Here is a 72,089-nt window from a genome sequence, read left to right on the forward strand (position 1 = left end):
TGATCCGGTCTTGGAGTGCAGTTCCCTTCCATGTTTTGTATTTTCTATGGGTGATTACAGCCACCTGTGCACCCCTTCTTTGTTCTCAGTTTGTTTAGCTTTGTGAGCTCGCATGATGGTGTGCCTGTGTTAGGGACTCAGGCTAAGGAAAGGACCTTGACGTGGTGCCTGAGCTTTCCCATTTGGCCAGATGTGGTGACTAACCTTTCCAGTTGTGATTCTATCTTAGCTGTGAGCTAGCTGGTGAGTGCTGGGTGTTTTTATGTGTTGTATTACTTTTTATTTGTAATCTCCCTTGGTTCTTGCACCCATTCCGGACTGGGGTTAACTGCCTGTGGCTCTGGTGACATCACATCTTTTTTGGAGTGCTATTTAGCACCCAGGGCTGGATGTTACTGAGTCACAGGATGTGTACCTGATCCGGTCTTGGAGTGCAGTTCCCTTCCATGTTTTGTTTTTACTTTAGAAATATATATATAATAATAAAATAAAATAAATATATGTGAAGAACATATGAATGTAAAATATACATAGCATGCTTTGGGTTTCACGCTTTAGGTCTAACGCAGTGTCAGGTTGGCGCACATTAAAAATTTGTTATCTTAAGGCTTCTTATTGCAATATTAAATATAAAGGGACAGATTACGAGTGGAGCAGTATGTAACGTCCCCACTCGATCGCTAACTGCGCTACAAGTAAGCTTTTTGTGCTTGCCGAGTTGCAATCGTATTATGAGTTGAAAGCAAACTGTTTTCACTTGCACACTAATACAACGAGTGCAAAAATCTGAACTTAGAATATTGTGTGCATGTTCACGTATTCCCTCATGGAGCAAAAATTTTTTAAAGACACCCTAATTGCGCGCAAACCTGATCACATATTTTTATGTGCGCTAACCCAACGTGAAAATATGAATATTTCACATTCCAATGTTTTTCACATAGAAGAATATGTTCTATTTATTCTTAAATAAATATGTCTATATATCTAATGTTATTTTGGTACAATATATATATATCCCTATATATATATATATATATATATATATATATATATATATATATATATATATATATATATGTAAAATCCTCCTTGTAGTAAATCCGACCTCCTGTGTTAACAGCCTGTGTGCTAGCATGGAACAAGTATATCACAATGGAAGAAAGCACTCTCAGGACTTCTCAATAGTGGGTCAACCAAAAAGGCTAAAGGTTTATTTACGTTTCGGGGTTCACACAGACCCCTTTATCAGAATAAAAAACAGTGACAAAACAATTCTTAATATAGTGTATCACACAATTATGCAAATACTTACAACAAACACCTGTGTCCCATAGCTTAGTTCCCATGTGTTTAAGGTGGAACGCACGCCATGCGTGTCAGCAAACCGGAAGTTAACTCACTTCCGGGTATAACGTATATACAAAGTGCACCAAAATGCAAAAATCATACTGTATACATTCAACTTTTATGTGAACGAATTAACAACTGTGTCCCAAGCTTGTTATATATTAAGCTAATAAATGTTCAGCTAAGTGAATCAATACACACCTAATACGTAGTGGTTAAATACTGTGAACGAGTGTGGACCGCATATGCGTTCCAAAGTACCGGAAGTCACACTACTTCCGGTTTAGCGAAAAATATATTGCGAGTGTAATCATATGTTTGCAGTGTCTAAGTTAAATGTCAGCCCTCGACCTGAATCAAGGCGAAATTAAAAACACCCCAGTATGGAATAAAACAAGATGTTGAGCTCCAATGTGTGCCAATGGATTGTCCTCTTCAGTATAATACCGGAAGTGACATCAACCATCTTGAGTGACATCTTCATTAGCCAATCTCATAGGCACCATATAAAAATAAAAAAATCGACACAGTGAATACAGACTACGAAAAAGGTAGGGTATATAAATGGCTTAGTTCCACATCGACCAATCAACCAAGACGTAGATACAACCAACGCAGGGTGAGATTCGACACGGTGGATACAAGTGGGGCAGATTCTTCTGACACAGATAGAGACAGTTCTTTACACAGTGATACAGCCTCTACTCCCAGCACTCCTCACTATACTGAACATTCACAAGGCCAATTTAGAAGTCCCCATTTTTTAGGGGTCACTACGAGATCCAGGGGAAATATCACAGGCCCCATATCAGGAGGGTGAAACACAAGGCACAGGCCACCACGCAGGGGTCACTAGAAAACATTGTGATTAACTTGAGCTCACATATCCTTACGCCAGCTGAGAACACATTACTTAATAAAGGCCTGTCTTTTATCCCTAGCCAAGAGATCTCTGAATTAGATTTTAAAATGGATCTGTATAAATATCAGAGGCTTCTTAAACTTAAAGAACATTTCCAGCACTCCCCAGTTCCCACAAACCTTGTTGCCACTAAGTGTGAAAGACCTAGTGAATTTGAACCTATAAATTGCAGCCCCTCTACTAAGACATTTATGAGACTTGTCACACAAGATCTTGAGTCAGATAGATTAGAATCTAAATGGATAATAACCTCACACGTGAGGAGCAAGCGGCCATAAAAACACTACAGTCTGATTCTAAGTTAATTATTCGACCAGCAGATAAGGGAGGAGCCATAGTCCTCATGGACTATATAGACTACCGTGAGGATATTTTACAGCAATTAGGTGACACAGCAACTTACATAAAGCTAACATTTGATCCCACTTTCCCGTATAAAAAGGAACTGGACGATACTATATGGCTGGGTTATACACAGGGTTTCATTAGTGAACAAACTCGTTATTTTTGCATAACAGACCATCCAATGACACCAATTCTATATACCATACCAAAAATTCACAAGTCCTTGATTAAACCCCCTGGCAGACCGATCGTGTCTACCCGGGGTTCAATCTTCCAACCTGTGGCCCAATTCATTGATACTGTGTTGCAACCCTTGTTCAGGAATACTAGAGCTTTCCTTCTAGACACTCAAGATTTGATCACTCAATTGGAGGGTATGAGAGATACATTTCTGATAAGAGGATACAAGAGAGAAATGCTTAATAACATTCTGGAGGATGTGAAGAATCCAAAGTCTACAAGGGACAAGGTGAAATATGGGGGTCCTCGTACACCCTTAATTATGAGCCCTACTTTTGCCCAGAATAATAAGAGGGTGGGCAGTATATTGAGCAGACATTGGACTGTATTATCATCAGATAGCAAATTATCTTTCACTCAGAACATCAGGCCTATGGTGGGTTACAAAAGAAGCACTAATTTGATCTATTGGTCGAAACGGACCCAAAAGTATGCTACCAAACCTTACAGAAGACCAACATTAAGGGTTGCTTTAAATGCCTGGGATGTATCACTTGTAATGCTATGATAGCAACGAGATCATTCCATCACCCACACAGAAACAAGGTTTATAGCATCCGGCATTCTATTACTTGCACTACAACCCATGTGGTGTACCTGTTGGTGTGCCCATGTTCCTCTTTCTACGTGGGAAAGACACAAGGAACCATGAGGGAGAGGATGGCTAATCACCGTTTAGCCATCAGACAAGCCCTGGGCACAGGACACACCGAACAACCAGTCGCACGACATTGCTTGATTAAAGCACACCCCGTGGCATCCATCAGGATTATCTTAATTGATCATGTCCCCAAACCTGAACGAGGAGGGGACCCTAACAAACTGCTACTCAAATGGAAAGCAGTGTGGATCTACCACCTAGGAACCATCTATCCGAGAGGACTGAATTCGGTACCGGATTTCAGGGCCATAATCTAGGTGATGGCACTAGTAACACACTGGGGTGCGTGAGCTGGGTAGGGTTGGTCACATACGGCATGGAGGTGGCCGCACACCTTATGGTGGGGACTTCTCCATTGGCTGTGTGGTAATGTTGACATGAATAGGGTATCACGGGTGTGGACCTGGTTCGTGTCCTTACCACCCCTGCTCCAACATTGGTCACCCATTTTTTCAGTGCCCCTTAGTAGCCCGAGAAGGACTTTTGATGGACAGTCGATAATGTTCCTTTGTGGGATAGCATACTGTCTTTATGAGAAAGGTTACCTGTATACACATCTGATTTCATTGTTAGGAATAGAGATGTTGTATAGATCATGCAAGTTTTACAATTTAGATGATTGTTTTTTATTTTTTATTTTATTTTTTATATTTATTTTTATTTTTATTTCATTTTTAGTTCCTATTTTTAGTGGTTTTGTTTTATTTTTATTACTATACACCTAAGGTCACATGACTAGGAAGATAAACTTCCATAATGATACCTTAATATTTGTGGGTTAAATTTTAAACTTTATTCCTACAGCGATTTGACTTGTCATGTAGGTTACAACTTGAATTTATATGCTTTAGTGTAAATAGGATATTGTGTGAGGCTGTTATATTTAGAAACTGTTTTATTAAGTTTTGGTCATTTTGCTGAACTAGCCAATTATGACACTATGTTTGGAGGTATATGTAAATAAGTATTCCTATATATGCAATTCAAGGGAATTCATTATTATGGTATATCCCTGTGGGTCGCAACTTATACTATACTGTGCTTGTCTGAATGGCTATGATGATACACATTGACTGTTGACAGCATTAAAGGGCCATTATACACTCATTTTGTCTTTGCATAAATGTTTTGTAAATTATCTATTTATAAAGCCCATAAAGTTTGTTTTTTAAAAAAATGTATAATTTTGCTTATTTTTAAATAACATTGCTCTGATTTTCAGACTCCTAACCAAGCCCCAAAGTTTTATTTGAATACCGTCAGCTACCTTCTCCAGCTTGCTCCTGTTTGTGTAAAGGGTCTTTTCATATGCAAAAGAAGGGGGAGGGGGGAGTGTCCTATTTCCCACTTGCAGGCTTTCCAACTGCCTTTTCAACAGAGCTAAACTGAAAGCTTCTAAGTACGTTTTTAAACCATTTTAAACTGGATTTTTATATCAGTATCTGTGCATCTTATTCTTTATAGTAGTGTCTATTACATGCAGTTATATGAAAATGAGTGTATACTGTCCCTTTAACATGACACTGAACACATGTTGAATTTGCCCATAATATATGGTGCCTATGAGATTGGCTAATGAAGATGTCACTCAAGATGGTTGATGTCACTTCCGGTATTATACTGAAAAGGACAATCCATTGGCACACATTGGGGCTCAACATCTTGTTCTATTCCATACTGGGGTGTTTTTAATTTAGCCTTGATTCAGGTCGAGGGTTGACATTTAACTTAGACACTGCAAACATATGATTACACTCGCAATATATTTTTCACTAAACCGGAAGTAGTGTGACTTCCAGTACTTTGGAACACATATGCGGTCCACACTCGTTCACAGTATTTACCCACTACGTATTAGGTGTGTATTGATTCACTTAGCTGAACATTTATTAGCTTAATATATAACAAGCTTGGGACACAGTTGTTAATTCGTTCACATAAAAGTTGAATGTATATGATTTTTGTATTTTGGTGCACTTTGTATATATGTTATACCTGGAAGTGAGTTAACTTCCGGTTTGCTGACACGCATGTCGTGCGTTCCACCTTAAACACATGGGAACTAAGCTATGGGACACTGGTGTTTGTTGTAAGTATTTGCATAATTGTGTGATACACTATATTAACAATTGTTTTGTCACTGTTTTTTATTCTGATGAAGGGGTCTGTGTGAACCCCGAAACGTAAATAAACCTTTAGCCTTTTTGGTTGACCCACTATTGAGAAGTCCTGAGAGTGCTTTCTTCCATTGTGATATATATATATATATATATATATATATATATATATAAAGGTTTATATACATATATATATATATATATATATATATATATATATATATATATATATTAGTGACGTGCAGTGACGTCAGAGGCTGGTGAGGCAGTGGCTAGGATACACCTTCATTCTTTAGATATCCTTTGTTGAAGAAATAGCAATGCACATGGGTGAGCCAATCACATGAGGTATCTATGTGCAGCCACTAATCAGCAGCTACTGAGCATATTTAGATATGATTTTCAACAAAGGATATGAAAAGAATGAAGAAAATTAAATATTAGATGTAAATTGGAAAGTTATTTAAAATTGCATGCTCTTTCTAAATCATGAAAGAAAACATATGGGTTTCATGTCCCTTTAAATGGTTTCTTGGAAAACTGGTCAACTTAGTAAACATCTGATTTTAGTCTAAAGGATTGTAACAGAAACACTTGCCAGATAACAAAATGCTAGCTCTGATTATGAGATATAGAAATCCATGCCCATTAACCCTTTGGCTGCTAAGCCGTTTCCCACCTGGGTGCTAATATTTTATTTATTTATTTTTATTTTTGAAATTTTTGAAAACATTTTTTTAAACTTTTTTATTTCTTTTTACAGACCCCCAAGACTTACACTGTTGGAAAGGTTAGGCGATTACCTTTCCAACAATGGGTCTTGGGGATCTGTAGCTGCTTAGATGCCTGAGATACAGGCTTCTAATCAGCATGCCCCCTCCTCCTATACTTAACATTGTTAAGTATAAATAAAGTTGCGCGGTGACGTCATCACGTAATTGCGCATGACGTCACCGCGCATCACGTGAAGCCCCGTCGATGCCTGTCACTCTACAGGCACAATCGCTGGGGTAGGATCAGTAAGGAGCCCCCAGATCTCCCTCAAGGTGGGAGAGTGCTCATGATGGCTCTGAGCCGTCATTAGCACCAGAGTGAGAAACTCTGTGATGGCTCAGAGCCGTCATTAGCACTCAAAGGGTTAAAATATGTTTAAAACATACTTTTTACTTTAATGCTGCAAATTATGCTTATAGATTCTTTTCATTATTCAGTAAGGCTTGACCCCACCCTTTTAAATAAAGTCACACTATCAGATGGCACTACCAGTTCATTAATTAAATAAATAAAAGGTAGACAGAAACACAGAAAAGCACTCGGGGGGAGAGGGAGAGAGAGATGGGGGGAGAGACACACAGAGGGTGTGAGAGAAAGAGAGAGAGACACAATCACACACAGAGGGTGTGAGAGAGAGAGATACAATCGCACACAGAGAGTTAGAGAGAGAGAAAGAGAGAGAGACAGACAATCAAACACAGAGGGTTAGAGAGACACATATAGGGATGAGAGAGTCAGAGGGGGAGGAAGAGAGACAGAGAAAGAGACCATGGGGGAGAACAACACATAAGGAGAGAGATTGATAGATAGATAGAGAGACACACACACAAGGGTGGGGGGGGGAGAGGGACCATTGCATTTTTAAGTAATAAAACAGCAGAGCTACAGAGAGTTCAGAAAGTAAGACTATAGTTTAGTACAGAGGCAAGCTGCTAAGTTAGTGGGTGTAAAGTTTGAGGAAACAAAATACAAAAACGATTCTTTAACTATTGTAAAACAGTAAAAAAAAAAACCAAAAAAAACACTAAACCACATTCATTAAATTATAATTTTCACTAACAGAATCCCTTTCAGTGAAATCTAAGGTTGCAGAACTTACTAAGATGTGGCTAAAACACTGCTCATTGACTACATCTCTCTTCCTGCTCTGCCTCTGTCTGTATTAAGGAAGTGACAGTGGAACATTCCATTGCACTTAGAGGGGAAATACAGAACTCTCTTTTTCACTTTAGCAAAAGCTGGCAGCTTCACAGGACAGCAACAAAATAAATGAAAATTGTTTTTTTCCGTTTTTGTTTTGTTTTATATGATTTAACATCCAGCCCCAACCCTAAGTTCCACTTACTAATGCCTCTCACTGGATTGGGTCAGCCCAAATAGGACTGCCTCAAATAAAGCACTTATGGGCCATGCAATGATCTTAACCACTTTCATCCAGTAGGTGGCGCAGCATGTTGTGTAATGGTGGGCAGACCTGCTTGTGCCTCTCCATTGCACAACATCTAGCTGTGAAAAAAAAATGCTGGGGAAAAAAAAATTGCAATTTATAATTTTTTTTATTTTTTAAAGCCAATAAAAAAAATATATATTTTTGCCCATATGAGAGGTGAAGCACTGCCTCACCTGCCTCTAGTGACGGCACATCACTGATATATATATATATATGAATGTCCATTTAAAAATACATACAACATATTCTACTATGTGTAGAACATTGGAATGTGACATATTTACAGTAAAAACACAGTATAATACTTTATAAAATATGAATACAGCCAATAGAATGCGAGCTCAATCTGATTGGCTGATTGGATCAGCCAATCGGATTGAACTTCAATCTGATTGGCTGATTCAATCAGCCAATCAGATTTTTCCTACCTTAATTCCGATTGGCTGATAGAATCCTATCAGCCAATCAGAATTGAAGGGACGCCATATTGGATGACGTCCCTTAAAGGAATATCCATTCGTCGGGAAGAAGAGGATGGCTCCGCGTCGGCTCGTCTGAAGATGGCTCCGCTCCGCTCCTGATGGATGAAGATTGAAGACGCCGCTTGGAAGATGACATCGCCCGGATGGAAGATTTCTTCAGTGCCGCCTGGATGATGACTTCATCGGATAGAAGACTTCTTCAGCGCTGCCTGGATGATGACTTCTTCCGCTTCGGATCTCCTCTTCGGTTCCATCGGTGGGTCGGCTGGCTGAAAACGACTAAAGGTAGGATGATCTTCAGGGGGGTAGTGTTAGGTTTATTTAAGGGGGGTTTGGGTTAGATTAGGGGTATGTGGGTGGTGGGTTGTAATGTTGGGGGGGTTGTATTTTTCTTTTACAGGCAAAAGAGCTGAATTCTTTGGGGCATGCCCCGCAAAAGGCCCTTTTAAGGGCTGGTAAGGTAAAAGAGCTTTGAACTTTTTAAATTTAGAATAGGGTAGGGCATTTTTTTATTTTGGGGGGCTTTGTTATTTTATTAGGGGGCTTAGATTAGGTGTAAGTAGCTTAAAATTGTTGTAATATGTTTTAAATGTTTGTAACTTATTTTTTTTATTTTTTGTAACTTAGCTTTTTTTATTTTTTGTACTTTAGTTAGTTTATGTAATTGTATTTAATTGTAGTTATTTGTAGTTAATTTATTTAATTAATTTAATGATAGTGTAGTGTTAGGTTTAATTGTAACTTAGGTTAGGATTTATTTTACAGGTAATTTTGTATTTCTTTTAGCTAGGTAGTTATTATATAGTTAATAACTATTTAATAACTATTCTAACTAGCTAAAATAAATACAAAGTTACCTGTAAAATAAATATAAATCCTAAAATAGCTACAATGTAATTATTAATTACATTGCAGCTATCTTAGGGTTTATTTTACAGGTAAGTATTTAGATTTAAATAGGAATAATTTATTAAAGTATAGTGTAGTGTTAGGTGTAATTTTAACTTAGGTTAGTTTTTATTTTACAGGTTAATTTCTCTTTATTTTAACTAGGTAGCTATTAAATAGTTATTAACTATTTAATAGCTATTGTACCTAGTTAAAATAAATTGAAATTTGCCTGTAAAATAAAAATAAATCCTAAAATAGCTACAATATAATTATTATTTATATTGTAGCTATATTAGGGTTTATTTTAAAGGTAAGTATTTAGTTTTAAATAGGATTAATTTATTTAATAAGAGAAATATTATTTAAATGTATTTAATTAATATTTAAGTTAGGGGGGTGTTAGTGTTAGACTTAGGTTTAGGGGTTAATAATTTTATTACAGTGCCGGCGGTGTAGGGGGGGCAGGATAGGGGTTAATACATTTATTATAGGTGGCGACGGTGTAGGGGGGCAGATTAGGGGTTAATAAGTTTAATATAGGTTGCGGCGGGGTCCGGGAGCGGCGTTTTAGTGGTTAAACTATTTATTTAGTTGCAGCGAGGTCCGGGATCGCCAGGATAGAGGTTAATAACTTTATTATAGAGGGTGACGGTATAGGGGGGGAGGATAGGGGTTAATAGGTATTATGTAGGTGGCGGCGGGGTCTGGGAGCGGCGGTTTAGGGGTTAATACATATATTATAGTTGCGGCGGGGACCGGGAGCAGCGGTTTAGGGGTTAACATATTTATTATAGCTTGCGGTGGGCTCCGGGAGTGGCGGATTAGGGGTTAATCAGTTTATTAGAGTGGCGGTGGGCTCTGGGAGCGGCGGTTTAGGGGGTAATACATTTATTTAGTTGCGGCGGTGTAGGGGGGACAGATTAGGGGTGTTTAGACTCGGGGTACATGTTAGGGTGTTAGGTGTAGACATCTCCCATAGGAATCAATGGGATGTCTGTCAGCAGCGAACTTGTACTTTCGCTATGGTCAGACTCCCATTGATTCCTATGGGATCCGCCGCCTCCAGGGCGGCGGTTTGAAAACCAGGTACGCTGGGCCGGAAAAGTGCCGAGCGTACCTGCTAGTTTTTTGATAACTAGCAAAAGTAGTCAGATTGAGCCGAACTTGTGTTCGGAAAAACTGGAGTGACGTAAGAATCGATCTGTGTCGGACTTTGCCTGGCAGATCGAAGCTTATGTCACTAAATTCTACTTTTGCCAGTATCGAGGGCTTGATAACTTAGGCGAATCAGCCTCGCCACAAATACGCTGCGGAATTCCAGTGTATTTGAGGTTAACGGCTTGATAACTAGACCCCACTGTATCTATATGAATATAATCTATACACTATGATTAATGAAAGCAAATTAAATCCAATGAAGGGTTGAATGGTTGCCTTTGGGTCTGAGAATCTTCCTCTATCACAGAGTCTCATCCACTTATATGGACATTTAACACTTTGAGATGGTAGTATAAAATGATAAATAGTATATTTAAAAAAACCTCTGCAATATACTTCCTTTATTTATTTTGTCCCCTTTTCCTGTAATTCCTTTCTGAAATTGTGAGCTTTCAGTTCCTGTTAGAAATGGAAGTGCAGAACACTGTTATATTCCACACAGCCATTGGCTCCACACTCAAGTGGCCTATTTATAACTGTCCCTAATTGGCCACAGCAGAGAAAGTAACCTAAGTTACAACATAGCAGTTCCCATTGTTTCATAGACACTACAACTTTACACTTATGTTGTCAATAGTTAAACAGTTAATGAAACTTTAAAAAATACATTTACATGTTATTCTCAGACTAATCTTTACTTTGAATATATTGTTTTATCTAGCATTGACTTAGTGTTTAATGTCCCTTTAAGGTGCAATAGTCCTATTTCTGCTGAGGGGAGCTAAATAACCCCTTAGCAAGCCACACAGAAATGTAAGAATCATGTGTAAAAAAAAGATAATAAATATAATATTCATAACAGGGGTGATAACACAGCAGGATTGATGACGGTCTTAAATTTAGTGTATTGTAGGAAGTGTTACTGCCCGTTACTAGAGGATCTCACTATTCCTCTAACCAGACTATGCTCCAGCTCCTCCCACCAGCAGCAGCAGTGTTTATTGACACATTTCTGTTCTCTGTCCAGAGGTAACTTAGTTCCTCCTGCAAAAATAGTGCAGGAACTCCTTTCCCATGCATTCCCGCTCGACTTGACCCCTGCCTGTGAATAAAGTAGACTGCACCTGGAGAGAAGATCCAGGCAGCACAGTCTCACAGCTTTAGCATAGCTGTTGCAAGTGTTGAGCACTAAAGTGTGTGGGACTGGTGTGAAAGAGAAAGTTATTTTATTTACACTCAGTCCAGAGCAAGAATCTGGTGTGCTCCAGGGCGTGAGGTCAGACTGTTTTATTGTCTGATACTTTATGCCAAAAACAAAAATACAGCTAAAAATTGTATCATATGAAGGCTGAAATGGTGCTGAAAAAAATAACATATAGTTTTCCTGTGTAAGTGCAGATCTCTAATCAAAAATGTATAAATGGATTGGATGTCCAAAATGCTGCTTCCTGATGAAGAAAATCCATTGAATAAACATGAGGAAGTCATCACGTTTAAAGGGACAGCAACCCCCAAAATGATATTTCATGATTTGGATAGAACATACAATTTTAAACAACTTTCCAATTTACTTCCCTTATCAAATTAGCTTGTTCCCTTGTTATCCTTTGCTGAAGGAACAGCATTGCACTACTGGCAGCAAAATGAAGACATCTAGTCAATCACAAAAGACAAATGTGTGCAGGCACCAATCAGCCGCTAGCTCCTGCTAGTGTAGGATATGTGGATATTATTTTTAAACAACGGATACCAAGAGAACAAAGCACATTTGAAAATAGAAGTGAATTTATAAGTGTCTTAAAATGACCTGCTCTATAGGAATCCTGCAAGTTTAATTTTGACTTTCCTATCCCTTTAATAGTTTACTCATGGATGAACTATATCAGTGATTCCTATAATTTCCACTCCACATGATTGTTTACCAAAATGGTGATCACAATATTGTACATCTGGTAAGAGGATAAATAACGTCACCATCACCAGAAATATCTAGGAGGCAAACTCATTTGTACAGAAAGTATAAAAGACAGATACCCCCTACAGGTGCTTTTAAACCTTTATTTCTTATACTTCTGTTTGGGCTAATACCCAGAGGGCTCTGCTCCACAAATCATTGCACATGTGGGCAAGGTTCCAAACTAAGGGGCATGTTTGCCCATGAATATGGCAATCATTTATCATTACATGAGTAACTGCTCGCGCAACATCATCCCCTGCTCATGCACAACCAAACACTAATTTTTGGGACTGTCAATCACCCTAGTCATATTAGCCTTGAATGATTTTTAAAGGGCCCGTTCAGAGGAAAGGTTATGAAACTACAGTCTTAAGACCGCTGCTTTTTAACTATTTGCTGCAGGCTCACTTATGTGCAGCTGTCCTACAAGAGCTCCAATGCTGCACCCACAGCTTGATAAATGGAACCCAAAAACTATATAAAAAATAGCCCCTTTTTTGGTATTTTCAAGGGATTCTTGTGGGGGTCTATTCTCATCTAAATGGAAAACTTGGTAATGTTAACTATGCAAGCTAATTGATTTAACATCCAGCAAATTTCCTTTGTGAGATTAAAGTGCCACTAAAGTAAAGAAACGACATGCTCTAATCCTTTACAGAATGTCATTTTAAGGCTATCTTTTAAGGCTATCAACCCTACACTGCTGTGTGTTTAACCCCCACAGAGCACTGCTGGTCCTGAGAGGAAAATGCCCCTCATCTATTTGAACGATTCAGATGTGGAACTAGCGCTGCTTATTGGATCAGTGGTGCTTGTTGCTCTGGACCAGTAGTACTGTGCAGGCCCCCGAGTGGTATTACTACTTTGTGTTTAACCCCTTTGTAGTGATGAAACACACAGTAGTCTAGGGTCAATAATCTTAAAATTACATCCTCTAATGTATTAGGATCAAAACCATACAATGATCACAAGCTTTAAAAATATATTTGGGTACAATAACCTTCCCTATATCTTGCATGGGGATAATAAGAAGCGGTATGAAGTAAACATGATTATTCAAGCCAGAAACAAAGCAGAATATGCTTTTTAAAATGTATTTTATCTAAAGTTAGTCAATACAGTAGAAACTAGTTGCTTGCTTTGTCGAACAAAAATTAGTTTCTTCTGTAACCATGTGCTTAACAGAAATGTAACTGCAATGCTAGGTCAGGGGGAGGGCACTGCATACATGTATGTGCAGACTGTCTAGACAGGAGGTTAACACTTGGGGGTAGATTTATCATACCCCAGGCGGACATGATTTGCTGTAGCGAATCATGTCCCCCCCTTGCATCGCTAAATGCCGACAGCATACACTGTCGGCATTTAACATTGCACAAGTATTTCTGGTGAAATGCTTGTGCAATGTGAAGCGGCCGCTAGCAGGGGATGTCGATCATCCCAATCACATCTGATAGGGATGATTGCAGTCCGCCACCTCAGAGGTGGCGGATGAGTTAAGAAGCAGCGGTCTTAAGACTGCTGCTTCTTAACTCCTGTTTCCAGCGAGCATCTGCTGCTTAGTAAATCGGCCCCATAGAATTAGAAGCCAATTCTTGAAAATACCAGTACATTGGCGATTGATCATGTGTAGGCCTCTCAATATCCTTTACTGCTGCATTATCTACTAATTGAACCTATGAACATGAATTGATCATCATGTATTGAAGACCTTTTGGCCGATAATAAGATATGGATTTATATGACTGAAAAATGTACATGTGGTTTTGAATAACAATTCTAGACAATGAGGCCCATTTATCAAGCTCTGTATGGATCTTGTGGGCCCGTGTTTCTGGTGAGTCTTTAGACTCGCCAGAAACAGCAGTTATGAAGCAGCGGTCAAAAGAGCGTGGGCTCCATAACCCTGTCCTCCTGCTCTGAGCAGGCGGACAGGAATCGCCACAATTCAACCCGATCGAGTACGATCGGGTTGATTGACACCTTCCTGCTGGTGGCCGCGAGTCTGCAGGGGGCGGCGTTGCACCAGCAGCTCACAAGATATTGCGCTCCGCATTCAGCGAGGTCTTCCGGACCTGATCCGCACTGTCGGATCAGGTCCGCAAGACCTTTGATACATAGGCCTCAATATGCTGCTTGAGGTAAGAAAAATTGCAAGCTCATACTGTTTCCTGCAACAGTCAATTGCCTGGGAAAGAGACTGCAATATATGCATGTTCTGTATGCTGTTACACATGATTCTGAATAGTGGGTATCTGTATTAGATTTTACATGTATTTGCCAGTATGTTTCATTTGAAAAGTAATGTTATTAGCAACAATACTATTAGTAGTAAATTGTTTACTACTAATAGTCTCTCTATGTATCATTCTACAGAGCTGCATGTATATTATTACTATTGCACCAGGGCCCTCTGTTGAGTAGGTCCGTTACTGTGTTTGACATTGCAAGTTAGTTATTCACTTGCCCAACCACTGAAAGTACTTTCTTTGTAATGTCATACAATAAACACAGTTGATATGTGCGATTCGGTTCGGTTTGATTTGGAAATTCGGAAAATTTGGCAAATTTGGTGATTCGGATCGAACTGAATTTTTGAATTAAAATTCTGCCGAATTTTCCGAATCGAACTGAATTAGTTCGAATCGATTCGTAAATTCGGGATGGCCATTGGATTACACTAGTATTGTACAGTATGTTAGGTTAACACCTAATATACAGTATAATACTAGTCTAATCCCACCTAACACTTACCGAAATGCCGAATTTCTGAACCGAATCGAACCGAATCAAACCGATTCGAACCGAATCCAGCCAAATTTCTTAGAATCCGAATGAATCCGAAACAAATCCGAAACGAATCGATTCAGAATTTTCCGAATTCAAATCGATTCGAACCGAACTTCGAAAAATTCCGAATCGATCCGAACCAAATTTTTTCGCCATGCACATGTCTAATTGTTATATAGGACTATTTATTATGTAAAAGTCAATTGTTTTACTTGTTCATTGTGATGCTCTAGCGAGTGTACATGCCAATATTTTATTATTTTGATATTACTTACTAGTCCTAAAGCCCGTTTACACAGGCCATTTTTTGCAGTACAGTGGTCCCACCCCTTGTGTTCTCTCCCTCCCACTCTCTTTTCTTTCTCTCTCTCCCCCCTCTCTTTTGCGCTCTCTCTCCCCCTCTCTTTTGAGCTCTCTCTCTCCCCCCTCTCTTTTGCGCTCTCTCTTTCCCCCATCTCTTTTGCACTCTCTCTCTCTCCCCCCCTCTTTTGCGCGCTCTCTCTCCCTCTTTCTCCCTCTCTATCTCCCCTCTCTCTCTATCTCCCCTCTCTCTTTCTCTCTCTCCCTCTCTCTCTCTCCATCTCCCCTCTCTCTCCCCCCTCTCTCTCTCTCTCTCTCTCTCTCTCTATCTCCTCTCTCTCTTTCTCTCTCTCTCCCCTATCTCTCTCCCCTCACTCTCTCTCTCTATCTCCTCTCTCTCTCTCCCCTATCTCTCTCTCCCCTCATTCTCTCTCTCTCTCTCTCAATTTCTCTCTCCTCTCTCTCTTTCTCTCTCCTCTCTCTCTTTCTTTCTCCCTCTCTCTTTCTCTCGCCCCTCTCTCTCTTTCTCTCTCCCCTCTCTCTCTCTTTCTCTCTCCCCTCTCTCTCCCCTCCTCTCTCTCTCCCCTCTCTCTCTCTTTCCCCTCTTTCTCTCTTTCCCCTCTCTCTCTTGCCCCTCTCTCTCTCTCTCTCTCTCTCTCTCCTCTCTCTCTCTCCTCTCTCTCCCCCTCTCTCTCTCCTCTCTCTATCTCCCCCTTCTGTCTCTCTCTCTCCTCTCTCTCTCTCTCCCCTCTACCCCCCCCCCTCTCTCTCTCTATCTCCCCCCTCTGTCTCTCTCTCTCCCTTCTCTCTCTCTCCCCTCTCTCTCTCCCCCTCTCTCTCTCTCCCCTCTCTCTCTCTTCCCTCTCTCTCTCTCTCTCTCTCTCCCCTCTCTCTCTCCCTCTCTCTCTCTCTCTCTCCCCTCTCTCTCTATCTCCCTCTCTCTCTCTCTCTCTCCCCTCTCTCTCTCTCTCTCTCCCCTTTCTCTCTCTCTCTCTCTCTCTCTCTCCCATCTCTCTCTCTCCCATCTCTCTCTCTCCCCTCTCTCTCCCTCCCCTCTCTCCCTCTCTCCCCTCTCTCTCTCTCCCCTCTCTCTCTCACCCCTCTCTATCTCCCCCTCTCTCTTTCTCTCTCTCTCCCCCTCTTTCTCTTTCTCCCCTGTCTCTTTCTCCCCTCTTGATCTCTCTCTCCTCTTTTGAGCTGTTTGAGCTCTCTCCACGGCCTTTCACGGCCCTGCCCCCTGCCCCACCCCCTTCACGGGCCTTCACGCTAGACCACGCCCCCTTCACAGGGGGGGGGGGGCTTCACACTAGGCCACACCCCTTCACACTCAGTCACACCCCCACACACGCTCGGCCATGCCCACTTCTTCTGGCGGCAGTCGGCGGATCAGGTAGGAAATCCAAGGCCAGGTGTGTTTGTCCTTGTTCTGTCTCTACTGCGCATGACAGCTTCGGACAAACACACTTGGCCTTTTATAATATAGGATTATACTGATAGAACACATTTCACTACACAAACCTCTATGAGAGGCACATTGATTTACCGGCAAAGAGAGTTTAAAGGGATGGCAAATCCAAGCATATAAAAAAAACTCTTCCCATGGCACAGCGCTCTTCTCCAATGAGGTGATGTTTCCACCTCTTAATCAATAACCGTGCTAGGATGTCAGTTGACACGCATGGCTATTGGTTTAGAGGTGAAAATGTTACCTCATTGAATAAGAGTGCTGTGCTGTGGGCCGCCAGAGGCGATGAGTTAGGGATATACTTGCGGAACATAAAGGGTGAATTTAACACCGTTTGTTTTAGTAAATGATGACTGAAAAGAATGTTTATTTTTAGTGATGGTAAATCCTAGGGTTTGCTATACGCTTGGATTCACCATCACTTTAAGAACTTGTATTTTCCTGTTCTCTACTGTACGTTGTTGAAATCTTATGACATAAATTATACAAATGCAAAGTTAATCTATTAAGAAGAGAAGTTAATATACTAATAATTTCACCGCCACTTATTACAACACTATAAAAAAATCTTATAAATACCTCCACACGATAACTGTTTTAGGTTGCATACTTTAATACATATATAGCCCTTTGTACACATATTTGTACAAAGTGCTGTCTGTAATTCTAAAGATTCCTGCCTCAGGGAGGTTTCATTTTTCTATTGAAGTCCCCTTGATTTACAGTACGCAATATGTTACGGCTTCCTTATTTGCTCTTTTGGGACAGTTACTGACAGTAAATCTCTATTAAAATATTCTTCCATATGGTTGCATGAAAATTTTATTGCACTGAGCCTGAGGCTGAAGGTCACAGCTGAGTAGCTGCAGTTAAGTATTGCAGTCTATGGACTCTGAGGTACATCTGCTTTGGGAGATGAAGAAAAATTTAAATTTTACTGTCAATATCAGTACTTTAAAACGAGCTACATTTGTTTGTTGCAGAAGGCCCATATCACAGTGCATAACGTAGTTATTTGCTAGATTTATCATAGAGTGCTGAAGCCATGGAATTTAGCATCAGTTATTTTGCCCGTAAAATATGATTGAAGCTTCAGGTCACTGGAGAGCTTCCCTAATGTATTTTTCATTTATGAAACATGAAAAATTTATATTCTCTCATATGACCAAATTGTAGCTAACTTGTATGATTTCTGACATGCACTTCTTTGTTCTTCAAAGTGTTTTCTGAACAGCACATCAGACATTTGTAAGTGATACAAGCTCTAAAAATCGGAACACTGCAGAAAAAGAAAACAAGAACATCAATATATATGGCAATAAAAAAGAACTGATAGCCATTGGGAAGTACTGTACCTAGAAAATATAAGAATTCATCACAGGACAAAATTATATTTTTTATAGCCACTTACAGGGGGTGTGATAATTTTAAGTAAAATAAATAATAATAATAATAACAATAGAAAAGAAAACGTATTTGCCCCATTAGTGTTAATCAATTAAATTTATGTGCAAAAATGATAGTCAACAAATTTACTTTATATTATATGTTACCAGGATTATGTTTAGAAAAGGATACTGGAAATATAGATTTTTAAAGTGGATAAGAACAAAAATGTCTATTTAGTATGTCCATGTCTGAAGTGTTTACAATGACTTCTTATACAAGAAGTATGGGATTACATGTATTACAATTTGTTTTGTGTTTATAGAGACAAATATCATAAAAAGGTCTGCTCTTCCTGCAAGGCCAGTTTACTTGAATGGAGATGTTCCTGAGTACAATGAACTCTGGGTTCAATGATAACAACCAGCTATTTCAAATACAAAAACAAACATTAAGGAGCTATTTCCCATATATTTAATACTCTGCAGCTGGTGTAATAAGTAATTTCAAAAAAGTTAAATATTTTATATATACTGTATATATATACATATATACTGTATATATACAGTATATATATATATATATATATATATATATCAAAATAACAAGAGTATTGCATTGAGCAATGATACTTTTTTATTGGACTAACTATACATTTATAAGTTGACAAGCTTTCGGAAGAGTTCCTTCCTTTATCAAGTCTGAAGCAATACTGACCAATTCAATGGAATTTACAGATTATATCTTAAAACACAGAATAGCTAAGAAGACAGTGCAGGGAGAGGAGGAGGTGTCGTAAAGGAGGAGGTGTCGTAAAAATCATGAGGGGGGCTTAGGTAACAGGCAGACAGTGCCTGTTACTGCCTGTTACCTAAGCCCCCCTCATGATTTTTACGATACCTCCTTCTCTCCCTGCACTTTCTGTCTTCTTAGCTATTCTGTGTTTTAAGATATAGAGGCCCATTTATCAAGCTCCGTATGGAGCTTGAAGGGCCGTGTTTCTGGCGAGTCTTCAGACTCACCAGAAACACCAGTTATGAAGCAGCGGTCCAAAGACCGCTGCTCCACAACCCTGTCCACCTGCTCTGATGAGGCAGACAGGAATCGCCGCAATTCAACCCGATCAAATACGATCGGATTGTTTGACACCTCCCTGCTGGCGGCCAATTGGCCGCGAGTCAGCAGGGGGCGGCGTTGCACCAGCAGATCTTGTGAGCTGCTGGTGCAATGCTGAATATGGAGAGCGTATCGCTCTCCGCATTCAGCGAGGTCTTGCGGAACTGATCCGCACATTCGGATCAGGTCCGCAAGACCTTTCATAAATAGGCCTCATAGTCTGTAAATTGATAAAGGAGGGAACTCTTCCAAAAAGAATTTTACTATTTAAAAGACTAGCACACAGGTTGATGGACAGCCCTGATGAAGCCCTTTTTTGCAAAGGATTCTGGGAGAAACGTACATTGGCTGTTTTTTTTCATTTGATTGTGAAGTACTCACATGAATGCAGCTTCCACAAGGAGTATTTCACAGAGTTGAAGAAATAAGTTCGCTGCTGTGAAGTGGAGCTACATGAATAACAGGTCTGGCAAGACTACGCTGGAAGCATTTGGAAGATAGAGGTACAGGCTAAGCAGTGTGTTTGTTTAAACTCTTGGAGAGAGACTGCAGGTAACAGAACAACAAAAAATCAAAGGTGTGGCAAAGGAAGGGGCTGGAGGTTTCAGGTAATATCATACCATGTTATGAGAAACATTGTGGTAAATTCCTGTGAAGCCCAGTTGCGGAAGGTAACGGTCCTCATATTCACAATTTATACACCATAAAGAAGCATTGCAATAAGGAGCTGGACATACATATGCTTATCTCCTGCTCAGTAACCTACTTGCCTGATTTTCATATTAACACTTATTATAAGGCTTAAAAAGCATTGCAATAAAGAGCTGGACATTTATATGCTTATTTTCTGCTTATTATCCTGCTTGCCTGTTCACCATACTAACGCTTTTCCAGACACAATTGCTTGGAGATTTTTTCTTAAAGTAACAGCGCTGTTATTTCCTAGTCATTGTGGACACATAAGATTTTTGTGATAAGGTATAGATCTCAATGCTGATGTATAGTGTGTTTCAGTATGTATGTTGAATGAATGCAATGTGAGAGTACTTGATACTTTTTATATATATATATATATATATATATATATATATATATATATATATATATATATATATATATATATATATATGTATATTTGTTCAGCTTTACCAATATTTGCTTGATTTGTTTCAGTTCTGTAATTGGAACTGTGTAACAATAAATATGTGCTTTATATAAATATAAAGAGTGCTGTATTCCCTGTCTTTTTAAAGGCCTAATATTAGATTGAGGCTTTTCTTCTTCTCTTATAGTGTTGTATAAATTGATTAATTAAGGGTGTGCATTATAACAGGCTATTATACCTGTGAAAATGTAAGCACTGTGTATGAGGAATAAGTGTTATTTTTTTACCAATTTAGTTTGGTTGGTTAATGAGTTGGGGGATAAGCTTCCCTGAACAAAAAGGTTTTTAGGGAACGTTTAAAGGAGGAGAGGTTAGGGGAAAGTCTGACAGCTCGAGGAAGTGCATTCCAGAGGGTTGGTGCCGCATGAGAGAAGTCCTGTAGTCTAGCATGAGAGGAGGTGATGGTAGAGGACGCAAGAAGCAGGTCATTGTTGGATCTTAGGGGGCGGGTTGGGGTATATTTGTTGATGAGTGAGATCAGGTAGGGTAGGGCAGCATTGGTGAGGGCTTTGTAGGTCAGGGTGAGAATTTTGAATTTAATTCTGCTGTGAATGGGGAGCCAGTGAAGGGACTCACAGAGAGGTTCAGCAGAAACAGAGCGTCAAAAGTGGTGGATTAGCCTTGCAGATGCATTTAGGATGGATTGAAGGAGAGAGATGGGAGAGAGGGAGGCCAGATAGTACGTTATTACAGTAGTCAAGTCGGGAAATTACCAGGGAGTGGATTAGCTGTATAGTAGTTTCAGCACTCAGAAACAGACAAATTTTGGAGATATTGCGTAGGTTGGTGCGGCAGGATGAAGAGAGCAATTGGATGTGGGGAATGAAGGACAGATTTGAGTCAAGTGTGACTACGAGGCAGCGGACTTGGGGTGATGGGGAGATAGTGGTGCCACCAACAGTGATGGAAAAATTAGAAACTGGAGTAGAGTTAGAGGGGGAAATTAGAAATAGTTCGGTTTTGCACATGTTTATGTTTAGGTGGTGAGAGGCCATCCAGGAGGAAATGCCAGATAAGCAGTCGCTGATGTGAGAATTGACAGAAGGAGAGAGTGTAGGGGTGGAAAGTTAGATCTGGGTATCATCAGCATAAATGTGGTAGGTGAAGCCATAGCTGTTGATAAGTTTACCCAGTGAAGAAGTGTAAATAGAGAAGAGTAGAGGACCCAGGACAGAGCCTTGAGGTACTCCAACAGACAGATGCAATGGAGAGGAGGAGTCACCAGCAAAAGAGATGGAGAAGGATCTGTTAGAGAGATAAGAGTGAATTCAGGAGAGGGCAGTGTCACAGAGCCCAAGAGAGCTGAGAGTCCGTGGGAGAAGGGGATGGTCAACAGTGTCAAAGGCAGCAGAGAGGTCAAGTAAGATAAGTATAGAGTAGTAGCCTTTGTTTTTAGCAGAAAGGAGGTCATTTGTAACCATGGTGAGGGCAGTCTCAGCTGAGTGTTGGGGATGGAAGCCAGATTGCACGGGGTCGAGCAATGAGTTGGAGAACAGGAAGTGGGTTAGGTGATCAAAAGCTAGTTTTTAAAGGATTTTTGAAGCTAGCGGGTGCAGTGATATGGGGTGGTAGTTTGAAGGGAGGGTTTTTTGAGGATGGGGGTGACCTTTGCATGTTTGAAGGAGGCAGGGAATGAGCTGGTAGAAAGGGATAGGTTGAATATATGAGTAAGAGCCAGAGTGAGGGTGGGAGACAGATAAGGTATTAGATGTGAAAGAATAGGGTCGAGTGGGCAGGTAGTGAGGTGTGAGGAAGACAATAGGGAAGCCACTTCACTCTCAGTGGTTGGGAGGAGGGTGCAGAGAGCGGCAGAGGGGGTGACTGGAGTGAAGTTGGGAGATTGCAGGCTTGTGTTGGGATGTTTCTTCAGATGGTAAGTGTTTTATTGAAAAAGTAGTCAGCCAGGTCTTGAGCACTGAATGCAGATGAGGGGGGAGGTGCAGGTGAGTAGAGGAGAGGTTTGAAAATGGAGAAGAGTCTTTTAGGGTTTGAGGAGTGAGTGGATATAAGAGAAGAGAAGTAGGTTTGCTTAGCTAGGTGAAGGACAAAGGTGTAAGAATGAAGAATGAACTTATAGTGCATGAAATCAGGTTTAGAGTGGGATTTCCTCCAGGCCCATTCAGCAGTGCGCTAGCATTTTTGCAGGTGGCGTGTTTGCTGGGAGTGCCAGGGCTGGAGCTGACGACGTTTGGCTCTGCGAAGTTGGGCAGGAGCGAGAGTGTCAAGTGCAGAAGAGAGGGTATTGCTATAGTGGGTCAAGGTCAGTGCAGGATATCATGGAAGTGTGGGGGAGGCGCATTTGAATAAGGTTGGAGAGTTGGGGAGGGTCTACAGTGTGCAGATTTCTACAGGTGTGGGGGCGAGGGGGGAAGTAGGTTTGTCTGTATATTAAGATTAAAGGTGAGCATATGGTGGTCTGAGATGGGAAATGGGCGACAGGCTACATCAGAGCAAGAGCAGAGATAGGAGAATAACAGATCAATAGAGTGTCCATCACAGTGGGTAGGGAATAGGGTGGATTGTGAGAGGCCAAAGGAGTTAGTGAGTGAGAGGAGTTTAGAGGCAGCAGGAGCAGATGGGTTGTCAATGGGGATGTTGAAGTCCCCTAGGATTAGAGCAGGTATATTTGTAGAGAGAAAGTAAGGAAGCCAGGCAGCAAAGTTGTCAAGAAATTGGGAGGTTGGTCCAGGGGGGCGATAGATAACTGCCACTCTGAGAGAGAGGGGGGAGAACAGGCAAATGCAGTGGACTTCAAAGGAAGAAAAGGAGAGAGATGGAAATGGGGATAGGTACTGATAGGAGCAGGAGAGGGAGAGTAAGATGCCAACACCGTCTCTCACTTGGCCTAGGTGTGTGGCTAAAGTGGAAACCACCGTGTGTGACAGCAGCAATGGAAGCCCTGTCAGAGGAAGATAGCCATGTTTCAGTAATTGAAAGCGTTGGAAACAAATATGTTGTGAACAGTTGTAAGCTTGTTACAGACAAAGAGAGCATTCCAGAGGGCACAAGAAAAGAGAGGGGATAAGTGCTGTGGGTTAATGGAGATGAGATTGTTGGTATTGCGTGGTATTGTGTGATATATATATATACAGGGAGTGCAGAATTATTAGGCAAATTAGTATTTTGACCACATCATCCTCTTTATGCATGTTGTCTTACTCCAAGCTGTATAGGCTCGAAAGCCTACTACCAATTAAGCATATTAGGTGATGTGCATCTCTGTAATGAGAAGGGGTGTGATCTAATGACATCAACACCCTATATCAGGTGTGCATAATTATTAGGCAACTTCCTTTCCTTTGGCAAAATGGGTTAAAAGAAGGACTTGACAGGCTCAGAAAAGTAAAAAATAGTGAGATATCTTGCAGAGGGATGCAGCACTCTTAAAATTGCAAAGCTTCTGAAGCGTGATCATCGAACAATCAAGCGTTTCATTCAAAATAGTCAACAGGGTCGCAAGAAGCGTGTGGAAAAACCAAGGCGCAAAATAACTGCCCATGAACTGAGAAAAGTCAAGCGTGCAGCTGCCAAGATGCCACTTGCCACCAGTTTGGCCATATTTCAGAGCTGCAACATCACTAGAGTGCCCAAAAGCACAAGGTGTGCAATACTCAGAGACATGGCCAAGGTAAGAAAGGCTGAAAGACGACCACCACTGAACAAGACACACAAGCTGAAACGTCAAGACTGGGCCAAGAAATATCTCAAGACTGATTTTTCTAAGGTTTTATGGACTGATGAAATGAGAGTGAGTCTTGATGGGCTAGATGGATTGGCCCGTGGCTGGATTGGTAAAGGGCAGAGAGCTCCAGTCCGACTCAGACGCCAGCAAGGTGGAGGTGGAGTACTGGTTTGGGCTGGTATCATCAAAGATGAGCTTGTGGGGCCTTTTCCGGGTTGAGGATGGAGTCAAGCTCAACTCCCAGTCCTACTGCCAGTTTCTGGACGATACCTTCTTCAAGCAGTGGTACAGGAAGAAGTCTGCATCCTTCAAGAAAAACATGATTTTCATGCAGGACAATGCTCACGCGTCCAAGTACTCCACAGCGTGGCTGGCAAGAAAGGGTATAAAAGAAGAAAATCTAATGACATGGCCTCCTTGTTCACCTGATCTGAACCCCATTGAGAACCTGTGGTCCATCATCAAATGTGAGATTTACAAGGAGGGAAAACAGTACACCTCTCTGAACAGTGTCTGGGAGGCTGTGGTTGCTGCTGCACGCAATGTTGATGGTGAACAGATCAAAACACTGACAGAATCCATGGATGGCAGGCTTTTGAGTGTCCTTGCAAAGAAAGGTGGCTATATTGGTTACTGATTTGTTTTTGTTTTGTTTTTGAATGTCAGAAATGTATATTTGTGAATGTTGAGATGTTATATTGGTTTCACTGGTAAAAATAAATAATTGAAATGGGTATATATTTGTTTTTTGTTAAGTTGCCTAATAATTATGCACAGTAATAGTCACCTGCACACACAGATATCCCCTTAAAATAGCTAAAACTAAAAACAAACTAAAAACTACTTCCAAAAATATTCAGCTTTGATATTAATGAGTTTTTTGGGTTCATTGAGAACATGGTTGTTGTTCAATAATAAAATTAATCCTCAAAAATACAACTTGCCTAATAATTCTGCACTCCCTGTATATACACACACTGATTGTCATTGGCTCACCCATATATTCAGTTAGAAACTAGTAGTGCACTGTTGCTCCTTCAACACATGATTCAAAGTGAATTAAACAAATTTGATAATAGAAGTAAACTGGAAAGTTGTTTAAAATTGTATGTTCTATCTAAATCATGAAAGAAAAATATTGGGTTAGTGAGAGTAGTGAGAGGGACATTAAACACTTTGAGATGGTAATATAAACTGATAAATCATATATATATATATATATATATATATATATATATATATATATATATATATATATATATATATATATATTATTGAAGATTAATTATTAATTTTGGAATATAATATGTATATTAATAATAATAATAATAATAATAATAATAACTATTATTTATGAAAGAATTTTCTTGTGAGAAAGACAGCTTAATATAACAACTTTATTAGTCACAGCACCCAAAATCTTAGATCACACAATATAATATTCTATGCTTCTTTATATGGTACCATTAATATGAGTTACATTAAATACATTACATAAAACACATTGACATAACTGCATACAATTTCTTACATCAAATGTAAACAGACATAAAAACAACCTTATAGCTATAAAGTAAATAAGTGCATAATATAATTACCTCTGGGCCCAGTAAGAGGTTGTCTACTTGTCTCCTTTCTTTCTTTCCTTTCTTCTCTCCTCTCTCTACTCTCTTCCTTCTTATATACCGTATTTTGACAGGCCTCTTCAGCTAATACAACCCAAAAATGGATAATGGTGGATGCTTTGAGTTGGCTAAGAGCGTGATTGGTTCATAAGAGCTGAATGTATATGTTTGTTTCTAAAGTAATTTGTATCTCTGCACTTTACCTATTCCTGCTTTATTCCTGTCCATGCACAGGTGTGTCCTTTAGAAACTTTCAGCAAGCTGAACACTAAGCAGTCACATCACACACATACATACATATATATATTTATATATACACTCACAAATACATATATAAAAGTTGATCATATTTAGCAAATTACTCATACTGTAACAGTCCTGCCCTTGTGGCTATGAGAAATTTTTGGATTGGCCACACATTATGAGAGTAATTGCTTGTATCTTATCTGTTGAAATCCTAAATTATTATTTATTTATGAGTTTCGCTATCTAAATTATTAAAAGAAAATTACAAAACTAACAACGATCTATTTTATATATATAAACCAATGGTAATGTGTTCATGTGAGGTAAAGCAATAATTTAGCATAGAAACTGGAAATGACAAACCCATATAGGCCTCTTTCTCATGAAACACTTTAGCTTCTGTAATACTTCTTCTCATAATTCATTGACCATGGCACCTGGAAAATGGTAATGTTCTTTTCTTCCTTTTCTTTTTGCAAGTCTTTCCTTCTTGATGATGTCTGTAATCACCCATGTCACAGAGGCTCTTTCTCACTGTTGGGGTTGGCAGCAACAAATAAACTTCTGTAACCCTTATTTTCCCAATTAATAAAGCATAAAGTGGAATGTCTTTTTACTTTTCAGAAAGCTTTTCTCCTTAATGACTTCCGTAGTTTCACAGAGGCTCTTGTTGATGCAACAATTATATTGGAAACTTCTCTCACCTACAGTTGGTCTGGGCTTTTCTTCTAAGTCTTTTCCCATCTAATATGCTTCCCTCTTGTGCAGATGGTGAGGCCTTTGATTTGCAGGCAGCATCCTTTTGAAACACTCTCTTACTTTTGGCTTTGCAGTCATCTTTTTGGAGTAGCTTATTACTTGTTGCTGGCAGTAGACTTCTCTCTGGTCTGGTTTCTTGTTGTCACTACTGATAGTACACTACTCTATTATATGGAGCTGGTCTGTGCATTTCTTGTTGTCGCTGCTGGCAGTACACTTCTCTCCGGTCTGGAGCAGGTCTGTGGGTTTCTTGTTGTCACCATTTTGAAGGCTGATGGATGAGTATCTACTGTCATAATAGTGGAAAACTTGTGAGAAATATTTTTCTTTATCAGCAAAAGATTGAGGATTATATTTGAATGTGGTGTCAGTGTCTATGTGGCCAATGTTAGGGTAGAAAAACCCTAAATGTATCTCCTGAGAATTTCCTAGTCACATTCACCTCATTCTTAATTTAGGATTGAGCAGAACACCATTTGGTACTCTACAGAAACTGTATAAATCAAACACATACATTCATGCATATATCCTGTACCTAAATAGACACCAGTTAATAATTATAATAGAGGCTATTTAATACCTACACTAATATCCCTACATCTACATACTGTATATCTTATTTCTCTAAAGTGGGAATTATTGCATCTTTAACACTGACGGATTTCCATTACATATGATTTTCATATATATTCAGCAGTTACTGAGAAATACCAGGTAAATAGCTTAACATAATATTTAACAGGACTGTAGCAATGATTTAAAAGGATACCCTTCTTGAATTAAATAAGCAAGAAATAACTACCAATTTTTTTTTTTTTTTTAATTTTTTTTATTAAGGTTCACCAAACAGTACAAAAAGAATGAAACAAACATCAATACACAACAATGACACATTAGTTCCATTGACAGTGATTGGTACACAGCGTAAAAGATGTTGTAAAGCTAGGAGTTATAACCATCCAACTGTGCAATAATGAGAGATAATCTTCAGCCCTTTATAGTCACATATCGCTTTAGGAAGATAACTAAAAATAAATGGTCCCTTATCGGACCCTAGCTGAGAGGTGGAACCTAATTTTCCTTTTTTTTTTCTTTCAAGACAAGTGTATAACATTATGTGCAGATAAGTATGTTGGCCAGAAGAATCCGGTGAAGAAAAGAGATAAAGTAGGAAGATGAGAAAGAATGAAGAAGGGGAGGAGAGAAAATAAATAAATAAATAAATAAATAAATGATGGGGGGGGGGAGGGGGGGAGGGCGATACCATGAGGCAGGGTTTGCTCTCAGGGGGAAAGACTTTATCCCCCAGATGAGTGGCCAGCAGTGCTATATGGTTTTGTTCCAGTATGCTACTAAAAGTTCATGGATGTCTAATTTGTGAACTTTCAGGTAGTGGTATCTCTCGAGCAGTAACAGGTCTTCCACCTGATTTTGCCATTCTTGTTCTGAGGGGGTAGTTTGTGTTTTCCAGTATTTTGGAATGATCTTTTTGGCCGCGGTCAGCATCAACAGAAACAGTGCTCGCTTGCCCCTTGCTGTAAATTGGGGTATGCAACAGAATAATTTTGTCTCAGGCACCAGTGGAACTGTTGTGCCTAATACATCCGACATAGCTTGGAACACCGCCGTCCAGTAACAAGTCAAGCAGGGGCAGCTCCACCAAATATGAAGGAGAGAGCCCACCTCCCCACATCCTCGCCAGCAGGTGCTGGTCGTGCCGGGGAACATCTTGCTCAGTCTCAGTGGTGTCAGGTACCAACGGCTAGTAAGCTTAAGGTGAATTTCTTGTATTTGCCGAAACTGAGGAGCATTTGATGAGCTTAAATGCTCTTAACCAAATCTCAGGGTCAATGTTTTGGTTCAGTTCCCGCTGCCATGAATTTGTGTATGAGGGGAGATAGGCCGTGGGGGGGAGCAACAATGAGTTTATACAATTTGGAAATCAGGTGTCCAGGGTGACTAGTTTGTGTACAAAGCTTCTCAAATTGTGTGAGGGCTCTCCCAAAGTCTGGTCTGTGTTTGTGATGTGAGATATAATGGATCAGTTGGTTATAGTGGAGCCATGAGGAGAAGATTCCCCCATGGGACTCCGCTAGAGTCTGTTGCATTTTCAGCTTACCCCCCTCTGAGATGAAGCAGATAGAGCCGGTCCTAAGAGGATATGGGATCAAGATTTTGTTTTTCAGCCTATGGTAGGGGAGGTCTACATTTTCTAGCAACGGAGAGAGCGGGCCAAATCTGGAGGTGATATGTGTTGTGGTAGACAGTATTTTGTCCCACTCCGATAGGATATGCGCTGTAATGAGGTATTGTTGTATATGTTTGGGTCTCTGTTGTGCAGGTGTCCATGCTAGTGTTGCTACGTTATTTACCTTAAGGATATCCCTATCTAATTGAATCCAGGTCTTGTTCTCAGTATTGTGAGCCCATTCTACTACATGGCGGAGTACTATCGCTTGTTTATAAGCCAGGAGGTTCGAGATCCCCAACCCCCCGCTATCTCTGGGAAGGTATTGTGTTTTCCTTGGGACTCTGGGGCTGGTACCAGCCCATATAAACTGGTCTATTATCTTTTGCAGATGAGAAAGATATTTGTCTGGGAGCTGTATGGGCAGCACTTGCATTAGATATAAGATACGGGGAAGGATGTTCATTTTTATTACCCCTATCCTGCCTAGCCAGGACAGGGGTTTGTTTCTCCAGGAGGACAAGTCTCGTGCTATATCATTTTTCAGGGGGCAGTAATTAAATTTGAAGAGATCTTGAGTATTGGATGTCAGTTGAACCCCAAGATACTTCAGTGTACATGGGGCCCAAGGGACTCCGTAGGTGTCTTTAATGTCCTGTAGGACTTTATGGGAGGTATTGATGTTCAGCATTTCTGATTTTGATATATTAAGCTTAAAGTTAGACACATTGCCGTAAGCTTCCAACTCCAACAGCAACTCAGGTATGGAGCTCTCCGCATCTGTCAGGGAAAACAAAATGTCATCAGCGTATAACGCTTGTTTATGTTCCAAATGCCCTATTTTGAGGCCTTTAATATTAATGTTATTCCTAACCTTCTGGGCCAGAATTTCGATGGAGATGGCAAAAAGCAAGGGGGATAATGGGCAGCCCTGCCTGGTGCCGTTGTTTATGAGGAAAGGTTCTGACAAGGTGTTGTTCACTCTTATTCTCGCGTTGGGGTTGGAGTGCAAGGCAAAGGACATATGTAGGAAGGATTCCGGTATTCCCATCCGACGCAGAAAAGACCAACGAACCCTGTCGAAGGCCTTCTCCGCGTCAGACGAAAAGAGGACCAGGGGTGTGCCCGAGGCCTTGGCGAAATTGATAAGATGAATGGTTTTGATGACATTACCTCTGGCTTCCCGACCCGGAATAAATCTGGATTGGTCGCAGGATATCAGACTAGGGAGATATTTGTTTAATCTAGTGGACAAGATTTTAGCTATGATTTTCATGTCCGTGTTGATGAGAGAGATGGGTCGGAAGTTTTCAGGACGAGTCGCAGGTTTGCCTGGCTTAGGGAGAACAGTGATATGAGCCTCTAATAGGTTCTTAGATAGAGATGGGTTATTTCTTAAGTCATTAAATAGTTTTAATAGGTGGGGGGATAGAACTTCTGATAATTTCTTGTAGTATCCCATAGTGTAGCCATCTGGGCCTGGGCTTTTCCCTGATGGGGAGTCTTTGATTGCTTGCTTTACTTCTTCGAGTGTGATAGGTGATTCTAAGTGTGTTCTCCCTTCATCATTTAGGGTGTGCAAGTTTAGTCCCTGGAAGTAGCTGTCAAGTTGTTCTGTATGTTCTCAGGAGGGAGCTTCTCCCTGTGCCTGAACCCCGGGTTGCTGAATGTTGTATAGCTTGTTGTAGTAGTGTCTAAAGGTGGATGCTATGTTTTTATTGCTTTTTATTAAATGACCCTCCGAGGATTGGAGATTATTAATGTAGGAGGATAACTGTTTTCTCCGCAAGCATCTAGCCAAGACCCTGCCTGGTTTGTCCCCTCCCTCATAATAGTGTTGCCTCAGGTGAAGAGCATTACGTTGGTGTATCGTTGTCAGATGTGCCTTGAGATCTGCTCTAGCTTTAAAAAGATCGTCTCTCAGAGTGTCATTAGATGTATTGTGTTTATGAGCCGTTTCTAGAGTCCCTACTCTGTTCAAAAGAATTGTGTGCTTCTCTCTGGCTTGCCTGAGAATCCTAGCTTTTCGCTTGATGAATATACCACGCACAACCGATTTATGGGCTTCCCATTCGCACTGTAGCAAAGCCGTCGAGTTGCCGTTTAGCAAAAAATACTCTGCGACATCCCTTTCCAGATCTGCAAGCGCAATGGGGTCCTCTAAAAGGGAATCGTCTAGCCTCCAGATTTTAGATGTAATAGGAAGGTCAGGCCACTGAACCGAGCAGGTTACTGGTGCATGATCAGTCCAGGTTATCTGGCCAATCTCGCAATGGGTAGTCAATGATAAACCATCCGCATCAGTGAAGATATGATCTATCCTAGTGTAGCAATTGTGAGGGGGTGAGTAGTAAGAATAGTCTTTAGTCTGTGGGTGTAAGGTCCTCCATATATCATGCAGATGGAGGTTGTGAAATAAATGCTTTATTGTTTTCAATTTGGACCTAGGAATGGACGAGATTCCTCTAGAGGAATCCAGCCCCGGATAAAAGGCCAAGTTAAAGTCCCCTGCTAGGAACAAAGTCCCCTTGACCCGGTCCAAGATTAGGTTTGAGATTTTTTTTAAAAAGGTGGTGTGGGCCTGGTTTGAGGCATAGATGTTCAGCAATGAGAGTTGTTGACCAAATAGTTGTCCTGTCATGAGAATATAGCGTCCCTCAGGGTCTTTGTCAATTTGTGTAACCTGGAAGGGGAGAGATCTATGGATCAGAATGCCCACCCCACCCTTCTTATGGGGTCCTGAAGCAAAACTGGTAATGGGAAATTGTGGGGTATTCCATTTAGGTTCCTTGCCCTTCTGAAAGTGAGTTTCCTGGACCATAAGGATCTGGCTCCCTAGTCTGGAGAATTCCCTATGTGTTATAGATCTTTTGCCAGGACTGTTAAGGCATTTGACATTTATAGTAGTGATTAACAGATTATGCTCTTGAAATCTGCTCAGTTTACCAGCCATTATCAATGTCAGCCCAGAGGGAGAAGAAAAAAAAAAAAAAAAAGGAAGGGTAAAGGTAGTGAGGGGGATGTAGGTAGGTGGAGAAGAGAGAGATTTAGTTAAGACAAAACTCTCAGAGTTAACGAGAAAGTAGAAGGACTAAAGGATGAAAAAAGAGTGAAAAAGAAGAACTCCTGTCTGGAGTACGAGTAAGAAAGTAGAAAGAGGAGACACCTGGGGGAGGTATCTCCCTATCCAGCTTGTAAAGGTGTAGAATTGAGTAAGTGTTGATTCTAAAAAGCATGTCACTTGTTGTGATAAGGGAGGGGGAGGAGGAGAGTAAAATTAGAGGGGGAATGGGGCGGGGTGAGGAAAGGGAGTAGGGGTAGAGGGTATGGCGGGAAGGAGAAGGAGAATGGAAGGAAAAGGGTAAAAATGGTGTAGAGGGAGGGAAGAGGGGAGGAGGGAGGGACAAGGAATAGCATTCTCATCTATCTCTCATAAGCAAGAATGATACCTATCCCCCCGACCCACCCCGATGTGAAGCAGAGTGGACCACAGAGGGGTCTGGATGGCCCTTAACATACCAAACAGGCTAAACATGTATATAAAAACAACATTTCAGCTGTCTTAAAAAAGTGCAAAAGTTTAGGTTTCTGCTAAGCAACATTTTCAAAGCATTTCAAACATTTAAGTGCAATATAGGGTTTCAGATTTAGTAGATTTCTTATCTAGAGTCAAGGGAAGGAGGGGGAGTGGATAGGAGAGATAGGGAGAGAGGGGTGGGGAGGGTGAAAGGGAGAGTGAAGAGAATGGGAGGGGGGGAGGAAAGAGGGGGAGTAGGGAGAAGCATATTTAACTGCCCATTCTTACTAAAAATAGCTTGCATCCTACCTCTTAACCCCAGTGTGGGACAATATAGGCCTCAAAGAGGTCTAGAGAACCCTTAATGTATATAACAGGTTAAACATATGTAAAAAAACAAACATACAGAACAACATAACCAACACTGCTGTTGAAGGAGCAGAAACGGGGACATATTATAAATATAGCAAAAAGACATGGTGGACCAGCAATCAGTCCTTAGTGCAAAAAGGATATATTTTCCTGTAAGGGAAGGGCCCCGCAGCCACCTGTGAAGATGTCCAAAACATAAACCATGAGACCCATCCATCACGGACAGGCAAAAGCATGGAGACAAGTTCAGTTTCTTTAAACTTTATTATTTCTTTATTTCTCCAGTTTTTCTCTTTTTTCCTTCCTCTGTTTTTCCCCGTCCCTGTTCTCTTCCAATGTCACTTGGTAGCAAAGTCTCGTGTAGAGGGGGTCAGTAGTGAGAGGGGATTTGTCTCAGAGTTCAAAAGGACCTCTTAGCTTGACGTTGTCTCATTTAGGGGGGTTTGAAGAGATCTGTGGTTTTCTGGCGGTCGGGGGGCTGTACCGTTGACCTCTTTTAAAACAAAGGGGAGTGAGAGGTCGTTGCAGAAGGATTCAGGGTCGCCCCCAGGTCTAAAGATGGCTAATTTGTTGTTGTAGGAAACTATGAGGGATACAGGAAAGCCCCACCAGTATTGAATTTTGTGTCTCCTTAATGCAGTGGTTAGGGGGGCCATTTCTCTCCTTTTTTGCAGAGTAGATTGGGAGAGGTCAGCGAATAGAGAGATCTCCTCCCCTGCATGATAAATTGGGTGTTTGGCCCTTGCGCAGCGGAGAAGATCCTCCTTGTCTTTGTACCGCAGGAATTTAACTATGATGTCCCTTGGCGGTGCCTTTGGGGGCGGTTTAGGTCTGATAGCTCTGTGAGCTCTTTCAATAGGGATGTCATCCGCAGCCGGGTCTTCTTTTATGATTTTAAATAGAGCTTGTAGGTAACCTTCTATGGCAGGGGGGAAAACGGTCTCTGAGACCCCCCGTATTCGCAAATTATTGCGGCGGCACCTGTTTTCTAGGTCCTCTAGCTTGTCAGCTAGGGCGTTGATCTTATGAGAATGTTCAGTTAATTGTATGGTGTTTGTCTGAACATTTTTTTCTGTAGATGCTTGCTTTTCCTCCAAAGTGACCACCCTCTGATCAAGTGCCCCTATGTCCCTGCGGAGGTCCCCAAACAGGCTCCTCATCTCCTGCATAACTTCCTTAATGTCCTTTTTTGAGGAAAGATGCATAATGTCCCTTTTAGTTAAGTACATGTCTGCGGGATTCTCCTCTGGTTGCATCTGGATGGGCCCAGGTATTAGAGAAGTTGGTATGTCTGCTGTGCCGGTTGGTGTAGGGGTCTCCACAGGTTTGAGGTAGTGGTTTAGAGTTTTATTAACAGTGGGTTTGTCAGCTTTATTGTTCTTTTTGCAAGGCATCACATTGGTAACAGGATGCAATCAGCGCAGGCATAAAACAAATCAGTGTCCTTTTGTGCAAAAGCAGATGGTGCTGCAGGCCCCCGTTTTATATCTTAACTGCAATAGTGTGAAAAGCTGGGGGACAATCTCGCTCCAGGTTTGTTATGAGGGAGCTGGGAGTATATCCGGTGGTACTTTATATTGTGCAGATAAGGATAATGCCCCTAGTCTGAAGTTATGGGCTTGCGGTAGTGAGGGAAATTAAGTCACCTAGGCTGCTGGAGTTATATATGTCCCCAAGGTTAATCTGCTTACATCAAATTTGCGCCCGAGGATCCCCCTGTCCCAAAGTGCAGGCCTCCATCTGTGTTATACTGTGCCAAGGGTTGCTGTTCTGGGGATTTGTGTCCCCGGTCTGGTGATGCAGGCCCCCAGTGTTATATAAAGGCAAGGTACTCACTGTAGCTTCTTAGGTTTTTGCCGGGTTATACTTGACCCGATCTGTCCTGCAGCCCGACTAAGGAGAAGTGGTAGCGGGTGGCCACGTGGAGGCAAGATGGCGGCCGGGAGAGCCGCGGTGAGCACAGCGTGCACTGAGCTTAATGAAGTGATCCGCCGTCAGTCCCTAAGGTCTCCTCCCGGTGTTGGATTGATCCGGGTTGATGGAGGGCTCCGGGTATGTGCGGTTGGGAGGATCCGGTAAATGTGGCAGAGAGTGTCTTACAGGCGCTGCCTGTTGTTAATCCCTCAGAGATCTGCCGCAGACAAAAGCCCTCTTTCAGGCAGTAGTGCAGAAAAGGTTGGGTGAGCTTCAAGGGTTCCAAGGGAAGGATAAGGGGAGAAATGAAATTCTATTACATGCTTTTAGAGCTATATTTGCCGGGAAGGGAGATAGGAGCTCTAGCAAAATGCAGCCATCGTCCAACGTGGCTAAGCTCCGCCCCCAATAACTACCAATTTTAAAACTATGTTGTTTAATTATTTTATCTTAAGACCTAGAAATTCTAAAGATAAAATAATAATCTGCAAATTTAGACTATTAAACTATAGAGTATATCATTCTGCTTAGTTTACCTGAGTCCTGTTAGCACCTGATTTTACATGGAATAGTATGATGAATAATGAAAACCTGCAGAGGTAATACTATGGTACCATATATATTTTGTAAAAATATACATTTACATATAGGAACAGTAGTTTAATCATCATAGATATGTGAGAGTTTTCAGTAAATGCTGGGACAAGGATTAATTGACTCATTGTAAAGGTACTTGTTAGTAACCTTTATATGGTTATGTTCTATTACAAACTAAATTATAGCAATCAGCTTTAGTTCTGTTATTTTAAGATGGAGGTTCTCTAGATGCAATTGTGCCTCTGGTATCTGATGTCAGTCATGGCTCTGCTTTTTGCTTTTGGTATCAGTCATTCCTTATTTGTAATACCTGTTAAACAAAAATATAAAATGTAAATCTACATATAATATATACATTAAACTAACTTGGGGTTTGGTCTGTCCTGTATCTGTCTTACAAAATAAAATGGTGTTTGAATGGCCTAAGTTTTACAATACTCAATTCAGGTACAGACTATTTTGTTGTTAACATTTAGCAAATAAGAGTGCCCAAATGGGAACACTCTGTTTCAAGTAAGTGACCCTCTCCCCCACATGGGCACGATTGTTGCTTAAAACAATTTTCTTTAACCCCTTAATGACCACAACACTTTTTCATTTTCTGTCCGTTTGGGACCAAGGCTATTTTTAGATTTTTGAGGTGTTTGTGTTTAGCTGTAATTTTCCTCTTACTCATTTACTGTACCCACACATATTATATACCGTTTTTCTCGCCATTAAATGAACTTTCTAAAGATACCATTATTTTCATCATATCTTATAATTTACTATAAAAATTTTTATAAAATATGAGGAAAAAATGGAAAAAAAACACTTTTTCTAACTTTGACCCCCAAAATCTTTTACACATCTAAAACCACAAAAAAACACCCATGCTAAATAGTTTCTAAATTTTGTCCTGATTTTAGAAATACCCAATGTTTACATGTTCTTTGCTTTTTTTGTAAACTATAGGGCCATAAATACAAGTAGCACTTTGCTATTTCCAAACCATTTCTTTTCAAAATTAGCGCTAGTTACATTAGAACACTGATATCTTTCAGGAATCTCTCAATATCCATTGACATGTATATATTTTTTTTTAGTAGACAACCCAAAGTATTGATCTAGGCCCATTTTGGAATATTTCATGCCACCATTTCACCGCCAAATGCAATCAAATACAAAAAATCGTTCACTTTTCACAATTTTTTTCACAAACTTTTGGTTTCTAACTTAAATTATTTACAAACAGCTTGTGCAATTATGGCATAAATGGTTGTAAATTCTTCTCTGGGATCCCCTTTGTTCAGAAATAGCAGACATATATGACTTTGGCATTGCTTTTTGGTAATTAGAAGGCCGCTTAATGCCACTGCGCACCACACGTGTATTATGCCCAGCAGTGAAGGGGTTAATTAGGGAGCATGTAGGGAGCTTTTTGGGATAGTTTTAGCTTTAGTGTAGTGTAGTAGACAACCCCAAGTATTGATCTAGGCCAATTTTGGTATATTTTATGCCACCATTTCACCGCCAAATGCGATCAAATTAAAAAAAAGTTAAATTTTTCTCAATTTTAGGTTTCTCACTGAAATTATTTACAAACAGCTTGTGCAATTATGGCACAAATGGTTGTAAATGCTTCTCTGGGATCCCCTTTGTTCAGAAATAGCAGACATATATGGCTTTGGCATTGCTTTTTGGTAATTAGAAGGCCTCTAAATGCCGCTGCGCATCACATGTGTATTATGGCTAGCAGTGAAGGGGTTAATTATGTAGCTTGTAGGGAGCTTGCAGGGTTAATTTTATCTTTAGTGTAGAGCTCAGCCTCCCACCTGAAACATCAGACCCCCTGATCCCTCCCAAACAGCTCTCTTCCCTCCCCCACCCCACAATTGTCCCCGCCATCTTAAGTACTGGCAGAAACTCTGCCAGTACTAAAATAAAAGGTATTTGGCCCTTTTAAAAAAAAAAAAAAGCATATTTACATATGCTGATGTGTATGATCCCCCCTTAGACCCAAACCTCACTGATCCCCCACCTAACAGCTCTCTAACCCTTGCCCTCTGCCTTAATGGGCGCCATCTTGGGTACTGGCAGCTGTCTGCCAGTACCCAGTTTTGCAAAAAATTTGCCTTTTTTTTAAAAAAAAAAAGCCCTTTTCTGTAGTGTAGCTTCCCCCCCCCCCCACCAAGACCAACCCCCAACCCCTTCCAGATCCCTTAGATTATATTTACAATATTTAAACTGTCTTAGTTTTATTTACTTTTAACTTTGTTTTTCTGTAGTGTAGCGGTTCCCACCCGCTCCCGCCCCGTGCGGGCTCTCTCTGCATCGGATGGCCAAGGGGGGTTATTGCAGGATGCCTCCATATCGAGGCATCACTGCAATAACCGGAAAGCAGCTGGAAGCGAGCAGGATCGCTTCCAGCTGCTTTCCAGACCAAGGACGTACGCCACACGTCCTCGGTCATTAACTGTATTTTTTTTGAGGACGTGTGGCGTACGTCCTTGGTCGTTAAGGGGTTAAAGAAATGGGGATAGCTAAATATATTTGGGACCAAATGGTATATTACTATCAGCAATGACAACAATATCAATGCACTCACCGTAGTTGAAGGCAAACTTCCTATTTCTTTTATGTCCATAGATGAGCGTTTGCAGTGCCTTTGCTGCTGTTTCATTCCATTTCCTGAGTGTTTTTCGTGTGGAGCCTGAAACATACTTTCTAGGGCAGACAGTTTAGTGAGAATGATCTTATATTCTGCATTTAATTCTGGGTGACCATGTGATACATCCAAAGTATTTTTGTGTATCCAAAGAATGTAGAAAAATACACTCACCGTGTGGATAGTATTTATACAGCATCAGTGTAAAACCATTGACTGTGTCCATTATGTTTACCCATTTGTTGCTCTGTAAATCATTTTTTAAAGCATTTAGCTCTAGAGGATTTGACATTTCTAGACCTTTTTCTGGTGGATTATTTGCATTTTTGAAATTTACAGAATTGTTGGTTGTTTTAGGGGATTGTGTGTCAAAGGTTTGAAAATGAGTCAGGCATGCTGTTAGATGTCTCACACTTATATTTTCTAACTGTGTATTCTGACCACCAGGAGGACACACAGATATTACAACAGCAGGGGATTTATTTATGTTTTTAAATTCTCCATTGCCACTATATACTGTAGCCATAATAATGGAACAGTCCCCTGTGAGTTTGCTATTAGCTTTACTTGTGGCAAGAGGTAAATCATAGCTGAATTGGATAGATGAAATGCATTCCCCACCACTCCTTACTGTAGCATTATTGTCTGTTAAACATGCAAATGTGAGGGTGGAGGAATCATCATTATTTTTTAGCACAAATAACTGAAGTGCTTTGCTGCAGCACATTAAAGCACTTGGAATTTTCAGCAGAATTCCCCAATTTAATATTTTTCAATTCATTTTGTACCACAGAATATGCATTACATATTTGATCCTTTTCTTTTTGTGTTTCAAATAATTTTTCTTTGCAAATCTCTAACTCTTTTTCTGCATTTAAGCAGTTTGTATCACTCTCCTGTTTGGATTTGTTAATTTCACAATTGAGGGATGTTAGAGATTGCACTTGAATTTCTAACTTGTCAATCTCTTTTTCTTTTTTGTTTATTATATTTTTTGAACTTTGCAGTTCATTTTTCAAAGTTTCTATTTTGGCATTCAATGCCAAGCATGCTGCAAAGATACTTGCAACTGCTTTTCCTTTTGTCTTTTTGGACTTTTGTGAGATATTAATCTCTTTTTCAAATACATCCTGGACATATTTCCTGGGATTCTCTTTGTCATAAACATCACAAGCATAATCATTACTTTTATGGCTTGTGATGTTTGTAGCTACAAAGCTTTCCAAAGCAGATAATGTAGCCATCTTGAGTAAAAAAAACTTAAAATAAAATGAATGAATTCCTTTTTTATTTATGTTTGTATATCCTCCCCAGTAAGTTGGCCGGAACTTACAGGTTCTTCTAATATACTTATATGCTTTAAAATATTATTTGGAAAATTTTACTTTTCAGTGTAGATCCTCTCCCTTATGTTCACTAGTCGTAAGGGTTACTCTAATCCAGTAATTTGCAACCTTTTTTTTGCCGTGGCACACTTTTTTACATTAAAAAATCCTGTGGCACACCACCATCCCAAAATTTTACAAAATCATACATTGCAGCCTAATACAGGATATATATACGGTATATAGATAGATAGATAGATAGATAGATAGATATACAGACTGTACAGTGCTGTCATGCCATGCCTCCTACAAACTATACATGACATATATCTGTGAATGAATGTCAATGTCATGGTTGTAAATGATGCCTGATGAGCCTGTCACATACCTCCCAATATTTCAAAATTTGACAGAGGGACACCCCCCACACTGTTGTCAGTCTGCCGCGGCACACCTGAGGATCTCTCACGGCACACTGGTTGAAAAACACTGCACTAGTGTGTGGGTTATTTAGGAGTTTGCATCATAATTGGTGTGAAAAGTGTGGAGTCAAATATGGCGCAAAGTGGAGAGTGGGACCTGTAGTACATGGCTTAAACATGGTGCACATAGATATTTCCAAAAAATAAAAATGAAGTTAGCTATATTATGTTGTGTATTTATTTCATTTTTATCTCTACATGTATTAGTGCAACAAGTTTGGGGCAAAACTTTGTACCAAATATGTAGAAATAATATTGTGCCCTTGCGTTGTAATGAGACACAAATTTGTAGCATAATCCATAAGTAGTAACGTATTTTTATTTTTTTATCCCTATATTTACTAGTGCACCAAATGTGGAGCAATAATTGTTTAATTTAAATAGGGTATACAATTTTAATAAAGTTTCTAATTCACTTTTATTATGTAATACAGTGATTTGCAACCTTTTTTTTGCAGTGGCACACTTTTTTACATTAAAAAATCCTGTGGCACACCACCATCCCAAAATTTATCAAAATCACACATTGTAGCCTAATACAGGATATATATGCAGTGTGTATATATATATATATATATACACTGTACTGTGCTGTCATGCCATGCCTCCTACAAACTATACATGACATATTGACATTCATTCACAAACAATCATAATCTGTCAATGTCATGGTTGTAAATGATGCCTAATGAGCCTGTCACATACCTCCCAATATTTCAAAATTTGAAAGATGAACAACCCCCCACTGTTGTCAGCCGCAGCACACCTGAGGATCTCTCATGGCACACTAGTGTGCCACGGCACACTGGTTGAAAAACACTGCTCTAATCAAACACTTTTTAAACAAAGAACTATATCGTGATTTTGTTAGCGTGGGGTAGGTTTTTAAATCCTTTCCATCGCCTAATATCCTATCCGTTAGGTTTTCTTCCTTACCGAGATAGGCGTTGTTCAAAATTATGCTTAATTTCTTACAGACAAAATTATTTATTAGAACTGTTTAAAAACAGCAAATCACATAATATACAATACTTTAGGCCTATATATTAATGCAATAGTAATTGTTTTATTTCAAGGTGACAATTTAGCTTATGTCCACAAGATTTTAACTATTTATTTACATAGCTTCCTGTGGCTCATTGGAAAAATTAACAATTCAATACTTTTAATCCAGAAGTATATACTTACAGTACATGACCATGCATGATATAACTATATAAATTCTGGCTTATTGTTTTAATTAGAGGGGCCACAATACAATATTTCTATAGTATGGGACTAGATATTTCTATATCAAAGTAACATGTGCAGCTTAAAAGTAAAATGACTAGAATTTTATTCCACACAAATGTGTGACTATTGCATAAACATATATAAATGTATATTTAAACCCAAATAAATATTGTATTAAAATAAATATTATAACCAAATTTAATCTGTGAGGATTCTTTGAATAGAAGTAATCGTTCCAAAAAGATATAACTTACTATTAGAACAATAAGCAGAATATGCTATGATTCTGTTACTGGTGATGACTGAAAACAGCCTAAAACATCCAATAGCCTCATCATATGTATAAAACATACATGCCGGATCTTATACCTTAATGGACACGACAAGTTCTAATACCCGAGTGGTCGCCAATTATTGAAGATTAATTATTAATTTTGGAATATAATATGTATATTAATAATAATAATAACTATTATTTATGAAAGAATTTGCTTGTGAGAAAGACAGCTTAATATAACAACTTTATTAGTCACAGCACCCAAAATCTTAGATCACACAATATAATATTCTATGCTTCTTTATATGGTACCATTAATATGAGTTACATTAAATACATTACATAAAACACATTGACATAACTGCATACAATTTCTTACATCAAATGTAAACAGACATAAAAACAACCTTATAGCTATAAAGTAAATAAGTGCATAATATAATTACCTCTGGGCCCAGTAAGAGGTTGTCTACTTGTCTCCTTTCTTTCTTTCCTTTCTTCTCTCCTCTCTCTACTCTCTTCCTTCTTATATACCGTATTTTGACAGGCCTCTTCAGCTAATACAACCCAAAAATTGATAATGGTGGATGCTTTGAGTTGGCTAAGAGCGTGATTGGTTCATAAGAGCTGAATGTATATGTTTGTTTCTAAAGTAATTTGTATCTCTGCACTTTACCTATTCCTGCTTTATTCCTGTCCATGAACAGGTGTGTCCTTGAGAAACTTTCAGCAAGCTGAACACTAAGCAGTCACATCACACACATACATACATATATATATTTATATATACACTCACAAATACATGTATAAAAGTTGATCATATTTAGCAAATTACTCATACTGTAACAATATATATATATATATATATATATACAAAACACGGAAGGGAACTGCACTCTCATACCGGACCGGGTACACATCCCATGACCCTGCAACATGCTCAGCCCTGGGTGCCACTGGCACTCACAGGAAGCTGTGCTGTCCCCAGAGCCACAGGCAGTTAACCCCAGACAGGTCTGGTTGCAAGAACCATAGGGAAAATTACAAAACAAATTAATACAACACACAGAGAAAACCCAGCACTCACTTACAAGCTCTCAGCTAAGATTTAAAAGCAAAAATGGAAAGGTTAGTTACCGTATCTGGCCAAATGGGACAAGCCCAGGTACCTTGTCAAGGTCCTCTCCAATACCTGGGACCCTAAAACAGCCACACAATGCAAACTTTCAAATCCAAACAAACTGGGAACAAGGGAAGGGTGCACAGGCATATGTAATCACCCTAGACATATACAAAACACGGAAGGGAACTGCACTCTCATACAGGACCGGGTACACATCCCATGACCCTGCAACATGCTCAGCCCTGGGTGCCACTGGCACTCACAGGAAGCTGTGCTGTCCCCAGAGCCACAGGCAGTTAACCCCAGACAGGTCTGGGTGCAAGAACCATAGGGAAAAATTACAAAACAAATTAATACAACACACAGAGAAAACCCAGCACTCACTTACAAGCTCTCAGCTAAGATTTAAAAGCAAAAATGGAAAGGTTAGTTACCGTATCTGGCCAAATGGGACAAGCCCAGGTACCTTGTCAAGGTCCTCTCCAATACCTGGGACCCTAAAACAGCCACACAATGCAAACTTTCAAATCCAAACAAACTGGGAACAAGGGAAGGGTGCACAGGCATATGTAATCACCCTAGACATATACAAAACACGGAAGGGAACTGCACTCTCATACCGGACCGGGTACACATCCCATGACCCTGCAACATGCTCAGCCCTGGGTGCCACTGGCACTCACAGGAAGCTGTGCTGTCCCCAGAGCCACAGGCAGTTAACCCCAGACAGGTCTGGGTGAAAGAAACATAGGGGAAATTATAAAACAAATTAATACAACACACAGAGAAAACCCAGCACTCACTTACAAGCTCTCAGCTAAGATTTAAAAGCAAAAATGGAAAGGTTTTCCATTTTTGCTTTTAAATCTTAGCTGAGAGCTTGTAAGTGAGTGCTGGGTTTTCTCTGTGTGTTTTATATAATATAAAAACATCGCCATATACTTTTATTATTTATTTTGCCCCCTTTTCCTGTAATTCTATTTTGAAATTGTGAGTTTTTCAGTTCCTATTAGAAATTGAAGTGCAGAACACTGTTATATTCCACACAGCCATTGGCTACAGACTCTAGTGACTTATAATTGTCCCATTGCAAAGAAGGTAACCTAAGTTACAACATGGCAACTCTCATTGTTTTATTGACACTAAAATGTTACACTTATTTTAACGACTAATGAAACTTTAAAAAACACATCTACATGTTATTCTCAGACTAATCTTTATTTGAATGCATCATTCTAGCATGTATTTAGTGTTTAATATCAATTTGAATGATAATGCACACACAGAATAGGGGATTCAAGGGGAGCCATAATAGGCAGACCTAGCTCCCGGTAAGCCCTGTTTCCTTTCCCTTCCATTTGCAAGCTGCCTGCCATTCTTCTACTACTTTGTACATACAGATTGTTAGTTATACAGGTAGCAGCAGGATTTAGCAATACTTTGCTTGTTCATTGGTGTCAATCAGCATTGTTGAATGCTGCTGCTCCTGTTTGTATAACTAGTAAAAAATATACAGTGCCACAAGGGTGCAAAGAGAGAAAAAGAAAAAAAAAGAAAAATTTAGAGTAGCTGTAACAGAACTTATCTGACTTTCCCAATGCTGGCTGCTTATGAGAGGCTTGCTTTTTTCCACCCATAAACACTCATGTTCCTTCATAGAATCACCAGTTCAAGAGAGTGAGGGAAATAATACATGCTAGGAATTGGAGTCCAGAAATGCAGTTACACAATACTGAGAAGCATAGGGTGAACAAAAAATTCCATAATGCTTTGTAACTCCCAGAATACTGTGCTTCTTCCTCTAACACTGAACTACATTGAAAGAATAAAAAGACATCCTATTGTCTTTTGTTCTGCAGTTTTGCTCAAGGTGGGGAGGAAAATTCAGGGCGGGCAAATGCCCCCTCTTGCCCCCTTCTGGACGGCATGACATCAACCCTTTGAGCCAAATAGATGTAGCTACTACATCTCACAGTACTTTTCCCAGCGTACTTTGTTGATGTAGTACTTACGTCCAACACTGTGATGCATGCTGTGGTCTCAGCTGTCAGTTTTGATAGAAAGTAGGGGCAGAAGGCATCTGTAAGGGTTCACCCTGAGTCCTGCAGGCAGCCAGATGATGTGGTCACTCCTTTAAGAGACCTGACTGGCATTTAAAACCCAGACTTTAACCTCCCAGTCAAGTTCTCTAACCTGCACTCCACTGGGGATCTATACCTGTCTGCACTGTTCTGCAATTACCTGTTTTACTGTATAGCTGGGACATCTGTAGCCTGCAACAATCTTGTTACACCTGCAGGCTTTATAAGCTAGCTTATGCCTGAACTCAGGCTCTGATTGTCTGTTCTTCCTGCTGGATGTGCTGTATAAATTTTAATTCTTGTAACACTGTTTATGCACCAACCTGGTATCCTGTGGCAGCTTCAGAAACAGTACCCACTGGGTATCCTGTGCCTGCTGATTCTCCTATGCTTGCTCTACCAGTAATAGCTCATCTGTATCCTGCTATATTTGCTTCACCTACCTGGTACCCCATAGCAGCCTCACCAACTGTACCCGCTGGGTGTCCTGTGCCTTCTAGGTCTTTTGCGATTATGGTACCATTATCCTTGCCTGTACCTTGTTCCTGATTGTGTACCCCAGTGCAACTTTTATGATTAAAGTTATTTTCCAATGCAACACTATGAGTTATGTGATTCTGCAAAGGTGTGCAAGTATCTTCTAACATTGAGCTCCAACTTATGATAAATGCTGTATAGCCTACTTACATAACAACTAGAGCAACCTGGAACTCACAGAGGTACTAAAAATACTAAGCGACCTTGTGCATGATCTGCAGCGGGGAAATGCTACATTTAAAGGCTGTGCCCGGGACCCTGTATATCTGGAATCTGCTGTTGCCTTACCTGAGAAGTTATGTGGTCTCAGATCTACATTCCACACCTTTCTCACTGACTGTGAATTACTGTTTATTCTAAAGTCTCGCACCTGTGCCATGAACTTTTTGAAAGTGAGAACTGTCATTTCTCTGTTATTTGATCAACTAAAGACCTGGGCTCGCCAATTGCTGTATGCTAATAGCCCTAGGACACCTGGGAGTCCTTTACCAAATATTAAAAATGTGGAGTGTGGGTGCGCTAGAAGAGTGTAACCTTCTCTCTTCCTCAAAAAATTCCTAATTGGATTAAATAAAATGGTTAATGTGTGGAGGGCGCTTAAAGCTTAAACACTAAAATATGTGAATCATATTTAATATTATCTGTCTATTGTCTATATATGACAAACGTGTATATTATAATGGATGTTATATATTATATTATAGGTATCTGTATACGTAAACGGCTGTATTATACAGCTATACAATCAGCAATATCCTGATATTGTGAAAAGATAAACTAGTGAAAACCTCTATATTCAAACAGGTGAAAGATATAAAACATCAATAAAAAAGATATCAATGAGGAAACAAAAATAAATACAAGTGAATAAATTGATGTGTTAAATAAGTTAATAAATTTAATAAACAAGTGTTAAATTGTGCTAATATATCTCACTAAAAACAGCAGGCAATGTAAAAGACGATAGTTCAGGGACGTCTCCCTTGAAGCATATAAAATAATGATTGGTTAAAAAGTCCATTCAGACCACCTTTAAATGAAAATGGATTAATAATCCGTAAAATTCCTTGTGATGTGTAATTTTCAATTTGCAATAGCTGAAAGTATTACAACTAATGATGCAATAGTAACAGTCTGGTTTGCGGATTTAGAAGATATGTTGCTATTTTTAGCAGGTTTTTTTTACATACCAATGTTGTTATTGTGACTGCTCTGACCAAACTGCCTGTGGCTTTTACATCGAATAGACTCACCACCTGGGTATCTACCAGCTCTAAATCGGGCTACTCTCACCGTTCCCCGCGGCTCGTATTGCCCTCCGGTTCTGGCGTTTGGGTTTCCTTTTCAGCGTGTGAGTGCAACTTCGAGTTTGAGTTCCGGGTCTATTACGTGACCTCAAAACAGCTCTGTCATAGGTCAGTTATTGTCAGCCTTTGCCATCTCTTTGTTCCGCTCCTGAAAAGTTTTAGGCTTTAACAGCAGTAATTGTATATGGTGCCTATCCCTATCTCGAAGTTGCACTCACATGCCGTAAAGGAATTTGCAGCGGGAGGTGAAGAGCTTGGGGGATTCCCAAAGTACATAAAATAAAAAAAAATAAAAAAAATAAGAGGAATAAAATGTTACTGGCTCACTGGAAATCTGGGAGTCCACCAAATTCTTAAGACCACTGCTCCTTAACTCGTACACCTCCTCTGAGGCTTCTGACATCAATCCACCCGATCTCATATGATCGAGTTGTTTGACACCCCCTGCTAGCCGCCGATTGGCCGCAAATCTGCAGGGGGCGGCATTATACAAGCAGTTCACCAGAACTGCTTGTGCAATGTAAAATGCTGACAGAGTATGCTGTCGGCATTCAGCGATGTCAGGCGGACATGATCCGCTACAGCAGATCATATCCCTCTGACTGTTAATAAATTGGCCCCTATGCCTTTTATTTTTTATTTATTTATTTTAAAAGATGGCATGGACCAGGGGGGGGGGGGGAGGAAGAGGGAAGAAAGCTGTGTGGGAGGGATCAGAGAGGTGGGAGGAAGAGGAGAGATTCCTACATTGCAGACAATAATAAAAACAATAATAATAAAAAAAATTAAAAACCCTAGACAGCTTACTGTCAGTCTGGTTGTCAGCTAAGATGGTGGTGGCCAGTGGGAGGAGGGGAGAGAGCTGTTTGGAAGAAATCAGGTAGGGATTAGGCAGGTGGAGGCAGGTTGGAGGTGTCATGTTGGAGGGTAATCCCAACACTACAGCAAATATTACCCTTAACAGCTAACTGATTAACTCCGCTGCTGGAAATTTCAAATGTGTGGTGCACACCTGTAATAAGCGGCCTTCTAATTACCAAAAACGTATGGCAAAACCATGCATGTCTGCCATTTCTTAATAAAGGGGATATTAGAAAAGCTGTTATAAACATTTATCTTATGACTGTAGTAGTTGTGTGTAAATAATTTCAGTGAGAAACCCAAAGTTTGTGGGAAAAATTAAAAATAAAAAAATGGTGGCATGAAATATGCCAAATTGGGCCTAAATCGATATCTTGGGTTATCGACATTAAAAACATATATATAGTTTTTTTGGGTCAATTTTGAGAATTTGGCCAGTTCTGCTATACCAAATGAGTTACCCCATTGCATCATTTTATACATAGCTGCAGATAAAGAACTTAAAATGATAAAAAATTATAAAAAAATATATACGTTTGGTCTAAATCAGAGAGGATGCCAATGAACAAATTTTGAAAAAATATTTCTTCAGTTAGAAAGCTACAGGTTTTTGCGAAAAAATAAATAAAAATAACATTTTATATATATATATATATATATATATATATATATATATATATATATATATATATATATATATATAGATATATATATATATGTAACAAATATTTATCTACACCTCTCAAAATGAAGGAGATCCCAAAATAGTAAAAATTAAAAACTAATATTGATTGTTTAAATGTTCTGGTAGTTTACTTTGTATTTATACATATCCAAAAAAAATGTTTTCAACATTCAAGAGAAAAAAAAAAGGGACATGTTAAACACATACATAGATAAGCAGCATTATTTAATGAGTACCCATATGTATGTTGTTAAATTTAAACTTAAACTTTTGTAAATAGTATAATTATAGAATGGGCTCAATAAAACAAATTGACATCCATAATGGAATTTAAACCATCAGAGTGTTTGAATTGAAGCTTAAAGATCCATTAAACCTCTCTTTAATCCAAAATCCTCTCCCTATCACCCCCTTCTATGCCTTGGGACATGGTCAATACCTTGTATTTGTAAGAACATATCATTTGATTGATGTTCATGTCTAAAATATGTGGCTATTGAGGTATTACTTTCAGGATTGCTAATGTATCTAAGATGTTAAAGGGCTCTGTCTCTTAGGGCACGTTTTTGCACGCCCTGCATCCTTTACATGTCAACAAATATATGATGTGTTGTATTGCATGTAATATTGTGTCTTATATTTCGCTTTGGTTACTGTCAATTCAAATTTTGTGCCTGTTTTAATGTAGTGGCAGAAAGCCAAGTGCTGGGTTTTTGTTTAGGTAACATAGAAGGTGAGATAATGGTTCTGAGGTTCTAGCTTTTCTGGTAGTGAAATTACAACCTTTAGAGGAAATAATATTTAGTTTCTCCCTTTAAACTTGGCAGATAATTCTGAATAATGTTCCTTTATTTTAGTGTAATCATGACTATAAGTAGTGATAAAGGAAGGTTTTTAACTGAAATTTCTTTTTTTGTTTTTATATTGTAGTAAATTTGCTCTTGGTATGCAATCCACTTGATTTTTTTGCTGCATTTAGCAATGTGGTATTATAGCCACGGGCTTCTAATCTCTGTTGTGTTGCATCTGCATTTTTCTGAAAGCTTCCATCTTGTGTACAGTTTATTTTGGTATGTATGTACTGTCCATAAGGTATTGATAGAAGTGTATGTTGAGGGTGGAAGGATGTGTAGTGTAGTATTGTGTTACCTGCTGTAGCTTTTCTGTAAAGTTCAACTTCAATGGATTTTGAGTGTGACATCCCAAAAAAATTGTGTAGTGTTGTGATGAAGTGTAAAAGAAAGATTGAAGTTATTAGTGTTAATATACTCATTAAACTGTGATGCAAGATGTTCATCTCCATCCCATATTATTAAAAGATTATCAATGTATCTTCCAAAATAAATAATGTTGTACCTAAAAGGGTTATTGTTTCCAAAGATGTGGCACAGCTCCCAGATTACCATATAGAGATTAGAATAGGACTGCGCAAATTTGGCGCCCATGGCTGTGCCACATCTCTGGAGATAATACTTACCTTCGAAAAGAAAAAAATTATGTGGTAACAGATATTTCACAGTTTGACACAAATATTGTATCATGTCATCATCATAAAGAGAAGATGTGTATAAAAAGTGTTCCAAAGCATTAAGACCCTTGGTGTGTGGAATTGACGTGCATAGTGTTGATACATCAATAGTGATAAACCTGAAAGAATCCTGCCATTCAATGTCCTCAATTTAATTAATCAATGTTGTAGTGTGCTTCAAATACCCAGGTAAGTTAGTAACTATTGGCTGTAGAAAGCTATCTGCCAGGTTGGAAATATTTTCATTGAGGGAACCTATGCCTGCCATGATGGGACAGCCAGGAGGTTTTTTAATGTCCTTATGTAATTTGGGCAAATAGTGGAATATAGGCATTACAGGGCATTCAGGTATCAGCCTTTCAGCCACTTTAGATGTAATAATGCCATCATTTTTTGCCCCTCCACTAGTTTTTCCAAAACTGATGCAAAGAGATCAGTAGGATCAGACAAGAGACTTTCGTAGGTGTCAATGTTGTTTAGTTGTCTGTTGGCCTCTGTCTAGTAGTCTGTTTTATTCAACACTACAACATTCCCTCCCTGATTCTCTGATCACTATGTTTGAGTCATAGCTCAAATCTTGTAGCGCTCTTTTTTCTTGGGGATTTAGATAAAACAGTATCCTTTCTGTGGATTTTCATTACTCTTATTATTTTTATCCAACTCAATTAGGAGACTTTCCACTGTTTGTTGGAAAACTTGGAGAGTTGGGCCCCTAGAATTGATAGGATAAAAATAACTTTTGTTTTTAAATTTACTTAAGTCTATATCCTGCACAGTGGGGCCACTTCCGGTGGACTGCAATCCCTCATTCTCATCTTCCAGTAGTTCATCCATATCAGAAGAGTCCTCATCTAGGACAATATCTCTATAGACATATGTTTCCTACATTTTATGTCAGAGTTTGAATAACAGAATAACAGTCCGCTTAGTATACAGAAATCAAACAAAAAGTGTGAATAACAGTCCTCTTTGTATACTGTAAAAAAAAAAGTGACTAAAATTAAAAAAATCTTTATACATGATATTGTAAGGGCTTTAATATTGAGAATAAAGATATTTTTCACTGTACTTTTTATTGATCAAAAGAAGACAATCTCAATTGTTTGGCACTCTTATTGGAAATATTTGTTTCAAAAAAGATTTTTTATGGAGCAGATCCACTCAAGACCAAGTTCAAACAATTATCACAAATGGTAGCATTATTAATCTGTTCCGTATGTGTTAAATATTATTCATGAAGCAGAAAGAGATTGGACATAAATTTGTAATGACCACAGTCTATGTGCTTTAACATCTATAATTTGAGAATCGTCATTTAGTGCTCACTCAGGAATCCATATATTGTGTATCACGACAATCAGGTCTGCTAGCTCTACCTCCTGTAGTTAATTGCCGCTCCTGTGGTGCGGGCATACACAGATTGCCTCTCCAAGTACCAGCGGACACATCAACCCTGGCTACAGCTTTCTTGCCGACGATCAGTGACATCCGGTTCACGTGGTGAGTTTTAATTAGAAAAACAACGCCCACTTCCTCTGATCGTTCCTTGTAAGACACAGACTTAATCAAAGGCTGGAGGTACGGAAGTGTTAATCGAAAGGTAGGTGTAAGATATTAATATTAGTGATATAATGTATTTCCACTAAGCAACTCAGCTATATCAATAAAATCTTAAAAAATTGATAATTAGTAGATACAATAGAAAAAACAAAAAGCAGGTTGCGCCTATTTAATTAAACCTGAAACCAGGCCAAAAAAATTGTCTAAAAGTGGAACTTACATATCTAAACTATTTACTTGATGATAAATAATTTGTAATAGATGAGAGACAGATTGGATTTGAAAAATGTAATTTATTAAAAAAACTTTTTATTAATATTAAAAATAAATTATACTATATATTGATCCTTTAATAAATATGACAAATCTCAACTGTTACATAAAATAGTCCTGACTATAACAATATTTAGAAAATATGATAAGTTATGTTAAAAGATAAAATATATAAAATAAATAAAAATAAAAAATTATAGATTGGCCAATCAGAAAATTATGCACTATAAAATATATTTTAAAGGAATTGGACACATTGCGTCAGTAACCTAAGGGAACCATTCGAGCAATATCTACAATAGATAAAATATATATATATATATATATATATATGTATGTGCTTGATCTAATCAAACTCTATCTGTATTTTGTATTTGGTATATGATATATATCGGTGTAGGTATTGTATATTAGAAATTGTGGATAGTTGTTTTACTTTGTGACAAGATGAGGCAAAAGTTCCTTTTCCAATGTTACTATAATATCCAGATAGGAACAAAATATATATTTTAAGTCTCTGATATTGTGTTCTGCTATTACCGGTAAAAGCTGTCTTTGTAGTATTATCCTTTATTTTTGGTGAAATCCAAGTTGAATAAAAAGTCTTACTTTGGAGCAGGGACGTGTTTCCAAGTATCCGATGATTATTCTGAAACCTCCGCTTTCTTTTTGGCAGCGTCTCAAATCACGCTGGCGGCAATGTGTTTCTCAACACAGGATGGTCCGTCCTCAGTAGTCTTCCGTCACTTTCTTGTTCACAGTGACTCGGTATCCTCAAAGCGGATATCCCCAGACTTTTGATTTCTTACAAATTTGGAAAAGAATAAACGCTACGCGTTTCAGCTGCTACTGCAGCCTTTCTCAAGCGATATGCTGTTTGCCCCATCTGTCCAGTATTTATGAGTTTCTGTTTCATATCTAATTGCACAATTATGTATGTATTAATTACCAAAAAGTATAAAAAATATAGAAGCATTAGTCAATTAGTGTGATATAGGAGAAATAGAAACAAAAAACAAAAAGAAATATCTAGCAGTTAGTTGTTGATAGCAAGTTGTCAAAAAATATTTAACTTAAGTATTTATCAAAAGTTTTTCAAAATAATTTCCTAGGTGGGTCTCGAACTTGTGGTCTTTTGGTTGGGAGGAGGATGCTCTCTCCATTACGCTACACCTAAGTATATTATGAATTAATCGTTTTCAAGAACCTTAAAGATTTAATTCTGTTAAAATTGTTTAACCACTTATAGTGTAATGAGTTTATTTCGCATAATATATTCTTTTGAAAGTAAAAAATGAGTTTCAAAATAGAGAATAGAGATCAAATTATAAAAAATTATTATAAAAAATCTTTAAAAGGTAATTAAATTTTGTCAAAGATTGAACTCATGACCTGTGGGTTTAGGGGATATTGATTTCACCACTAAGCTACAGTAGTAGCAGTGGCAACTACAAGTATTCTGTCTCTATTATTTTTAAAAAGTTTATAAAAAGCTTTTTTTTTTTTTTTTTTTTTTTAAAAAGCTTCATATGAGTATGGATTTATATAATTAACATTGTTTATGGATTCTAACTAATTATGAATTACTAATAGTTGATTTAATTTATGTGTCTACCATTTTGGTAGTTATTCAAAATGATGTAAATAATGGTCTAAACTAAAAATCTTTAATAATCTTTATAATATTGATTAAAATTTATTTATTAAAATTTCATAAATTATTATTAAAATAAACTACTTTATATAACTTTAATTAGTGTGTTAAAAAACTTTATATAACTTTAATTAGTGTGTTAAAAAAAGGGGGGAATCAAATGGAAATCTACGCCTATTTTATAAATCTCTATATTAATTTATAAAAATTTATAAAAGCTAAATACTAGTGTAAAAAGGGGGTCAAGTGGAAATCTATGTTTCATCCTTTTGGGTGTTTGGTCTCTAACTCATATATCCATTTATATTCTAATTTTAAAAGCTCATTTTGTACATCACCACCTCTCCAATCTGGGTTCAGTTTATCAATGGCTATGTATTTAAAATGCTTTAGATTACAATTGTTGCAAGTTAAAAAATGTTTTGGTACAGGGAGATCTTCATTTCTTTTTTCTGTGGCATTTTCTATTGATAAAATGTGTTCTCTCACTCTTTCTCTAACGGGTCTTGTAGACTCTCCTATATATTGTTTTCCACATTTGCAGTTGATAAGATAGATAATATTTCTGTCTGTACATCTTATTAAGGATTTAATTTCATATTCTTTACCAGTAACATTTGAATAGAATTTTTTCTTTTTCTCAGAGTGTCTGCATGCTTTACAAGCTAGACATGGAAAAAAACCTTTTCGGTCTTTACCAAGAAGATCTTTGTCATTTTTCTTATGTCTTTTCCTTCTTAAATCTGTTGGTGCTAATTTATTTTTTAGGTTATCCGCTCTTCTATAGACTATATTTGGAGCTTCACCTATCACACCTTTTAATTTCTCATCTAGTTTTAAAATATTCCAATGCTTCTTTATGATCCTCTCTATTTCCTTATGATTGTTATTATATTGGGTAACTAATGGCACAAATGGTTTCTTTTACTTTTTTATTATTTCTTTCTTTGACCCTCGTATAATGTCTATTCTGTTTATCTGTTGTATTCTACTGATCTCCTTATCAATAGCGTCACTTTTATAACCCCTCTCTGTGAATTTATTTTTAAGGATAGTGGACTGGTCAAGATAATCTTTTTCGTTGGTACAATTCTTTCTTATACGTAATAATTGTCCCTTTGGTATATTATTTTTCCATGTATGTAAATGGCAGCTTTTTGTGTGTATATAGTTATTGCTGTCGACTGGTTTAAAATGTGTTTTTGTATTAATTTTATTATTCTCAATGAAGATTTCTAAATCCAGGAATATTATCTTTTCTTTACTAATCTCGTATGTGAATTTTAAGTTCATATCATTTTCATTCATCTTATTAAAAAAGGACTCAAACTGAGATTTGCTACCTCTCCATATCAGTAGAATATCATCTATGTATCTCTTAAATGAGACCAGGTTCGCTCCAATTGCTGTATTTATTAAAAAATCGGTTTCCCAAGACTCCATAAAAAGATTTGCGTAACTAGGAGCGAACCTGGTCCCCATCGCGGTACCACATATCTGATCATAAAAATTATCTTCATAGTAAAAATAATTGTGCGTTAAAATAAATTTAATACTTTCCAGAATAAAATTTCTATGTTGTACTATTAGTTCCTTATCACTTTCCAGATATTGATCTACTGCTCTTAAACCATCTCTAATTAAAGTTACATAAAGTAGTTTATTTTAATAATAATTTATGAAATTTTAATAAATACATTTATACAATATTATAAAGGTTATTAAAGATTTTTATGTTAGACCATTATTTACATCATTTTGAATAACTACCAAAATGGTAGACACATAAATTAAATCAACTATTAGTAATTCATAATTAGTTAGAATCCATAAACAATGTTAATTATATAAATCCATACTCATATGAAGCTTTTTTAAAAAAAAAAAAAAAAAAAAGCTTTTTATAAACTTTTTAAAAATAATAGAGACAGAATACTTGTAGTTGCCACTGCTACTATTGTAGCTTAGTGGTGAAATCAATATACCCTAAACCAACAGGTCATGAGTTCAATCCTTGACTTTGACAAAATTTAATTACCTTTCAAAAATTTAATTACCTTTTAAAGATTTTTTTATAATAATTTTTTATAATTTGATCTCTATTCTCTATTTTGAAACTAATGTTTTACTTTCAAAAGAATATATTATGTGAAATAAACTCATTACACTATAAGTGGTTAAACTATTTTAACAAAATTAAATCTTTAAGGTTCTTGAAAACGATCAATTCATTATATACTTAGGTGTAGCGTAATGGAGGGAGCATCCTCCTCCCAACCAAAAGACCACAAGTTCAAGACCCACCTAAGAAATTATTTTGAAAAACTTTTGATAAATACTTAAGTTAAATATTTTTTGACAACTTGCTATCAACAACTAACTGCTAGATATTTCTTTTTGTTTTTTGTTTCTATTTCTCCTATATCACACTAATTGACTAACGCTTCTATATTTTTTATACTTTTTGGTAATTAATACATACATAATTGTGCAATTAGATACGAAACAGAAACTCATAAATACTGGACAGATGGGGCAAACAGCATATCGCTTGAGAAAGGCTGCAGTAGCAGCTGAAACGCGTAGCGTTTATTCTTTTCCAAATTTGTAAGAAATCAAAAGTCTGGGGATATCCGCTTTGAGGATACCGAGTCACTGTGAACAAGAAAGTGACGGAAGACTACTGAGGACGGACCATCCTGTGTTGAGAAACACATTGCCGCCAGCGTGATTTGAGACACTGCCAAAAAGAAAGCGGAGGTTTCAGAATAATCATCGGATACTTGGAAACACGTCCCTGCTCCAAAGTAAGACTTTTTATTCAACTTGGATTTCACCAAAAATAAAGGATAATACTACAATGACAGCTTTTACCGGTAATAGCAGAACACAATATCAGAGACTTAAAATATATATTTTGTTCCTATCTGGATATTATAGTAACATTGGAAAAGGAACTTTTGCCTCATCTTGTCACAAAGTAAAACAACTATCCACAATTTCTAATATACAATACCTACACCAATATATATCATATACCAAATACAAAATACAGATAGAATTTGATTAGATCAAGCACATACATATATATATTTTTTATCTATTGTAGATATTGCTCGAATGGTTCCATTAGGTTACTGATGCAATGTGTCCAATTCATTTAAAATATATTTTATAGTGCATAATTTTCTGATTGGCCAATCTATAATTTTTTATTTTTATTTATTTTATATATTTTATCTTTTAACATAACTTATCATATTTTCTAAATAATGTTATAGTCAGGACTATTTTATGTAACAGTTGAGATTTGTCATATTTATTAAAGGATCAATATATAGTATAATTTATTTTTAATATTAATAAAAAGTTTTTTTAATAAATTACATTTTTCAAATCCAATATGTCTCTCATCTATTACAAATTATTTATCATCAAGTAAATAGTTTAGATATGTAAGTTCCACTTTTAGACAATTTTTTTGGCCTGGTTTCAGGTTTAATTAAATAGGCGCAACCTGCTTTTTGTTTTTTCTAAGGTACGGAAGTGTTACACTGTAATTGTTGAAAGAATAAGATGAACAAGAGATCTTTGTTATGTGTTGAATCCAACGATTATGGTATAAAAAGTTCTTGGCTCCCAAGTAAAGACACCTCTGTCATTTATTTATAACACTGTAATCCACAGCGCACATACCTCTGTAGCATACACAGACACAGCACAATCAATGTTGCAGTCCTGGCAGTTTAGGGCAAGAGATAGGATCAAAGTAAGTCAGAGTGGAATAAGGCTGCTTAAGGGAAAAAAAGAAGATTGTTGAAAACTTGGCCTAGTCATACTTCAGCTATGCACATGTAATTTTGTGAATCTGTGTTGACAACTCCGTGTATGTAGAGGGTATGAAAGGCAGCTTACCAAAAATGTACAGTGTCCCCACGGTGAAGCAATAAGGTAGCGCCAAGCACCCCCACTCAGGATTCACAACTTAAACTTCAGCAAAAGCAATTATGTATTAGACTGTTCAAGTATATTACCTTCTCTGTAGTGCAGGAAAAATAGTGGTCACTGTAATGATGATCACAAGGGTAGACATAGAATACAAATATTTATCCGCACCTCTCAAAATGAAGGAGATCCCAAAATAGTAAAAAATAAAAAGTAATATTTATTGTAGACAATTTAAAAAATACAAAAAAGCCATAAAATGAGTGGCTTCATTTTAGATTTGTCCAGTTGGAACTTCTGTATAGTCTGCCATGCGCAGTTGCATGGAGGAGACATGGATGAATGGCGGGCGGATGTCACGGTGTAATGGGTTATATATAGGGGTAAGTTGATTGTCATTGTTTTACGTTTTATGTCTGAAGAAGGGGTTTGCCCCAAAACATCACATTAATAAAACAAAAGGATTGTTATACCAAAGTCTGGAGAGTGTCTGCTTGGAATTTATAGTTGTATACTGTTTGCTAGTGCACCCCGGCAAAGTGTATTTAGAATGTGTGAATTTGAGTTTCATATATATATATATATATATATATATATATATATATATATATATATATATATATATATATATATATATATATGCACAAAGATTCCAGATCTGGGTGTAGTAGGTTCAGATTCCACAATTATCAGCTACTTAATTGCCAAATTTGTACTCACTTGTTGGGACCTCAAACTATATGAGGTATGGAAAATGCATGGGGGCTATTATCAGCCCTGATGGTCTCCTTAGATGCTATTGATATCGGAGTAGACTTTCTGTTCTGTGTACTTCAGCTCTTCCACACAAACTCCCAGGACCTTGATTGGTGTTAACATAAACCACCAAATACACAAGTATAGATAGATTATCTTTGTGCGCCCCTCCCTTCTTCTGTTTCCATAGATTACTGCTGAGGCTTCCTGCTGTGTCGCCTCTGAGCTTTTAAGGGATTCAGGCTGCAAAAGTCTTTTGGATTGTCTTCATCTTTTCACAAAGTGACAATATTTAGCATATGGAAAAGACAGTGGGCCCATTTATCAAGCTCTGTATGGAGCTTGTGGTCCCGTGTTTCTGGCTCTGAGCAGGCGGACAGGAATCGCCGGAATTCAACCCGATCGAATACGATTGGGTTGATTGGCACCTCCCTGCTGGCGGCCCATTGGCCGCGAGTCTGCAGGGGGCGGCGTTGCACCAGCAGCTCTTCTGCGCTGCTGGTGCAATGCTGAATACGGAGAGCGTATTGCTCTCCGCATTCATCGAGGTCTTGCGGACCTGATATATATATAAAATTGAAAAATAGTGTGAAAGAAAGAAACAAGTAAATATTTTGTTTAAAAAAAGACAGGGAATTCAGCACTCTTTTGTCACAAAGAATTACACAGCTCTTGATTAAGTAAATATGTTACAATTTATTGGTACAGCAATTCTATTCAAAGAACATACCGCATCTCCACTAAAGGTGGCCTATGAATCAAGTACACTTAGTAATAGTGTACTAAGTGTACTAAGTGTACTTGATTCATAGGCCACCTTCAGTGGAGATGTGGTATGTTCTTTGAATAGAATTGCTGTACCAATAAAAAGTAACATATTTACTTAAAGGGACAGTATACACTAATTTTTATATAACTGCATGTAATAGACACTACTATAAAGAATAATATGCACAGATAATGATATAAAAATCCAGTATAAAACTGTTTAAAAACTTACTTAGAAGCTGTCAGTTTGGCTCTGTTGAAAAGGTAGCTGGAAAGCCCACTGCAAGTGGCAAATAAGACACTCCCCCCCTCCCCCTTCTTTTGCATATGAAAAGACCCTTTACACAAACAGGAGCAAGCTGGAGTAGGTAGCTGAGCGTATTCACATAAAACTTTGGGGCTTGGTTAGGAGTCTGAAAATCAGAGCAATGTTATTTAAAAATAAGCAAAACTATACATTAATTTAAAAAAAAACTTTATGGGCTATATAAATAGATCATCTACAAAACATTTATGCAAAGAAAAAATGAGTGTATAATGTCCCTTTAATCAAGAGCTGTGTAATTCTTTATGACAAAAGAGTGCTGAATTCCCTGTCTTTTTGAAACAAAATATTTATTTGTTTCTTTCTTTCTCACTATTTTTCAATTATATTATTAAAAAGGGTCTGCACCAGTAGCCTTACAAGGCATTACAATAGGGATAGTTCAGATTTTTACTATCCCTACTAGTCACAGCTCGTTGCAAGCATTTGCTTCCCACTTTGTTTTTTGCTTGATTATATATATATATATATATATATATATATATATATATATATATATATATATACACACACACTTTGGAGCCCTTCTGAGTCAAACACCTTGTCATATGGTATGGTAAATCCTTTTAAAACATTTTTTTCTATACAAAATTTTTGGAATTTTTATTTTAATCCTAACACTTTATTTCAGATCTCAGGTCACACTAATTTTTTTAGCGTTATTTTAAGTTTTGTAGGTAAAAACTTGCGGGGCTAACGCTCCTTTTTTTCCCAGTGCTCCATTAAGCTAACGCTGGTATTACGAGTTTCCTGAATGGCTGCGTTAGCCTCAGAAAAGTGAGCGTTGAGACAAATTTAGCTCCACTTCAACCCTCAATACCAGCATTGCTTACGGTAGCGGTAAGCTGGAAAAACGTGCTCGTACATGATTTCCCCATAGGATACAATGGGGCTGAGCTGGCTGAAAAAAAACCTAACACCTGCAAAAAAGCAGCTTTCAGCTCCTAACGCAGCCCCATTGTTTCCTATGGGGAAACACTTTCTAAGTCTACACCTAACACCCTAACATGAACCCCGAGTCTAAATACCCCTAACCTTACACTTATTAACCTCTAATACTGCCGCCCCTGCTATCGCTAACACCTGCATTATACTATTAACCCCTAATCTGCCGCTCCAGACACCGCCGCCACCTACATTATCCCTATGAACCCCTAATCTGCTGCCCCCAACATCGCCGACACCTATATTATATTTATGAACCCCTAATCTGCTGCCCCCAACGTCGCCGCTACTATAATAAAGTTATTAACCCCTAAACCTAAGTCTAACCCTAACACCCCCCTAAGTTAAATATAATTTAAATAAAACAAAATAAATTTACTATAATTAAATAAATTATTCCTATTTAAAAATAAATACCTATAAAATAAACCATAAGATAGCGACAATATAACTAATAGTTACATTGTAGCTATTTTAGGATTTATATTTATTTTACAGGCAACTTTGTATTATTTTAACTAGGTACAATAGCTATTAAATAGTTAATAACTATTTAATAGCTACCTAGTTAAAATAATTACAAAATTACCTGTAAAATAAATTCTAACCTAAGTGACAAATACACCTAACTCTACACTATCAATAAATTAATTAAATAAATTACCTACAATTATCTAAACTAAAATACAATTAGATAAACTAAACTATATTACAAAAAAACAAACACTAAATTACAAAAAATAAAAAAATATTACAAGAATTTTAATCTAATTACACCTAATCTAAGCCCCCTAATAAAATAAAAAAGCCCCACAAAATAATAAAATTCCCTACCCTATACTAAATTACAAAAGTAATCAGCTCTTTTACCAGCCTTTAAAAGGGCTTTTTGCGGGGCGTCGCCCCAAAGTAATCAGCTCATTTACCTGTAAAATAAAATACAAGACCCCCCCCAACATTACAACCCACCACCCACACACCCCCTACTCTAAAACCCACCCAATCTCCCCTTAAAAAAACCTAACACTACCCCATTGAAGATCACCCTACCTGGAGCCGTGTTCATCCAGCCGGGCACCGATGGGCCAGAAGTGGACATCCGGAGCGGCCGAAGTCTTCATCCGATCAGAGGAGGTCCAAGCGGCATCTTCTATCTTCATCCATCCGGCGCGGAGTGGGTCCATCTTCAAGACATCCAACGTGGAGCATCCTCTTCTTCCCGATGACTAACGACGAATGAAGGTTCCTTTAAATGATGTCATCCAAGATGGCGTCCCTCGAATTCCGATTGGCTGATAGGATTCTATCAGCCAATCGGAATTAAGGTAGGATATTGACCTTGCATTCTATTGGCTGATCCAATCAGCCAATCGGATTGAACTTCAATCCGATTGGCTGATTACATCAGCCAATCGGATTTTTCCTACCTTAATTCCGATTGGCTGATAGAATTCAAGGGACACCATCTTGGATGACGTCATTTAAAGGAACCTTCATTCGTCGTGAGTCATCGGGAAGAAGAGGATGCTCCACGTCGGATGTCTTGAAGGTGGACCCACTCCGCGCCGGATGGATGAAGATAGAAGATGCCGCTTGGATGAAGACTTCTGCTGGATGGAGGACCTCTTCTGCCTCGATCGGATGAAGACTTTGGCTGCTCCGGATGTCCACTTCTGGCCCATCGGTGCCCGGCTGGGTGAACACAACTCCAGGTAGGGTGATCTTCAATGGGGTAGTGTTAGTTTTTTTTTTTAAGGGGGGATCGGTGGGTTTTAGAGTAGGGGTGTGTGGGTGGTGGGTTGTAATGTTGGGGGGGTTTTGTATTTTATTTTACAGGTAAAAGAGCTGATTACTTTGGGGCAATGTCCTGCAAAAAGCACTTTTAAGGGCTGGTAAAAGAGCTGATTACTTTTGTAATTTAGTATAGGGTAGGGAATTTTATTATTTTGGGGGGCTTTTTTATTTTTTTATGGGGCTTAGATTAGGTGTAATTAGATTAAAATTCTTGTAATATTTTTTTATTTTTTTGTAATTTAGGGTTTGTTTGTTTTTGTAATATAGTTTAGTTTATTTAATTGTATTTTAATTTAGATAATTGTAGGTAATTTATTTAATAAATTTATTGATAATGTAGTGTTAGGTGTATTTGTAACTTAGGTTAGGATTTATTTTACAGGTAATTTTGTAATTATTTTAACTAGGTAGCTATTAAATAGATATTAACTATTTAATAGCTATTGTACCTAGTTAAAATAAATACAAAGTTGCCTGTAAAATAAATATAAATCCTAAAATAGCTACAATGTAACTATTAGTTATATTGTAGCTATCTTATGGTTTATTTTATAGGTAAGTATTTATTTTTAAATAGGAATAATTTATTTAATTATAGTAAATTTATTTTGTTTTATTTAAATTATATTTAACTTAGGGGAGTGTTAGGGTTAGGGTTAGACTTAGGTTTAGGGGTTAATAACTTTATTATAGTAGTGGCGACGTTGGGGGCGGCAGATTAGGGGTTAATAATTGTAGGTAGGTTGCCGTGACGTTGGGGGGGCAGATTAGGGGTTAATACAATTTATTATAGTGTTTGCGAGGCAGTATTGCGGCGGTTTAGGGGTTAATACATTTATTATAGTGGCTAGATGTCCGGTCAGCAGATTAGGGGTTAATAAGTGTAGGTAGGTAGCTGCAATTTTGGGGGCGGCAGATTAGGGGTTAATAAATATAATATAGGTGTCGGCGATGTTAGGGACAGCAGATTAGGGGTTCATAGCTATAATGTAGGTGGCGGCGATGTCCTTTCGGCAGATTAGGGGTTAAACATTTTTATTATAGTGTTTGCGATGTGGGGGGGCCTCGGTTTAGCACTGTAGTTAAGAGCTTTATGTTCCGACGTTAGCGCATAAAACTCTTAACTACTGACTTTTAAATATGGTAGGAGTCTTGGAGGTAGAGGCTGTTCCGCTCACTTCTTCCAAGACTTGCAATACCGGTGTTAGGCAAATCCCATTAAAAAGATAGGATACACAATTAACGTAAGGGGATTTGCGGTAGCCAAAAGTCGTGGAGGAAAAGTGAGCGGTACACCTGTACCTGCCATATTCGTAATACCAGCGGGCGTTAAAAAGCAGCGTTAGGACCCCTTAACGCTGCTTTTTAAGGCTAACACAGAACTCGTAATCTAGGCGATAACTTTTAACTTGTTATATGAGTGATATTTAGCTATGTCAAGATATATAATAAAGGTATATGGTGTGCTAAAAGAATGTCAGCCTTCTCTGTTATCTGTTTTACTAAGGACTTGTAATATTTGTTTGAGCTCTACTTTTAGCAAGGTCAAGCGTTATTAATATTATGGCCTGCACTATCATTAGCACTACACTTGTAACTTAGGCCTTAGGGGCCTATTTATCAAAGCGTCAACTATGTTGCATTCGCTGGCGTCAATACGTTTGCGAGACATCGCTGCCACAGATCTGAATACGATCCCCTTATTTATCAAAAAAGCCGTCAAAAACATGCGCGTCAAGTACGGTGCGATGACTGTTAACTAACAGTCATCAATGTCACGGTTATTCAGGTTTTTCCAAACAATATTTAGACCATTTCATTACTGTCCATGAACAAGCACATTTCTCTAAAGCTAATCTTTTATTTTTCATCTGTTAATGTCCAAGAAAAACATTGATTTATACCTCAACAAACAATAATATCTCATAGAAACTTATTTTTAAATTGATTTGTTATATGATACTTTCACATAAATTAATGTGTATTTGTATTTCTAGAAGTCATATTTTTTATTTATTTTTTAAAATTATTATTAATTAGTGATGTCGCGAACATAAAAATTTGGGTTCGCGAATGGCGAACGCGAACTTCCGCAAATGTTCGCGAACCGGTGAACCGGGCGAACCGCCATAGACTTCAATAGGCAGGCAAATTTTAAAACCCACAGGGACTCTTTCTGGCCACAATAGTGATGGAAAAGTTGTTTCAAGGGGACTAACACCTGGACTGTGGCATGCCGGAGGGGGATCCATGGCAAAACTCCCATGGAAAATTGCATAGTTGATGCAGAGTCTGGTTTTAATCCATAAAGGGCATAAATCACCTAACATTCCTAAATTGTTTGGAATAACGTGCTTTAAAACATCAGGTATGATGTTGTATCGATCAGGTAGTGTAAGGGTTATGCCCGCTTCACAGTGCGCAGTGTAGGTGATATACCTGCCCTGACCATGCTTTGCAGACCAGGTATCAGTGGTCAGATAGACCCTTGCCCCAACACTGTGTGCCAGACATGCCATTATAGCAGACTTATATGGCTTTGGCGTTGCTTTTTGGTAATTAGAAGGCTGCTAAATGCCACTGCGCACCACACGTGTTTTATGCCCAGCAGTGAAGAGGTTAATTAGGGAGCATGTAGGCAGGTTGTAGAGTTAATTTTAGCTTAAGTGTAGTGTAGTAGACAACTCAAAGTATTGATCTAGGCCCATTTTGGTATATTTAATGCCACCATTTCACCGCCAAATGCGATCAAATAAAAAAAAATTGTTCACTTTTTCACAAACTTTAGGTTTCTCACAGAAATTATTTACAAACAACTTATGCAATTATGGCATAAATGGTTGTAAATGCTTCTCTGGGATCCCCTTTGTTCAGAAATAGCAGACTTATATGGCTTTGGCGTTGCTTTTTGGTAATTAGAAGGCTGCTAAATGCCAACGCGCACCACACGTGTTTTATGCCCAGCAGTGAAGGGGTTAATTAGGGAGCATGTAGGCAGCTTGTAGAGTTAATTTTAACTTAAGTGTAGTGTAGTAGACAACCCAAAGTATTGATCTAGGCCCATTTTGGTATATTTAATGCCACCATTTCACCGCCAAATGCGATCAAATAAAAAAAAATTGTTCACTTTTTCACAAACTTTAGGTTTCTCACAGAAATTATTTACAAACAACTTAAGCAATTATGGCATAAATGGTTGTAAATGCTTCTCTGGGATACCCTTTGTTCAGAAATAGTAGACTTATATGGCTTTGGCGTTGCTTTTTGGTAATTAGAAGGCTGCTAAATGCCAACGCGCACCACACGTGTTTTATGCCCAGCAGTGAAGGGGTTAATTAGGGAGCATGTAGGCAGCTTGTAGAGTTAATTTTAACTTAAGTGTAGTGTAGTAGACAACCCAAAGTATTGATCTAGGCCCATTTTGGTATATTTAATGCCATCATTTCACCGCCAAATGCGATCAAATAAAAAAAAAATTGTTCACTTTTTCACAAACTTTAGGTTTCTCACAGAAATTATTTACAAACAACTTATGCAATTATGGCATAAATGGTTGTAAATGCTTCTCTGGGATCCCCTTTGTTCAGAAATAGCAGACTTATATGGCTTTGGGGTTGCTTTTTGGTAATTAGAAGGCTGCTAAATGCCACTCCGCACCACACGTGTTTTATGCCCAGCAGTGAAGGGGTTAATTAGGGAGCATGTAGGGAGCTTGTAGAGTTAATTTTAGCTTAAGTGTAGTGTAGTAGACAACTCAAAGTATTGATCTAGGCCCATTTTGGTATATTTCATGCCACCATTTCACCGCCAAATGCGATCAAATAAAAAAAAAACTTACATTTTTTCGCAATTTTAGGTTTCTCACAGAAATTATTTACAAACAGCTTGTGCAATTATGGCACAAATGGTTGTAAATGCTTCTCTGGGATCCCCTTTGTTCAGAAATAGCAGACATATATGACTTTGGCGTTGCTTTCTGGTAATTAGAAGGCTGCGCATCACACGTGTGTTATGGCTAGCAGTGAAGGGGTTAATTAGGTAGTTTGTAGGGAACTTGCAGGGTTAATTTTAGCTTTAGTGTAGAGATCAGCCTCCCACCTGACACATCAGACCCCCTGATCCCTCCCAAACAGCTCCCTTCCCTCCCCCACCCCACAATTGTCCCTGCCATCTTAAGTACTGGCAGAAAGTCTGCCAGTACTAAAATAAAAGGTTTTTAATTTTTTTTAGCATATTTACATATGCTGTGGTGTAGCATCCCCCCTTAGCCCCCAACCTCCCTGATCCCCCCCAAAACAGCTCTCTATCCCTCCCCATCTGCCTTATTGGCGGCCATCTTGGGTACTGGCATTTGTCTGCTATTATTTCACAGTCAAAAAAGTGTTGTTTTTTTAAATGTACACTACTGTTACACCAGATATGAGTGGTGGCACTGGGCAAGTGGGCACAGTATACGCTGTGAGCCTGACACACACGCTGGCAGGCAGGCAACTGCAATTAGATTACACAGGGAAAAAAAAAAAGCAGACTGATGTTCTAGCCCTAAAAAGGGCTTTTTGGGGTGCTGTCCTTACAGCAAAGATCAGATGAGTCCTTCAGGACTGTAGTGGACACTGAATACACTAGCCTAGCTATCGATTTCCCTATTAAATCAGCAGCAGCTACACTGTCCCTCCTCTCACTAAGAATGCAGCTTCCAAATGAATCTAAAATGGATGCTGTCCAGGAGGTGGGAGGGTCTGGGAGGGAGAGTCTGCTGCTGATTGGCTGGAATGTGTCTTCTGACTGTGAGGTACAGGGTCAAAGTTTACTCAATGATGAGGAATAGGGGGCCGACCGAACATCGCATATGTTCGCTGTCCGCGGCGAAAGCGAACATGCTATGTTCGCCGGGAACTATATGCCGGCGAACTATTCGCGACATCACTATTATTAATGCTAGAATTTGTACATATATCCTTGCACATACTTGTGATATATATATATATATTTATATATATATGTGTGTGTGTGAGTGTGTGTGTGTGTTATGTCAGAAATCTTTTGCACACATATTTACATGTCCCTAAGTTCCTTTTTTTGTTCTAAACAATGTTGTCTGTCATATCTCTGTGTTTATTTATACCACTATATGTATATATTGTAAATGTTTTATTATTCTGAGCAGGAATAATTGCGAATATAACATGTAATCAGAGTATCATATGTATTTATTTGCAATCAATGGATATTTTAAAGGGATAGGAAAGTAAAAATTTAAGTTGCATGATTCAGATAGAGCATTTAATTTGAAAACATTTTAAAATTCACTTCTATTTTCAAATGTGCTTTGTTCTTATGGTATCCCTTGTTGGAAAAGAATATGCACTTATCCTATACTAGTGGGAGCTAGCTGCTAATTGGTGCCTGCACACATTTGTCTCTTGTGATTGGCTAAATAGATGTGTTCAGCTAGTTGCCAGTAGTGCAATGATGTTCCTTCAGCAAAGGATAACAAGAGAATGAAGCAAATTTGATAATGGAAGTAAATTTGAAAGTTGTTTAAAATGGTATGTTCTATCCAAACCATGAAATAATATTTTGGGGTTTCCTGTCTCTTTAAGAGCTGGGCCAGGTTTCTCTCTGCACCTGTGTAACCCCTCCTGATTTCAATCTATTTTTTAAACCACCCCTACACAGGTATTATAAAAATAAAAATAAATTCAAGCGAAGGAAGAAATACACTGACAATAGCATGCCAGTAAAGAGGTGATTTTGATTTCTGCTGTATCTGAATCATGAAAGTTTAAAGTTAGGTGGGCTATCCCTTTGAGCTATCAGCTTAAGATTCTATTGAATCAAACATCAATTCCAATTTAAAAACCCTTGTCTAAAATATTACACTGTGTGTCCTAATGTCAGGATCAATGTTTATCTTTAATACTAATTTCACATATACATACTTTCAAAGTATAATACACAATGTAACAATACACAATGTAACAAATAGCACTTACAAGTTCTGAGTGATCAATGACACAAGTATCAAGCAATTTGATTTGTCAGTGATAGTTTATAAGGTGTATTTAAATCAGATTGGCTGATGTCATAAATCATATGATTATGCATATTCCAATCAAAAGTGGTGGAAAAATTCACTAGTGTGTGGGTTGTTTAGGAGTGTGCGTCATAATTGGTGCGAAAAGTGTTGAGTCAAATATGGCGCGAAGTGGAGAGTGGGAGCTGTATTACATGGCTCAAACATGGTGCACATAGATTTTTACAAAAAAATAAAAAGGAAGTTAGCTACAGTATGTTGTGAATTTATTTCATTTTTATCTCTTTAACTATTAGTGCAATTGGGGTAAAACTTTGCACCAAATTTGTAGAAATAATTTTGTGCCCTTGCTTTGTAATGAGAGACAAATTTGTAGCATAATCCATTAGTAGTAATGTATTTTTCATTTTTATCTGTATATCTACTTGTGCACCAAATGTGGAGCAATAATATTGTTTGATTTAGAAACGGTATACAAATTTAATAAAGTTTATAGTTTACTTTTATTATCTAATATACTTCATTCTCTTGCTGCAATGAACATAAGCTTTCTGTGTTTTCAGACTCCCATTGACTTCTATGGCATGCGCGGATTGAAAACTAGGTACGCTGAGTCGGAAAATGTAAATGTAGAATTTTTGATAACTTTGTGAGAGCTTCAAATATTGTCGATTAGGAGGGCGAATGAACATGATTCTGCTCGAATACCACGGTTTTTAACTCGCATCGATCTGTGTCGGATTGAGATCGTGGGATCGTATTTTACGTCACAAATTTCAATATTTGCCGATCTTGACGCTTTGATAACTATGGCGGAACAATCTCGCGAAAAAAATATGATGCGGAATTCCAGCGTATTTTCAGTTGACGCTTTGATAAATAGGCCCCTGAGTCTTTTGTTTTTCTTATATTCTATGGCTCCACTTACCTGTAGCTTTAACTCATTTGCAATTAACCTTAAACTATTTAAATTCAGCTTTTTTCTCTATTCCATACATCTTTATAGGACTTATATCCTGACTGTTTTGAAACCTTGCTGCTGACTACTTTGACCTGGATCTGTTTTCCCTTTTTATGGTATCTGTTGTGATATTATAATATATAATGCTTTCTTCCTAGTTTCTGCTCTTAGTCTGACTTAGAAATGTATATAATTGTTGCAAAGAAGCAGGGGCAGGAACAGTGTTGTTAGAGTGAGGAACCTGGAAATAAAGTATGTGCAGTTAGTTGCTGTATAAATGGACTCTGTGTCAGATATATTTCTAAATCACCTGGATTTACAAACACTACATTTTGGTGACGAGGATTATGTTTGCTTTGTCTCAGCAAACAGTGAGTAACCTGCTGCAATACCCACAAGAATGGCTGCATGTAATGAATACAACTTCCCTGTGTTTGACTCTGATGCAGAACTCAGCTCTGTAGACCCAAGATGGCTAAAATGGATTCAGAGATTTGAAAATAATCTTATTGCTTTGGATGTTACTGATGCAAACAGAAAAAGTCTTTACTGCTTCATTTAGCTGGAGAAAAAGTGTATGACATTTATGATACCTTGTTTGCAACCACTGACACATACAATGATGTTAAAGATAAACTGACAACATATTTTCTCCCCAAAAAGAACACTCAGTATGATATATACATATTCAGACAGGCAACACAACAGGGTGCATTTCAAACCAGGTTACGTTTACTAGCAAAAATTGTGAGTTTTCTGATGTTGAAAATGAGATTAAAGCACAGATAATACAAAGCTGCACTTCTTCAAAACTTAGGAAATATGCATTGAGACAATCTGAACTATCTTTAAAAAATGTGCTTGATTATGGCAGAACATTAGAAATTGCTGACACGCAAGCTGCAAGCATAGAAAATAGATCTACTGAAGATCAGTTTATTACAAATAGAGTTCAAAAAGGCAGTTCAACAGTACAGCCCACAAGAAAGAACCAGACCTCATGTGTGTTATGCAGAAACTGTGGTGGTTTCTATCTACATAATGGGACTTGTCCAGCAAGGAATAAGCAATGCAGGGCATGTGGCATGTGGAAAATTATTTTGAAAAGCAATGTAGAACAAAATTGTATCAAATACCTCAATCACATACTGAGCCACATACATCAGAGCAGTGGAAAGTAAATCTAGTCAGATCTCCTGATCAAAAAGGACAATATTCAAACAATGATGACAAATATGTATATGTAGTAAACAACATGTGTAACCTAACTCAGCCAAAAGCTGATGTACTCATTAATTACACTAAAATCACTGCATTGATTGACTCAGGATCTGCTGTTAATTTAGTGCGTGAACAAACATTTCACATGTTAAAACCACAACCACAGCTATTACAGAGTAAAATAAATATATATGCATGTGGATCAACTAAACCCCTTAATGTCATTGGTAAATTTACAGCCACATGTGCATTTAAACATAACAAAACAGCAACTATGTTTTATGTTGTAAAGGGTCAAAATTCTTCTCTTCTGAGTTTTGAAACTTCATCCAGTTTGGACTTATAAAGCTTCACCTAGAAAGGGCACAGGATCTGTAGCAGATCAGTTAGTGCAACACTATTCTCATTTGTTTAATGGCAATGGTAAACTGAAAGATTTTCAAGTACAGCTGCATATTAATCCACATATAGAACCTGTAATACAACCACATAGAAGAATTTAATTTTATCTAAGGCACAAGGTTGATGCTGAACTCAAGAACCTTAAAACACAAGGAATCATTGAAAGAGTGCAGGGGCCAGCTCCATGGGCCTCCCCAATAGTATCAATGCCAAAAACCAAAGACCCAAATAGTTTAAGAATTTGTAGGCAAGCCAACACTGCCATTATCAGGGAGTGCCACATTACTCCAACATTAGATTATATAATTCATGATCTCAACCAGTCAAAAGTTTTCTTCAAACTTGATTTAAAATCGGGCTATAATCAACTAGACTTGGATCGAACAAGCAGATATATAACTACATTCTCAACACACACAGGATTGTGGAGATACAAGCGCCTGTTATGGTGTTTCTTCTGCTGCTGAAGTATTTCAAAATGCAATACAGCAAACATTATCTGGAATTCCAGGAGTTAAAAACTTCAGCAATGATATTATTGTGTTTGGATCTACTCAAGAGGACCATGATAAAAATCTCATTGCAGTTTTTGAGCGACTTCATGAGAAAGGACTTACCTTAAATTGCAGTAAGTGTGAATTTAACAAAACTAAACTAGAATTTTATGGATTTGTCTTTCCAGCTGAAGGCATATCAGCAGATCCAAAGAAAGAGAAAACAATTCAGAATGTAAATCCTCCTATAGACTCCAGTGAAGTCAGAAGTTTCCTAGGGATGGTTAATTACTGTTCTTGATTTATCCCTAATTTATCTACTATTGCCACACCTTTAAGAGAGCTAACAAAGAAAAGTGTGCCATGGCATTGGACTGAAACTGAATAACAAGCTTTTCAACAATTGAAACAGAATTTGACCAGTAACAAGACAATGTCATATTTTAACCCTCAACGACAAACTATTATTTTTAGTAGATGCTAGCCCTGTTGGTTTAGGTGCTATTCTGGCGTAGAGAGACAAAGGCAAGCATTAAATCATTGCTTATGGTAGCCGTTCTTTAAATGATGTGGAAAAACGTTATTCTCAAACCAAACGTGAAGCTCTGGCAATAGTTTGGAGAAATACTTTAATTTATATTTATATGGTTGTCCATTCACACTGATCACAGATCATAAGCCTTTACAGTTGATCTGGAATAATCCAAAATCCAAACCGCCTGCTAGAATAGAAAGATGGGGTTTAAGGCTACAACCATAAAATTTTACTGTGGTCTATAAATCTGGAAAAGAGAACTCAGCAGACTATATGTCTCATCATCCTATATCAGCAGATTCATTCACAATCACAAGTTCTCCACGTTCCATGGATGCAGAAGAATATATCAATCTTGTTACTAATCATGCTATACCTAAAGCATTAAGTGTAGAAGAAATACAACAAGCAACATTAGCTGATCCTATACTGCAAAAACTTGCTGTATTAGTTCAGAATGGAAAGTGGTACACAGCTAACTCTGACAAAATACATGGAAAAGAATTGAAGTCATTTGCAAGATTTGGCAAAGAACTCTCAGTGAATAATGACAGCAGTATTATCTTGCACGGTAATCTAATAGTTGTTCCGACATGTTTACAACAACAATTATTATCCTTAGCACATGAAGGTCACCAAGGAATACTTAAAATGAAAAGTTTATTATGAGAAAAAGTGTGGTTTCCTTCAATAGATCAACAAGCAGAAAAGTTGGTGAGAAATTGTATTGTGTGTCAAGCCCCAACACCAGGAGCTCACAAAGAACCTTTAAAAATGTCTGCATTGCCTGAAGCACCATGGTGCAATGTGAGTATAGATTTTTATGGCCCATTACCTATTAGACATTACTTGATGGTGGTTATA

The 72,089-nt window shown here is 38.2% G+C and overlaps 1 long non-coding RNA gene across 2 annotated transcripts; it reads right to left on the reverse strand.

Annotated features, from left to right (window-relative positions):
• Window positions 1–26,544: 26,544 nt before the first annotated feature.
• LOC128655747 (uncharacterized) lies at window positions 26,545–42,219 on the reverse strand. Of its 2 annotated transcripts, none has more exons than XR_008401898.1 (3): window positions 41,880–42,219; window positions 38,057–38,175; window positions 26,545–27,167 (listed from the first exon to the last, which is right to left on the reverse strand). It is a non-coding gene; the product is annotated as an uncharacterized LOC128655747 (long non-coding RNA). The 2 variants fall into 2 exon arrangements; XR_008401897.1 differs by lacking the exon at window positions 26,545–27,167 and adding an exon at window positions 35,575–35,779.
• Between the last annotated feature and the right edge of the window lie 29,870 nt (window positions 42,220–72,089).

This window comes from Bombina bombina, chromosome 4 (genome assembly GCF_027579735.1).
Source record: "Bombina bombina isolate aBomBom1 chromosome 4, aBomBom1.pri, whole genome shotgun sequence".
In the NCBI taxonomy this organism is placed as follows: Eukaryota; Metazoa; Chordata; class Amphibia; order Anura; family Bombinatoridae; genus Bombina; species Bombina bombina.